This window comes from Erinaceus europaeus, chromosome 10 (genome assembly GCF_950295315.1).
Source record: "Erinaceus europaeus chromosome 10, mEriEur2.1, whole genome shotgun sequence".
Lineage (NCBI taxonomy): Eukaryota > Metazoa > Chordata > Mammalia > Eulipotyphla > Erinaceidae > Erinaceus > Erinaceus europaeus.
Genome location: NC_080171.1, coordinates 57,631,450 through 57,703,538, shown reverse-complemented (window position 1 = coordinate 57,703,538; position 72,089 = coordinate 57,631,450).

Here is a 72,089-nt window from a genome sequence, read left to right as displayed (position 1 = left end):
TTATATATCTTTGACACCTTTTGTGGGGTACAGCAAGATAAGCAGAATCGATAAGTACTGACTAACCATTTTCAGTTTTGTATAAAACTTAAAAAACCTTATTGTGATATAAATTTCATTTGAAATGTATTAGTTCACCTTCTACAAAAACTAAGTCAAGACAAAATGTAACTAGATCTCAGTAGGCATTGTTTTAAATATATTTTTTTATGTTTCAAAAAGAACACTGTTCAACTATGGTTAATGGTAGTGATAGTGATTGAACCTTGTACCTCTGAGCCTCAAGCATGAAAGTCAATTGCATAAATCACTAAGCTGTGTGCCTGCCCCACATGTTCTGAATGGAAGTCTCAGGAGTAGCTTAAGAGATGGACGTCTGCAAGAACTATTTTCATCTTGCTTTCTAACACAGAGATGAAAGCTTGGTTATAAGTATTCTTGTCTACTATGAAAAAAATAGTTATAATACCAGGAATTAAGGGGATTTGGATATTTTATAAGAACATATAAAAGGTACCTTATACATTTTTGTGACATTCACAGCATGAAAGGAAAACTCAGATGATGATAGCTGCTTCTACTGTATTTTCAAGCAGATTTGCCTTTTAGGAGGCTCACATACAACAAAAATAGTATTTATGCATCAATTTTACTGACAATAGCTTATTTAAATTTAAATTTATTTTTATTTTTTATTTCTTTATTGAGAATTAATGTTTTACAGTCAACAGTAAATACAATAGTTTCTACATGCATAACATTTGCCAGTTTTCCATATAATAATACAACACCCCCGCCCAGGTCCTCTATCATCCTTTTTGACCCTGAGTCTTTTACTTTGGTGCAGTCACCATTACTATTCAACATAGTGTTGGAAGATCTTGCCACAGCAATCAGGATGGAGCAAGGAGCATACAGATTAGAAGAGAAAAAGTCAAACTCTCCCTGTGTGCAGATGACATGATAGCATACATAGAAAAATCTAAGGCATCCAGCGAGAAGCTTTTGGAAATCATCAGGTAATACAGTAAGGTATCAGGCTACAAAATTAACATTCAAAAGTCAGTGGCATTCCTTTATGCAAACACTAAGTTAGAAGAAGATGAAATCCAGAAATCAATTCCTTTTACTATAGCAAAAACACAATAAAATATCAAGGAGTAAACCTAACCAAAGAAGTGAAAGACTTGTATACTGTAAATTATGAGTCCCTACTCAAGGAAATTGAAAAAGACACAAAGAAGTAGAAAAATATTCCATGTTCATGGGTTGGAATAATTAACATAATCAAAATGTATATACTACCCAGAGCCATATACAAATTTAATGCTATCCCCATCAAAATCTCAAGCACATTTTTTAGGAAATAGAACAAATGCTATAAATGTTTATCTGGAACAAGAAAAGACCTAGAATTGCCAAAGCAATCTTGAGAAGAAAGAACAGAACTAGAGGTATCATACTCCCACATCTCAAATTGTATTATAGGGTCATTGTCATGAAAACTCCTTTGTTCTGTAACATGAATAGACACACTGACCAGTGGAATAGAATTGAGAGCTCAGAAGTAAGCCCCCACACCTATGGGCATCTAATCTTTGACACAGATGCCCAGACTATTAAATGGGGAAAGCAGAGTCTCTTCAACAAATGGTGTTGGAAAAAATGGGTTGAAACACACAAAAGAATGAATCTGAACCACTATATTTCACCAAATAAAAAGTAAATTCCAAGTGGATCAAGGATGTTAGACCACAAACTATCAGATACTTAGAGGAAAATATTGGCAGAACTCTTTTCAGCATAAATTTTAAAGACACCTTCAATGAAATTAATCCAATTACAAAGAAGATTAAGGCAAGCATAAACCTATGGGACTACATCAAATTAAAAAGCTTCTGCACAGAAAAAGAAACCAATACCCAAACCAAGAGACCCCTCACAGAATGGGAGAAGATCTTTGTATGCCATACATCAGACAATAGGCTAATAACCAGAATAAATAAATAAATAAAGAGCTTGCCAAACTCAACAACAAGAAAACAAATAACCCCATCCAGAAATGGGGTGGAGGACATGGACAGAATATTCACCACAGAAGAGATCCAAAAGGCCAAGAAACACATGAAAAAAATGCTCCAAGTCTTTGTCAGAGAAATGGAAATAAAAACAACAATGAGATACCATTTCACTCCTGTGAGAATGTCATACATCAGAAAAGGTAGCAGCAGCAAATGCTGGAGAGGTTGTGGGTCAAAAGAACCCCTCTGCATTACTGGTGGGAATGTAAATTGGTCCAACCTCTGTGGAGAACAATCTTGAGAACTCTCAGAAGGCTAGAAATGGATCTACCCTATGATCCTGCAACTCCTCACCTGGGGATATATCCTACTGAACTCAAAACACCCATCCAAAAAGATATGTTTACACATATGTTCTTAGCAGCACAATTTGTAGTAACCAAACCTGGAAGCAACCCAGGTGTCCAACAACAGATGAGTGGCTGAGCAAGCTGTGGTATATATACACAATGGAATACTACTCAGCTGTAAAAAATGGTGACTTCATCATTTTCAGCTGATCTTGGATGGACCTTGAAAAATTCGTGTTAAGTGAAATAAGTCAAACAGAAGGATGAATATGGAATGATCTCACTCTCAAGCGGAAGTTGAAAAACAAGATCAGAAAAGAAAACACAAGTAGAACTTCAACTGGAATTGGCATATTGTACCAAAGTAAAAGACTCTAGGGTGGGTGGGAGGGAGAATGAAGGTCCAAGAAGGATGACAGAGGCCCTATTGGGGGTTGTATTGTTATATGTAAAACCTAGAAATGGTATGCATGTACAGATTTTTGTATTTACTGTTGAATGTAAAACATTAATTTCCCAATAAAGAAATTAAAATAAAAAGAAAAAAAGAAAAGAAAGACAAGAACAAAATATCACTGCACACATTTAAGAATGTCATACATTAATTGTGTGGAGTTGTACTCCTCTTATCTTAAAAAAAAAAGGAACAGTAAATTTGTCAACTTAGATTAAATAATTTCCTAGAAACTAAATTTATGGGGGCCTGGAGGTAGTGCAGTGCATTAAACATACATGGTGTGAAGCACAAGGATTTGAGCAAGGATCCCAGTTCTAGCTCCCAGGTACCCACGTGTGGTGGGTGGGAGAGTCACTTCACAGGCAGTGAAGCAGGTCTGCCCCACTCTGTCTTCCCCTCCTCTCTCAATTTCTCTCTGTCCTACACAGCAATGACAACAACAACAATAATAATAACCAAGGCAAAAAACTTGGAGGCAAAAATAAATAAATAAAAATTTAAAAAGATGGGGGTTCCCAGAAGATGGTGGACTGAGAAGCTGCTAGTGGCTTGAGCTCTGATCACATCTTCTGGAAACGGTAGGATTTTCTGCCTTTAGTAGGCCAGTCAATAAGGGGTCCTAGCAGTGACACCAAGGAGGTGACTATAACTTAATTTGGGTTAAGAATTAGAGTAAAGGTGACACGGACTAGCGGGCGGGCTGCTCCAGACTTCCCAGGCTGCGGCGGGCAAGGCGGGTGCACCGGGCATTGTCCTCAGCCCGGGAAGGCGGCTCCTCTGCCGGTTGCAGAGCACTGCTGGGTGGCTGGCAGAGGACCAGAGGGGAGCACTGTAGCTCGGGGCTTTCTCTTGGGAGTCTGTGGGGACCACTGCGACCCTGAGGGCGGATCCGAGGACTTCTTGAGTAAAGCTCTCATTGGATCAAAAGGACTTGGAGCTAGTTTTCATTTTTGAGAAATCCTTTAAAAAAGTCTGGAGGGGGGGGTTTCCTGGAAGATGGCGGACTGAGAAGCTGCTAGTGGCTGAGCTCCGACCACATCTCCTGGAAACGGTAGGATTTTCTGCCTTTAGAAGGCCAGCCAATAAGGGGCCATAGCGGTGACACCAAGGAGGTGACTATAACTTAATTTGGGTTAAGAATTAGAGTAGAGAAAAAGGGGAAAAAATTATTTTCTTCCTTTTAATTTTCAAGCATACCTCCTTCCCGTCCCACCCCCCCATAAGCATTCCCTGGGGACCAGCTCCTAGCAGGATCCCCCACACCAAAACAGGGTGCTTTTTTGAATTCACTGATACACATTTGGGAATTTCCTTTCACTGATCTTTAATTACATCTCTTTTTCTTATCTTCCCCCTTGTCTCTCTCTTGTCTCTCTCTCTCTCTCTTTTTTTTTAATCTTGTCATACACTTCTTCCATCTTCTTTGCCTTTCTGAATTTGTGAATTATTTTGGGGAAGAAATCTGACTCAGAGTGGACTCTCTATGTGTGTATATCTGCTCTAGTTCCCTTGACCCTCTTGTTACCCCTAGAATATACAGTGGATAGTAGATTGGCATAACTGTCTATTCTTGCTATCCTTTCTTTCTTTTCACTTTCTTCACTGGGATTTGGTTACTATTTTTTCATGGACTAGAGAAATTGTTTGGCTAATTGGTAATGATTAAACTACTTCAATACTTACTGTACACCTCAAGAACTTAGAGAAAGAGGAACAAAGGAACCCTAAAGCAACCAGAAGGACAGAAATCACTAAAGTTAGAGCAGAAATAAACAACATCGAAATAAAAGAACCATACAAAAGATCAATGAAGCCAAATGTTGGTTCTTTGAAAGATTAAACAAAATTGACAAATCCCTAGCCAGACTCACCAAACAAAAAAGAGAGATGACTCAGATTAATAGAATTGTAAATGATGGAGGAGATATCACAACTGACACCACAGAAATCCAGAGAATCCTGCGAAACTTCTATAAAGAACTATACGCCACCAAGCTAGAGAATCTGGAAGAAATGGAACAAGTCCTAGAAGCATATGCCCTTCCAAAACTGAACCAAGAAGAACTACAAAATCTAAATGCACCAATCACAGACAAAGAAATTGAAACCGTTATTAAGAATATCCCCAACAATAAAAGGTCTGGACCAGATGGCTTCACAAACAAATTCTACAAAACTTTCAGGAAACAGTTAATACCCATACTTCTGAAGCTATTCCATAAGACTGAAGAAACAGGAATACTCCCTTCCACCTTCTATGAAGCCAACATCACCCTGATACCAAAAGCAGATAGAGACACAATAAAAAAGGAAAACTACAGACCAATATCTCTGATGAACATTGATGCCAAAATATTAAACAAGATCTTGGCCAACTGGATACAGCAACATATCAAAAAGATTGTTCATCACAACCAAGTGGGATTCATCCCAGGAATGCAAGGCTGATTCAACATCTGTAAGTCAATCAATGTCATTCACCACATCAATAAAAGCAAAGCCAAAAACCACATGATTATCTCAATAGATGCAGAGAAAGCCTTTGACAAAATCCAACACCCATTCATGCTCAAAACTCTACAAAAAATGGGAATAGATGGGAAATTCCTCAAGATAGTGGAGTCTATATATAGCAAACCTACAGCCAACATCATACTCAATGGACAGAAGCTGAAAGCATTCCCCCTCAGATCAGGGACTAGACAGGGCTGTCCAATGTCACCATTAATCTTCAACATAGTATTGGAAGTTCTTGCCATAGCAATCAGGCAAGAGAAAGAAATCAAAGGAATACAGATAGGAAGGGAAGAAGTCAAGCTCTCACTATTTGCAGATGATATGATAGTATACATAGAAAGACCTAAAGAATCCAGCAGAAAATTAGTGGAAGTTATTAGGCAATATAGCAAGGTATCAGGCTACAAAATCAATGTACAAAAATCAATGGCATTTCTTTATGCAAACACTAAATCTGAAGAAGAAGACATCCAGAAATCACTCCCATTTACTGTTTCAGCAAAATCAATCAACTACCTAGGAATAAAGTTGACCAAAGAAGTGAAAGACTTGTATGCTGAAAACTATGAGTCACTACTCAAGGAAATAGAAACTGATACCAATGGAAAGATATCCCATGCTCATGGATTGGAAGAATAAATATCATTAAAATGAATATTGTCCACAGAGCCATATACAAATTTAATGCAATACCCATCAAAGTTCCACCAAGCTTCTTTAAGAGAATAGAACAAACACTACAATCATTTATCTGGAACCTGAAAACACCTTGAATTGCCAAATCCATCTTGAGGAAAAGAAATAGAAATGGAGGCATCACACTCCCAAACCTTAAACTATATTATAAAGCCATCATCATCAAAACAGCATGGTACTGGAACAAATATAGGCACACAGACCAGTGGAACAGAATTGAAAGCCCAGAAATAAATCCCAACACCTATTGGCATCTAATCTTTGATAAGGGAGCCCAAAGTATTAAATGGAAAAAGGAGGCTCTTTTCAACAAATGGTGCTGGGAAAACTGGGTTGTAACATGCAGAAGAATGAAATTGAACCATTTTGTCTCACCAGAAACAAAAATCAACTCCAAATGGATCAAAGACCTAGATGTCAGACCAGAAACAATCAAATACTTAGAGGAAAACATTGGGAAAACACTTTCCCACATACACCTCAAGGACATCTTTGATGAATCAACCCAATTGCAAGGAAGACTAAAGCAGAAACAAACCAATGAGACTACATCAAATTGAAAATCTTCTGTACTTCCAAAGAAACTATTAAACAAACAGAGAGACCCCTCACAGAATGGGAGAAGATCTTCCCATGCCTTACATCAGACAAGAAACTAATCACCAAAATATATAAAGAGCGCAGCAAACTTAGCACCAAAAAAGCAAATGACCCCATCCAAAAATGGGCAGAGGATATGAACAAAACATTCACCTCAGAGGAGATCCAAAAGGCTAACAAACATATGAAGAACTGCTCTAGTTCACTGATTGTCAGAGAAATGCAAATTAAGACAACACTAAGATGCCACCTCACTCCTGTGAGAATGGCATACATCAGAAAGGACAGCAGCAACAAATTCTGGAGAGGATGTGGGGACAGAGGAACCCTTTTACATTGCTGGTGGGAATGTAAATTGGTACAGCCTCTATAGAGAGCAGTCTGGAAAACTCTCACAGGGCTAGACATGGACCTTCCATATGATCCAGTATTTCCTCTCCTGGGCTTATACCCCAGGACTCCATAACACCCAACCAAAAAGAGGTGTCTACTCCTATGTTCATAGCAGCACAATTCATAATAGCTAAAACCTGGAAGCAACGCAGGTGCCCAACAACAGATGAGTGGCTGAGAAAGCTATGGTATATATATACAATGGAATACTATGCAGCTATCAAGAACAATGAACCCACCTTCTCTGACCCATCTTGGACAGAGCTAGAAGGAATTATGTTAAGTGAACTAAGTCAGAAAAATAAAGATGAGTATGGGATGATCCCACTCATCAACAAAAGTTGAGTAAGAAGATCTGAAAGGGAAACTAAAAGCAGGACCTGATCAAATTGTAAGTAGGGCACCAAAGTAAAAACCCTGTGGTGAGGGTTAGACATGCAGCTTACTGTGCCAGTGGGAGTGGGTGGGAGGGGTGGGAGTGGGTGGAAGGGATGGGTCACAGTCTTTTGGTGGTGGGAATGGTGTTTATGTACACTCCTAGCAAAATGTAGACATACAAATCAGTAGTTAATTAATATGAGGGGGAAAATCAGTTGTATGTCTCAATGTTTCTCAAAACACAAACTGAATCTTTTTAATACATAGGCTGTGTATTTGATATGCGGACTCTCTCAAAAGTCTAGACCAAGTAGATTAGAAGCATCCAATAGCACAGCTATATACAAGATACTGGATACTGTACAGCAAACCATAACAAAAGGACTTTTCAAAGGTAACCCAATTGACACATAATGTGATGATAACATTAACTATCGATTGTCTTTTTGAACCCTAAGACAGCAGGAACTTCACATCTCCACTATAGAGCCCCTACTTCCCCCAGTCCTGGAACCATTGGATAGGGCCCACTTTCCCCTATGCGTCTCCCAATCCATACCAAATAATATTGCATCCGCCGATCACAATCTAACCAACGCAACGATTGCCACCTCAACATGCTTCACCTCAGACTGTGTCCAGAGACTTCACGTGTGGAATGACAACCCTTCAGCTTCATTACTCGGGTGAGACCTTTCCTTTTATAGTACACTCTAATTTCATCTCAGGTGGTTCACTTTCTAACGAAGTCCCATAACCTAGATATACACCAGTTTCTGTGAGATAAAGCTTATGTTCACACGTATCCATAAACTACTGCAAAATATATACCTGAAAGCAGAAGTACACTAGAGTTAGCAGTGAGTACCCCCCTAACACTTCCTCTCCACTATTCCAAGCCTGGGATCCATGATTGCTCAACAATTTGTTTGGCTTCGTATGTTAACTCTCTTTTCAATCACCAGGTTCCAGATGCCACCAGTATGCTGGCCAGGCTTCCCTGGATTGAAGACCCCACTAATGTGTCCTGGAGCTCAGCTTCCCCAGAGACACACCCTACTAGGGAAAGAGAGAGGCAGAATGGGAGTATGGACCGACCAGTCAACGCCCATGTTCAGCGGGGAAGCATTTACAGAAGCCAGACCTTCTACCTTCTGCAACCCTCAATGTCCCTGGTTCCAAGCTCCCAGAGGGATAGAGAATGGAAAAGCTATCAGGGGAGGGGGTGGGTTATGGAGATTGGGTGGTGGGATTTGTGTGGAGTTGTACCCCTCCTACCTTATGGTTTTGTTGATTAATCCTTTTTTAAATAAAAAATAAAAATAAAAACTATTTGCATAGTAAAAAAAAATTTAAAAAGAAACTAAATTTATTAAAATTAACTGAGGAATAAATGAAAATTCTGAAATGTACCCTATCTTGTAAAGTTATTGAATAAATGAACAAAAATATTTCTTAAAGGAATTATTAAGCTTATTTATCTCCACAAATATATTTTATGCATCGTATATATGTAAATAATATATGTGTATATACTAAACTATGTCTCACAGATTTAAAATTAATACATTCCAAAGTATAATCTTGATATGAATATTTAATTAGGTTTTGCCAAAAATTACAGGTAAATCACTATTATAAATCTATTACAAAGTACCTCATGTAAAATAATAGAAATATTAACTAATTGAACTTAGTCATATGTACAACATTATTATTTCTTCGTAGAATACCTGGTTACCTTAATATTTAAAAATTAGTTATTTAAGACCACCATCAAGATTTTAAGAAGGAAAATTAAGTAGAAAAACAATTGTTTGGTTTCTGAGACATGACTTACTCACCTGTATCCTATATTAGTCAGGATTTGAGCCATCTGGAGCCATCTAAGAATTCCTAACTTTGAGAAAAAAGAACCTTCAAAATTACATATGCTGTTTTGTACTATGTATTCAATATGTATAACCATGAGCAGGTTACTTGATTTATTTCTTAGCTCTTCATTCTAAAAGAAAAGGGGGACTTCTCTTTTTACTTACAATACTACATTTTAAGACTCCAAATTTAATTAAAATATGTTAAGATAGCTTAATATATATATATATATATATATCTTCATATACTTTTATTGTAAACTAATTTTCATTTAGATCTTGCACAGAGAGTAATAACATGACAAAACAAAATCCAGTTTCAGGTAGTATAATATGAACAGATAGTATAATGGTGAAGAGATCACTCTTCATCAAAGCAGGTTCTGTTTTTGAGTTCTGTGAGTGATTAAAGATTTCAGCTACAATTTCAAACTCAGAAAATAAGTTCCATCTTCAAGTGCCTTAAATTTCTTCCTTTGCCAGACAGAAGAAAGCTTGAGGAAGCCAGCTGAAAATGTGTCAGTGTAAATGCCACACATTTTACAAAGTATAATTTGCTTTCCCTATGTTCATGACATAAACCCTAAGAATTCTGCTGTGTGTTTAAAATACTATGTAACTCAAACAAGTAGGTACTATAGATATATTGAATCTTACTGAGACAAAAGGATTTGAGAATTTCCTGGTTTTTTAAGTATATGAAGTACTTTCATAACTATAAGAAATCTCTAAGAATTAATGTATTTTTTTCCCGAGTTCATATCAGGGTAGGTGAGATAAAGACGCATAAACATAAGTATTATGCACTTTGATAAGCACTGATATATCTTCTTGGTGCTTCATAGTACTCTAGTCAGAGAGCTTCAGCAGTATATGTGTTTGTTTCGATCTGTTCACATGCCCTCACCTCTTCAAAGCAGGGGACTTGTAGTTTCAATGAATGATATCCTTTATCTCACTGTGTTGGGTTTCCATTTTGATACTGAATAAACACTAACATTTTTATTTTGAATGAAAATAGGAAGCATGAGTTTTTGTATTTAAAAATCTTAACACTGAAATGCTTCTGTTCAAATGCAGTAGAGCCAATATTGTGATCTAATTATAATTTAGACCTATGAATTAGGGTTATGTTTAGTTAAAAATTATTGTGCTTCTGCTCACAAGCACAACAGAAACAAACAATGAAATGAACACTGAAAAAAAATCTTTTTTTATCTTGTGATGTGTGTCTTGAGAAAATAACAATAAATATATATATGTATATATATTTGTAGCAGCTGAATATATATATAAATTTGTAGCAGCTGAATATATATATTCAACTGTAAAAATATTAAATCAACAAAGACTTTTTAAAAAGATGCTATATCAATATAGTTATATTACAGTTGGGTAAAACATGAAATGCTTATTTTATATTTTAATACATAACTTAAAACAAACTAAATATTCTGAAATGAATTAGTGCCTAACAGGGAATTAATGTTTTGTCAGATTCAGATTTTTTTTTAACTTTAAAGCTTAATCTTTCAACTATTTATTTTTAAGACATTATTTGCTGGTGATTTAATAATGGTTTACAGGATTATAAGATTACAAGGGAATATTTTCACATACTTCCTAAAGGATAATCATCATCATTCTCACAGAGTATCTGAGACAACTTGGCTACTTATTTATTTATTTATTTATTTTTACAATTTCATGTGCTTCATTTCTCTATATTCCACATGTAAGCAAAATCTCTTTACTTTCCTAAGCATACTTATTTCAAATTCCATCCAATTTTTTAATTGCAAAGAGGTACTCCATTGAGTATGTTTGAAAACTCAACAAGTAAGATGTGGTTATTGGAAGCCTGTCTCATAAATAGATGAATACTAAGTATATATTCTTCCCTTGTATCCACACTGATTTTTTTCTTGTCTGAAAACATTTTAATGCCAGTAAAATGTTTTAATGAGTATAGCTCAACCTTTGTTGTACGCTTCTTTTTTTTCCTTTGAGGATTTTATCTCTGTGGTTATGATATCACTCAGGTAGACTTAAAGAGATATCACAATACTGGAGAGTCCTCTGCTGCATTAGCATATCTCACATAGTGTTAGGGTTTGAAATTTGGTTGCACAGATGGAAAATAACATCCTCTACACAATGAAATATTTCCCCAGCACCACACTAATTTTTTTTAGTGAGGCTGGGGTTATAACACAGTGATTATATGCAACAAACTTCCCTAGCACCACCAGCTCAGCAGTACTGTGGTAAAAATTAATAATAGGGGGCCAGGCGGCAGCACAATGGGTTAAGCCACATGGCTTAAAGCCAAGTACTGGTGTAAGGATCTCTGTTTGAGTCCCTAGCTCCCCACCTGCAGGGGAGTCTATTCACAGGCAGTGAAGCAAGTCTTCAGGTGTTTATCTTTCTCTCCCCCTGTCTGTCTTCCCTTCCTCTCTCAATTTCTGTCTGTCCTATCCAACAACAATGACAGCAATAACAACAACAATAAATAACAAGGGCAAAAAAGGGGTAAAATAGCCTCTAGAAGCAGTGGATTTATATTGCAGGTACCGAGCCCCTCAATAACACTGGCGGAAAAAAATTAATAAGAATAATATTAATAAATAAAAACAAATTTTTTTAGAAAGTAAGGTTTTGTAGAAAGTAAATTTTGTTTATACACTGAGCTAAAAAAATGCTAAAGACTTATTTAATGACCTCAAAAGAAGTAATATGCATTACTGACATACAAGTAGAAGGAGAGAAAGGGGAAGAAAGCATACTAGAGAAGATAATAAAAGAAAAATTTCCTTCTCTAAAAGACAAAAAAGACATAAAGATTCAAGAAGCTCAGAGACTTCAAATAGAATTTACCCAGACCTAAGGACACCAAGGCAGACCATAGTAAAATAGAAAGGGATAAGGATAAAGAAAGGATTCTGAAAGCTACAAGAGACAAACTGAGTCACCTACAGAGAAAAACCCATAAGATTGTCAGCAGACTTCTCTAAGCAAACTCTAAAAGCTGGAAGAATGGAAAGATATATATCGAGTGTTTAATGAAAAAGGCTTTCAATGAAGACTACTGTATACCTAATCTGCAAGAAGTTCTAAAAGTTCTCCTATAAACAATAACAATGTCACAAAAAACATGTCATATACCAGAGTGCAATGGACCGCTACAGTAGAAGAGCAGCAGGAAGGATCAGGGAACTCTGAAGGCGACCACCTGGTGGGTCAGGAGTCAGCGCAAGGGAGAACAGAATACACCACACTCTGTTAGAGGGTGAATCTGAGCTCAATTTTTATTCATCCAGTGAGAGTTTATATATCTTTCAGTCTTACATAAACAATATCTGGAACAGAAAGTAAAGCTCATTTCTTGATTAGATGGCCTTGCAGTTTTACACAGGAATGTCGTACTTTATGGGGTGATGCTTTTCTGAGTAATAGGCTTAGCAGATAGTATTTTAAGTACAGTTTTAATACATTTCATAAGAGAAGGTAAGTATTATTAAGAATTTTTCCTAAAAGTTTATGTATTTGATGACCCATAACTTCCTCCATCTCATTGCTTTGTGTACATTTCCTGTTCATCTGTATCTAATCTGGGAACGGGCTGTTCCTCCCCAATTACACAGCATCATTATCATGTACATAATGAAAACAATAATCAGAGTTTACAATTTAGATCTGCTCATGATGCCAAGACCCACTTCCAGAATTCTTCTTCCTTGAAGAGAGTTTTCTGGGGTGCTGACCCTGTCAGACCTGTCGTTCTGGATTTGAGTGGGGAGTGGCACCAGAGCTCTCAGAAAAGTTTAGAATAATGGCATTGAAATATCTTAAATTCATACCATCTGTAAATGTCAATGAACTAATTCACACTTTAGAACACAGAGTAGAAAGATGGATCAGACAATCACATGTTGTGTGCAGCAATCCAACCTAAATCAACAAAATAAACACAGATTCCCCACATTCAGCAGAGAAGCAGTTACAGAAGTCAGACCTTCCACCTTCTACACCACATAATGATCCTGGGTCCATGCTTCCAGAGAAATAAAGAATAGGGAAGCTATCAAAGGAGAGGATGGGATATGGAACTCTAGTGGTAGGAATTGTGTGGAATTGCACCTCTCTTATCCTATGGTCTAATCAATATTTTTTATTTTATAAATAAATTTAAAAATGACCACAAAAAATAAAAATAAATAAATAAACAGAAACTCAAAGTTAAAGGATGGAAAACTATCATGCAAGCTCACAGATCACAAAAAGGGGCAGGAACAGCTCTTCTCACATCTGAAACAATATACTTTAAAATAATAAAGTAATATAGGCATGGACATCACATAATACTCAGAGGATCAGTAAGCCAGGAGGACTTATGCATCCATTGAGGAATCATCTAAATACACCAAAATCCACTGAAAGAGCTATGAAACTATACCAATAGCAAAAAGTAGTAATTGGAGACCTTAACACTTCAGCCTCTCAAATTAACAGTTAATCTTGAAAGAGAGTCAATAAAGAAACATTAAGAATTAAATTAGAAAATTTTAAAAAGAAAATGAAATGAAGAGACAGATAAACTAGACCTTTTGTGCCATTTTCATAATCCTTCACCCCAAAAACTGACATACACATTCTTTTCAAGTCCACATGGAACATTCACAAAGGCAGACCATATGTTAGGCCACAAAAACAGTGTCAGTAAATTTGAGAGCTTTGATATCATCTCAAGCATCTCCTCAGACCATAGTGGAATTAAACTCTTAACATCAAGCAAAAAATTAGTAAGCATACATAATGGGCCTAGACCTCGAATAAATGCCTCTCTCCATTGTTACTGGTCGTCTCTATCAGGAACAGCAAAACAGACCCCTTTGTGGGCCCCCATAGAACCTTGCCCTCAACTTGGATCAACAACAGTAGAGAATGTTCCATCCTCCAAAAGAAGGGTGGACAACATACTCTATACCTGAGGAAGAGGGGTCCTGATATTGGGGCATCTTGGAATGTTCCTACTCATGACCACAGAATGTGAGCTTAGATCTACAGGGATACAGAGGTCACATAGGCTCCTAAGCTGAATATGGGTCCCAGATCACATCAAGTCGATGGGTTTACAATCAACAATATTTATACTCCTTTCCCATATTTGGGAGCTACTCTTTTCCCTGATTCGGCTTTCTGGTCCTTTTTCTTCCAGCAATGACATCATTTCCCCAGAATATAACTAGGATCCACCTGCATGTCAGATTTCAGGCTCAGGGAAAACAACAACAACAACAACAAAAAACTAGTATAGCCACAGGCCCTTTGGAATATGACTAAAAATGCCTACTTGCTACCTACAGAATGGAGGACCCCCCCCCCCCCTTAACTCTTCATCTGCACTATTCCAGCCTTTAGGTTCATGTTTAGTCAATAACTTGTTTGGCTTTATATATGTTAACTCTTCTTTCAGCCATCAGGTTCCAGATGGTAGCATGATGCCAACCAGACTTCCCTGTACAGACAACCCCACCAATGTGTCCTGGAGCTCTGCTTCCCCAGAACTCTGCCCCACTAGGGAAAGAAAGAGGCAGGCTGGGAGTATGGATCAACCTGTCAATGCCCACGTTCAGTGGGGAAGCAGTTACAGAAGCCAGACCTTCCACCTTTTGCATCCCACAATGACCTTGGATCCATACTCTTAGAGGGATAAAGAATAGGATAGCTATCAGGGAAGGGGAGGGGATATGGAGTTCTGGTGGTGGGAACTGTGTGGAGTTGTCCCCCTCTTATCCTATGGTTTTGTCAGTGTTTCCATTTTATAAATTAAATTAAAAATCAACATACAAAAAAAAATTAGTAAAAATCCAAGAATATTGAAGCTCAATAGCACATTACTTAACAACTACTAGGTCAAAAAGAAAATGAAGGAAAAAAAATATGTTCATAGAATCCAATGAAAATGAGAACATGAGCTATCAAAATATTTGGGACACAGTTAAGTAGTACTAAAAGGGAAAGTCATAGCCATATAGGCACACATTAGGAAACAGTAAGTAGCTCAACTAAACAATATGACTGCACACCTTAAAGACTTAGAAGAACAACAACAAAGTAACCCTAAATCAATCAGAAGGATGGAAATGACTAAAATTGGGGCAGGAATAAATAACACTGAAAATAAAATAACCATAGTAAGAACAATGAAGCTAGAGTTTGGTTCTTCAAAAAGGTAAACAAAATTGACAAACCCTTGGCTAGACTCAAAAAAAAAAAAGGGAGACATCACAACAGACAACACAGAAATTCAAAGTATTATGCAAGGCTTCTAGGAACTATATGTCACCAAACTAGAAAACCTAAAAATGGACTTCCTAGCTTCTTTCCATCCCAATATCCCTGTCTTCATCTTCTCTATTTCCACCTATTGGCTCCTTTTTATTTAACACTTTGTCCTGCTTTATATCTTCCTTTCAATCACCAAATTTTAGATGTTACTATGATTCTATCCTGACTTCCCTGGGTAGAAGATCTTAACATTGTGTCCTGGAACTCACTTCTCCAGAGCCCTACCCCACTAGGGAAAGATAAAAACAGATTAGGGATATGGATTGACCTGGCAATACTTATGTCCAACGGAGAAGCAATTACAGAAGCTAGAACTCCCACCTTCTGCACTCCATAAAGAATTCTGGTTCATACTCAAACAGGAGAAGAAATGTTAGGGGAATATTATCAGAGGGCTCTGAACTCCAAATTCTAGCAGAACCCAAAGACAGAAGATTCATTTGGAAGTGGCAGTGGGTGTAGGTTTGATTTGGAGAAGAGGAGAAGGCAAGACCACAGAAGAAATGGGCAAACACCTATTAATGTATAGACACATAGTTATATAAATTATAGTCCAGGGGCCAGGTGATGGTGTACCTGGTTGAGTGCACATGTTACAGCATACAAGGGCCATGGTTCAAGCCCCTAGTCACCACCTGCAGGAGGAAGCTTTTCAAGCGGTGAAGAAACATTGCAGATGTCTGTGTCTCTCCCTCTCTACCACCCCCTTCCCTCTTTATTTCTGGCCATCTCTGTCAAGTAAGTACAGATAATCAAGAATGTTTTTCTTTAATCTTTAAAGGAATAATAGTTGATTCAAGTCTGTGACCTTGGGAGGGCTACTGCAGTTTCCAGTGTAGAGAATGGGGACTCAGAACTCTAGTAGTGGAAATGATGTGGACTTATACCCCTGTTGTTTCATAATTTTGTAAATCAACATTAAATCACTAATTTAAAAAAAAGTTTTAGAGTCCAGGTAGTAGCACATCTGATTGAGTGCATATCACAATGTTCAACAGCCCAGTTCAAGTCCATGGTCCTTATCTACAGGGAAAGCTTCACGAGCAGTGGGACAGTATTGCAGGTGTCTTGTGTTTCTCCTTCCCTATCTACTTTTCCCTGTCAGTTTCTCTCTGTCTTATTCAAAATGTAAAATAAGATTTAGAAACAATAATTAAAAAATAAAATGAAAATATTTATGTGAAATGAGATTTCAGTATTTCTGAGTTAGTGAAGACTTTACCAGAGGAAAAGGTAGTTCCAACTCCATTAAAACCTTTTGCCTTAAGACATTCAGCTACTTCTTGAATAGTTATTTTAGTGCAAGTGTTCCATCCTGAGTCACACTATGACCCAATTAGTAGGACAGCAAACATCTCTGGATACGATAGTATGTCTGTTAATTTTTCTGACTTCCCACTTTATGACTTACCTTTAGTAAGGTGTTAACTGTACATATAATATATTAACAAAGGCATTGGATAGACCTTCTCGTGGTGCATCCCGTGAGTACCCATTCATTGGGGAAACTGACGATCCTTCCTAGCAGACTGAATCCACATGGATCCCAGTCACTTTCAAAGCCAGCAACAAGCAACTCCTGACAGCTTTCAACCTGACCTGTTGACTGGCTACGGAAGAAGGGCAAACGCTAGAAGAACAAAGGCATCTCTAAAATTGGATTACTTTCGTTAATTTTCCTACTGGTTGGATCTTCACAATACAATATTCACTGAAGCTTTTCATTCTTCACTGGATCTTGTGAATTCTGCCACTTGCTTGCAATATAAAAGTCTTTTTTTTAATAACATACCTCATGTTAAAATAACAACCTCTTAGATGAGCCCTGTTTAAAAAAACTTATGCCAAAGTGAAGAAATAGTTGCTGCTGACTACTTTTAGGTGTTGCTTTCTTTTCTACATAATGAACTCTTTCAGGACTGGGTGTATGTTTTACATTTATGGCACTTAATGAAGTACCTAGCAAGTTTTGTAAAGATAAATTAAGACATATAAAGCTTTTTTGAGCATTAGTTGATTTCAGCTGGGCAAAAACACACTAGAATTGAATGGGGTGCTCAACAGACAAGAATCAGAGGAAAAACTGTAATTAAATAGAAAATACTGAAGCAAAGAAAGAAAATAACTTCACTTTTATACCTTAAATCTTAGTTGGCTATTTCTGAGTGGTACCCTTAGTATTTAGATTTCTTAACCCTGAATAGTTTTAATTATTTTGTAAACATTCAAAGATCTACACGAAGACATTAGAAATATTTTGTATTAAAGGTTGACTGAGTAAAAGAATGAAAATAATCAATAATAAATAGCCAGTCCATGCCATGGGATTCACAATTGCCCAAACAGACAAAACTGGCTAAATCAAATAATATTTTTGGATTTCCTTTTTCTTCCTGTCTCATTCCATTATGTCTCAGTCAGCAATGTGTATTGGTTTGTCATAAAGAGTCATGACTTATTTTTTCATAGAAAAATGTAGAAAAGGGGGCCATGTGGCAGAGTATGCTGTTAAGTGCACGTAGTACATAGCAGAGAGACCTGTATAAGTATCTGGTTTCAAGCCCTAGCTCCCCACCTGCAGGGAGGGAAACTTTACAGTAGTGAAGCAGGTCTGCAGGTGTCTTTTTCTCTCCTTATCTTCCCCTACCCTCTCAATTTCTTTCTGTCCTATGCAAAAAAATGGGGGTGAGGTGGAATGGCCACCATGAACCATGGCTTTGTAGTGCTGCTGGCACCAAAACCTAGTGATAACCCTAGAGGAAAAAAAAACACAGAAAAAATAGATCATTACTTTTATGAAAAACAAAATATATAAATGTTGGGGTTATAGCATAATGCAGAAGATTTTCATGTCTGAAGCTCCCAGGTCCAAGGTTTAATCCTCAGTACCGCCATAAACCAGAGCTGAGCAGTGCTCTGGTCTTTGTCTCAATGTTTACTCTCTTCTCTCTCTCTTTCTAAAATAAAATAATATGTTGAAGTATATATGTATATAAATGTTTGCTCCAAGTTAATTATATAAAGTAAAAAATTTCTGTTTTTGAAACATAAAAGTTGGTGTTTTCAGGGGGCAGTTGGTAGTATACCAGGTTAAGTGCACATAGTGCAAAGCACAAGGACCTGTGTAAGAATTCTGCTTCAAGTCCAGGGTTCCCTACCTGCAGGGGCGGGGGGGTCACTTAATAAGCGGTGAAGCAGGTCTGCAGATGTCTATCTTTCTTCTCCCCCCTCTATCTTCCCTCCTCTATCAATTTCTCTTTGCCCTAACTAACAACAGCAGCAACAACAAAAATAATAACAGCAACAACAATAACAACAATGGAAAAAAGATGGCGGCCAGAAGCAGTGGAACAGTAGTGCATGCACCAAGCCCCAGCAGATAACCCTGGAGACAAAAAAGTAGAAGAGAGAGAGAGAGAGAGAGAGAGAGAGAGAGAGAGAGAGAGAGAGAGAGAGAGAGAAAAGGAGAGGAAAGAAAAGAAAGGTTGATGTTTTCATTTCTAAGTGATCTTATGGGCAATTAGATACAGTTTTAAACTTGGTCTTAGGTGCCTCACTAACAAATTGTATAAGTGATAAAAAAAACATAATTTAGAAGTTGTCAAATCATAAATACATTGAATTACAGTTAGAGAATATTGGTTTTGATGAGAATGTACTCTAAAATATCCACAGGTGACCAGTTTGGTATTTACAGTCTCTGGCATTTCCAGAGAGACAAATCTTTGTTTACTGACTTTCTGACAGGATGGCTTCTTCAAATGAGGTAATCATCATCTGTGGTTCAGAAAGCTCACACATACACAATGCCTTAGCAACTGCTATTAGATGATCATTGATTATGCTTTTAGTGTTTTCAAGGTCAAAGGAAAGTCTAGCTTGGATTATATAGCAGACAGCAAACTCTATCCTGAGTAGAGAGGTCTTTGAATGTCTTTTCTAGCTTTGGCAGTGATGTAGTATATACTGCAGGCTTACTATGTCTCTTTAGCAGGTCATAGATTTTCTTTTATGATCAGCATAACTGAGATAAAATTTTTAAGTCACATTGCGATACTATCTATCTCCAAAATTTGAGCCTAGGTCGATAATTGTTTGCTATTTTTTTAAAAAAAGGTTTTCAGTTAGAAAAGTTGGGAAAGAAGAAGTGATAAAGACATACTTATTTACCCAGAAATAATTACTGGTTTTTAATTTAAAATTAAATTAAGTCACACATATAAAAGTCATATACTCCAGAAAAATACATATTTTGTATTTTAGGGTATGTAAAAGCAAAAAGCAGAGACAATCAGTTTTTCTTTTTCAATCTAAGTATAAAAATGTCATAGAACCACTAAGACACAAGTGAAATGAAGAAAAAGTATGTTAGAAGTGCTTGCCTTCAGCATTATTATGAAGCTTTCTTATCTAGGTATCATATTTTGTTTTCCCATATGAAGTGTACCCAGTAAGATGTACTATTTTTGCAGCTCCTTGTGAATCTGCGAGTTTCTTTTTTTTTAATTTTTAAAAATATTTTTATCTCTTTTCTCCTTGTTTATTATTATTTGAATCTGCAATTTTCTCAAAGCATTAAATAAATTGTGGGTCTAAAGAAAATGTACCATAATTATATTATGAACTTTATTCATTAAAATGCTGATAAATTTCCTAGATTTCCTCTTTTCTATAAAATCAAACTAAACCTTTGGTAATTGATTGGCAATTAGACAAATAGCTAGTATTTAATATAAATTGGTAATGAGGGGGGTAACTTAAAATCATGTTCTTTTCTTCTTAAAAACAATGAAGATGTTTTTACTAAAAGTGATCTGTATTGGACAGAATTATGAAGGTCAACTTTTTTTTTACAATTCCCCCTAAAGTGAGGAAAAATATATAAAGTGAATCTAATGAATATTCAAAGAAGTCAATGGAGAAGGACTTTTAGAAAAACAGGGCTGGGTGTGGAATGGTACATTTCAACAAATGTTGGGAGGCAAAATTTGCTTGATAGATGGTTCAAGGTAAGCAAGTTTATGAAAACTGCCCTTTAGGTATCTTCAGGTTAATTTCAGAGACTAATTGTTTTATGACTTTATTTTGAATAGAGACAGAAACTGAGAGGAAAGGCAGAGATAAAGAGGGAGAGAGAAACTGCTCCTCCACATGTAAAACTCCCCCACCGCCCCCATCCAGGTGGGGACTGGGAGCTTGAAACCAGATTCTTGCACATGGTAACATGTGCACTCAGCCAGGTGTGCCACTGCTTGACCCCAGAGATTATTTTTTAAGTTGCTAAAATAAGAAAAATAAGATGTTATGTAATAAATGCTAATAGATACAAAATTTGAGACTAAAGTAAAATAAGTGGTTTTATAAGAAAAAGGAAAAATTAACAAATTTGACTGAAGAAACATTGTAATTAATAAAATAAAGGAAATATCTGCTTATTAAAGTAAAAAAATACAAACATGCTTGAAGTAGATATGCTAATTGCAAATCTCATTTGAAAATATGAGAATAGGCAGAGATTTTTCTATAAAAGAATTATGGCTTAAAAAGTTGAGTCATACATTAGAAAATCTTAAAATAATGCAGTAATTAAAACATTTGGTTTTGTTTTAGTAAAATGACTAACTTATTATTTAATATATGATAAAGTTGATTTCAACTAATGGTGAAAAGCTATATGTATGATATGTATGCAAGGAATGTAGACATTTGGGATAACTGTCTGACTTTGTGAGACAATATAAATGCACCTTTATCTCACTCTGTGTGTTAAAATGCATTTCAGATGTTGCAGAAATTTAAATGTTAAATAGTGGAGGTGGGAGTAGAGAGCATAATGTTTATGCAATGTGACTCTCATATTTGAGTCTCAAATGTCCCAGGTTCAATTCCCACACTACCATAAAATACATAATATTCTTGGAATAAAATACAGTTTTGGGGATTGGGGAAACCAAGTAATAGTTATGCAAAAGACTTTTATACTAAGATCTAGGATCCTAGGTGTCTGGTTCAATCCCCAGCACCACCTTAAGCCAGAACTAAGCAGTACTTGAGTATCTCTCTCTCTCTAAAATAAAATGAATTGATTTTTCAAAATCTGGTGTATTACAAAACAGAAAATGTAAATGGCATGTCCAAGATAATACTGTTAGTAATACTGTTGTAATTGGAAGAAAATTGCTGACATAGTCTTTGAACTCCTAAAGGACTTCTCTTAACAGAAACCGTTTTCTAGGACCAATGCGATACCACCACACATATGTTGATAGGTAAAGATAGTTTAGAAACACAGTGGACTGGTTACTTACAGAGTAAAACTTGTTTGTCTGAGTAGACACTGAGAGTAGATCTGTATTTTTCAGAGATTGGCCAGCATCCTTCCAGAACTGTATGTTTAGTGAAGGTTCCTTTGTTCTTAGTCCTGCTGGTGTCCTAGGATAGACAACTTCTTCCATTGTATGCTGTCATGCTGCTTGTCTCATTCCCACCTATATTCATTTCTTTGTACTTGTCAACTTTAGACTGACTAATGATCTAGTTAATCATTTGTTTTTGTTGAACCATTTCAGAAATTTTACAGAGCTATTTGTTTTATTTAATGAACAATGATGTTTGCAGATTATTTCTCTCTCAATTTTTCTTCTAATTTCTGATGGCAGAGCACTTAAAATAAAGAGAAAGGTAGCTGAGAATCTTCATTTAACTTTTTCACAGTTAATACTCTGAAAAAGGAAATATAAATTTACCTTTAGTGTATAGGTTTGTGTGTTTTAAACTTGCTTCCAGTCTTTATGGAGGATACTTAGCTACCATTTATATACCTAACAATTACAGTCTATTAAGATGCTAACATAATTGTTTCATTATACTGCATTATATGGGTTTAGTTTTCTAAGCATTAATGCAGCTTTTAATTCCATTGGTTTTGATATCCTTATAATGAACTACTTTGTTTTACTACACAAAATTGTCTTCTTACTGATGTGCTGAGATAGATGTCTATAATAGAAGTGCATCAAAATAAAGCGAGATTTTGTGATTACACTTTCTTGTTTTGATTTGTCAGTGATTTTGTTATCTCTCTGACTGCAGGTGCTTTTGTAGATAAACAATGGAATTAATCCATCTTGGTTTTCCTCACCCATTCAATAGTACCAACAGCTTACATTGTGAAGATTCATTTTCAGATAGATAAAAAGTCTAATCTAAGAATAGCTAAATTAACTATTAAATGCTGTTTCATACAGCCAAAAAGAAAAGCACATAAAAACCTGTGAATTGTAAATATATTATCAACAGAAAACTTCAAAGAATTAAAGACAAAAATGAAAAGTCTGGGGCCAGGTGGTGGCACACCTGGTTCGGTGCATGTGTTACAGTGTGCAAGGACTTGGGTTTGAGCCCCCCTATTCCCACCTGCAAGGGGAAAGCTTTGCAAGTGGTGAAGCAATGCTGCAAATATCTTGCTGTATCTCTCCTCTATCTACCTCTTCCCTCTTGATTTCTGGCTGTATCTATCCAATAAATAAAGATGATAAAACATTTAAAAACTGAAAAGTCTGAAATTAATGTAAATGATAGTGAAAGTCATTCAATGTTGGGAACAAATTGGAAAAAATATTTCAAGAGATGATTAGAATATCAACACACTATTTTAAATTTTACCTTAACTTTCCCATACATCAACAGAAAGATAAATGTGCAAGTTATAGTTTGTATGAGGAGAAACAATATGGATTTTTTTGTAGGCAGAGAGAAAATTCTGCTTGGAGGATAATGAACTATAGGAATCTTGTAACAGTTTTTCATAAGGTATTTTCTATCTTTTCTAAATAAATAATGGAGTATTCAAATATGTAGGAAAGTGACTACAAAGATTTAGAAAAGTGACAAAATTTGGAAAAAATCTAAATCAAGAAAACTTGGAATGGATACTATCAAGTAAGAGCAAACATATTTTGAGTACTCACTGGGATGTACAATTATATCTATATAATGACACTTAAAATCTAGGTTTTGTGATTGGGTACTGGCATGCCTAGAAGAGAAGATATTTTACCATGTGTGAGGATCTGTGTTCAAGTCCCCAGTCCCCACCTACAAGGGGGGAAGTTTCATAAGCATTGTAATAGTGCCGTAGGTGTGTTTCTCTGCTTCTTTCTCACAGTCTCTCTCTGTCTCAGCTTCTGTGAAAAAAAAAAAAGAAAAGAAAAATGCCACTTTATATAGCTATGCTTAGATTGAGAAGCATTAAAAAAGAGGATTTGTATGAATGGATTTAATCTGAAATAATGAAATGTGATTTTTTTTTTTTTTTTGGAAGACAAAAAGTTATACAGAGAGTAAAATTTGCAGTGGATCTGAAGAGACAGAAATCAAGAGGTAATGAATTTACTGAAAGATGTCAATATGATGGCTATTGGGCTCATAGAAATTAAGAACAGAATAAAAGCTAAAAAAAAGGAGGAGCATTATCTTCACATTATGCTTTAGCACTTAACACTTTTGTAACATCTCTTCCTGAATTGTTACAAAACACTCAGATGATGATGTTATTCTTTGAAAATACAATGATTGAAAAGTATGGGTGATCTATATGCTCCTATCAAGTTTTTTTTTTTTGGTATACTTGGATATAAATATAGATATACAAATCTCAAAACTACAGTACTAAATGCCTAAGTTTCCATGTATATTTGACTTATGACAAGACAGCAGTTTTTGTGCCCACTTTAAAAGATTAGTTTTAGATACATCAAAAAAAGAGGAAACACTAAATATTTTTAATCTTAAAGACTTTATGACCATTGCTTTATAGGAAGAAGGTAATACAAAACCTTTTTTCTGATTTTCAAGATTAATCTATTCAATGAATAGTTGATTCTATCACATCCCACTCTTTGGTTAGAAACTGAGTGTGCAACTATTTTGCATGTTTGGATTAAATGATGGAAAACTAGCAAAATCTCACTAGGCGGGTCATTTCCATTTTTGCAGCAACATGTAAAACTAATCCAAAAAAATAATAATAACTGATACCTGAGGGTTTTGGCACTAAAAATCTGTGTATCACAACATGTCAGATTGCTGAGGGTTTTTTTTTTCCAGAGCTTGTCAAATAAGGAGGCCAGACCATGAAAAACTATGCAATTTAGAACATAAAGACTAGAGTATATTTTAAAGAGAGGCTTTAAAAATCAATTGCCACTGAAATGAGTATCATTTCTCTTAAGGATAAAAATTGTCATTTTTATGTAAGAAAACATTAAGTGTTATCCATTAGGAGGAAAAAATATTTGTGGGTGGATATATGACTTTGGAAATGAAAGGGCAGAGAATAGTATCAAATAGAAAATGTTGTCAGTTGAATAAACTTGATCAAGTTAATGTGATCTCTGTACCCAAATTATCCCACCTGAAAATATTATGGATTAATTCTGTTAGTCTGCTAAGAATATTACTTTACATGTTGTTAAAGTTTCATAGTTAATGCATATATTATTTTTTAAAACTTGGCATATTCACAATGAAATAAAGGATTAGATGAGAGATCTCCTCAGATAAGGAACTGACTGTTATAAAAATAGGATGTAACCAGGACAAGATAGCCATTGTGACTCTGGGACTCTCAAAATAAAAGTAGAGGCTAGGGGCAAAGTGACCTTCACCTCATCTAGTATCTGGGACAAAACATGATGTAATAGGACCTCAGGCAGACCTCTGCTCCCACCTAAATTACAATACTGAACACCCTTCCTTCATACAAAAGCTTTGCAAAACTCTTTTTACCCAGTTATAAAACATCCAAGTCTGTAAGATAGAAGACCAGTCTGATTCCTTTGTCTCTTAGTCTATCCCATATTTTTCTCTTAATAAACCTGTCTTAGATCTCAGATATGCGTGTCTCTCTGTCCCTCTCTTCCCTGTGTCTCAAGCCCTGTGTCTCACTTTTTTCTGTCATTGAGGATCTCAAATAACTTTACTTATTTATTAAAAAAAATAAAATAAAATAAAGACAGGACCCAGTACATCATGATGGAGGAAGACTCGAGGTAGTAGTGAGAGTAGTGTGCAGATGCCTATCATGGAAAGATATGAAATAATATGAAGATGACGACTTTGGAGCTTCAGCTGTCATGAGCTCCAAGAAGTAGCAGCTTGCAACCCAGAATCCTCTGGATCTGGTACGATATTGGGCTGTCTGTAGGAGGGTAAACACGGGCTGGTCAGAGTGACACCAAAATACAGTCCCATAACTCTCTCTTGGGCTGACAAAGGAGGTCAGGGGGACAAAGGAAAATCCTTTGATTATTTATGAGTTCACGCCCCTCCCCACCCCTGTACCAGCCTGCAGGGCAGCTCAGCCTATTCTAGCAGGCTCCCCGCTGAGCTGTTTTCCTTACCAGGATTCCTGGCTCACCAGGGGTGTCATTCTAAGCCTCTTCCTTTAACTTCTCTCTCTCTCTCCCTCTCTCTTTTTTTAAGTGGCTGGAGCTCTATTTGAGTGACAAAATATCTGACTAATTAGAGCCTCATCCCTGCCTGGGAAATACTACCTGGAGGGTTTTTTTTTTTTTTTTTTTTTTTTTTTTTTTTTGGATACTTCTTAAAGTTGGCTGTCTTTGCTCAGGCTGCCTGCAGCCAATCAAGCAGTCCAAGCTGTTAGGGGTTTTCTACTCTATTTTATTTTATTTCTACTATTATTATATATGCATGTCCCTTTCCCATCCACCTTCTTCAGGTTGACCAAAATTAACCATTGTTGTTTTTTCATTGCTAGGTGACTGGGTGTCCTATCCATTGTGAGAGGAACTTGTTTCTCTCTACCTCTTCTCGCCACTCTCCTTTTTTCTCTCCACCTAGCTAATTATAAAACAAAAAAACAAAACAAAAAAAACCTCTTTCCTTTCACTGCTCTTCCTTTTTTCTTCTTTAGTTCTTTCTTCCTTCCTTCCTTTTTTTTTATTCTTTTCTTCCTTCCTCCTTCTTTTGTTTTCTGAATTCACTGATACTCGCTTGTGAATTATTTGGGGGAAGAAATCTGACTTGGAGTGAACTCTGTGTGTGTGTTTCTTCTCTATTTCCCTTTATCCACTTTCTATCCCTAGAATTTATAGTGGACAGTAGATTTGCATAATTGTCGATTCTTGATTTCCCTTTTTTTCCTGTCTCTTTCTTTTTCTTTTGTTTGGTTGCTATTTTTTCTTGGACTGGAGGTGTTGTTTGACTAAATGGTATTGATTGAACTGCATCAGTCCTTGCCTCAGATACTATTGTTGTAATTTCTGAGGTTGGTGATTGCACTTGTCATAAAGGTCTTTAGTATAAGTGTGGCCTGTATTCAAAACACAACAACTGAAGAATGACAGAACAGAAGAATAAAAACCTCATCAACAACAAAAAAAAGTAGTTTAGTGGTTAAATCAAGAGCAAATAAAACTGCTACCACAATGAATTAGGACAGGAGCCCAGAAGAAACTCCAAATCAGTCAGAAGTAAGAAATAACATGAAGATAATAACTGTTTTATAATCATTATTTCCCTAATAAAACAACAAAAGGAACCGAGAGAAATATGCTTATATGTACTTTTTTTTTCTCTCTAAAAGACAGTTTAAATGAAGATCTCTCAGTTTTAAGGAACACTTGTTAGCTAGACTGGATAATTGTACTGTTTGAAATAAGATATATTTGCCAAGATACTGAATGATCTTTACATATTGGTAATAAAAACCACAAAGGTTGATTTCTGAATTATCTTTTATCTCTTTTTTCATTAGTGATTTAATAGTAATTTACAAGATTGTAAGATAATAGTGGTAGAATTCCATACCACTCCCCCCATGAAATTTCTATGTCCTCCTCCACCTCCACCCCTAATGGTAACCACCATTGTTCTCCCAAGGTCATAGTTTGGGTTGATTACCTTTTATCTTTATCATAAACTATCAAAGAACATCTGTTCACCACATTCATTTAGGGACATACTATTGAAGCAACTATTGGTTTAACTATTGCTGGTTGTTGTGCTAGAGATAAAAACTTTGGAAGGTTTTACTTTGTCATATCATCCACTGTGCTCACAGACTAAAATTAGAGGAGCTAAGATTTTAGTCTATTAAGGAAACCAAACTTGAAATCCCACCAGAAAATCCAGACTGGAATCAGAATTGGATGAAGGAGAAAGGAAACTTTATTATGCAGGCAGGCCAGAAAGAGATCATTCTGCAATCTTTCAGCGCTGAGTTCAAGTCTGGATTCATGATATACCCCTTCAGCAAAGCAGAAGCAAGTTTACAGAAGCTGAAGTTGGTAGATAATATTTTTTCTAATTCTCCCCACATATTCAGCCCTTAAGCTGCTAAATATACAGAAAGCCCCCTTTGATTCTAATAAGGCCTCTACTAAGTGTGACAGTTGATGCTACTTTGTGGTTAGCTCATCCTAGTTTCTTCTTGCCTTCTTGCCCCACTTCTGTTCAACTCCTCTTTTCTCATTTTCTCCTTCTGTTCATCTTAACACATCCATCTTGTTCAACTTTTCCTCACAAGTTATTTATGTATTTCAAAAGAATGAGAATGTAATATCTGTAAAGAGCATTGATAAATATCAGAGGTGCCTGGTGTATGGATCATGATGGTCAGGAAGCATCAAATAAAATGAGTACTTTAGTTCTAGGTATTGACAGCAATATTCTTGTTCCTCTATATCGTCAGTCCTATACCAGTACACATATTCACACACACTTCATGCAAGGCAAGAAATCTCATTCAGTTGCCTTGTTTTTCATTAAAGAAAATAGGTGCCTCTGGGTTAGGCAAAGAGCATGTCAATAGCTCTTGGACTCGAATTACTGTTACAGATGTTTACAATATGGTGCTGTCAGTTACTTCTTGATTTACTTTATAAATAAAATCTATAGAAACTTTGTCTAATGGGTGACTGTACCTTTTGACATGTTGAATAGCATATATATGGACAAATCTAGCAAAGGGAAGAAAGTATAATGATAAAATTGAGCATTAGAAGAAATACCTGAGAATGGGTTTTGGCACACCTATAGGGCGATCATGTTCCAGTGCACAAGGACCTGGGTTCAAGCCCTTGATCCCCCACCTGCAGAGGAGAGCTCCTTGAGTAGTAGCATTCTCTCTCTCTCTCTCTCTCTCTTTCTCTCTCTGCCCCTTCTCTCTCAATTTCTCTCTGGCTCTATCCAAAATTAATTAATTAGTGGTCCTATGCATGCATATATCAACTTTTCATTTCTTTGTTTATTTATTTTTTATTTAAGAAAGGATAAATTAACAAAACCATAGGGTAGGAGGGGTACAACTCCACACAATTCCCACCACCCAATCTCCATATCCCACCCTTTCCCCTGATAGCTTTCCCATTCTCTATCCCTCTGGGAGCATGGACTTCATTTCTATTACTTGTCCTAGCAGCAAAGCCGACATTTCTCAGAATTACTAAAGATCCAGATTAGGATGTATATATTCCTCTGCTGAAGTTATACCTATTTGCCTGTTTCAGACAACTCTTACTTATCTCATTTTCTTTCAGTTATGTGAAAGCTTTAGGGAAGAGAAGAGAGAAGGAATTTCTTGCCTAAGTTCCTGAATCCACATAGAGCTAGGACCCAATTACTCCCACACGTTGGGCACATACAACAATGAATTGGTCACTATCGTATATACACAGATGTGCTGCTTTATCACAAACGTTGCCCTTAGTAACAAAAACATTTTTTTCCCAAGCATCTTTTATAAAAACAACCACTGGAGTCAGAAATGGTCCTATTTAATTAACTTCTTGCTTACAACCCTTAGGCACAGGAGAAAATAATGAAAAATCACCATGAAACAGTTGGTAACCACCTACTGATTTTTTTTCTTGCAATATATCTAAATGTTATGTGTCTATGTAAAAGCACTTTATTCCTTAGCAGTCTGCTTATAATATAAATTAGCCTGTAATAAAAAAAAGGAAAATAGTGGAAGTGGATTATATTGTTTACTTTTTCACTATATCAACTGTGTAGGCTTATTTGTATGTTTCCTATTCACTCTAATTTTGTTTGATTCAGTTACATCTTTCCTGGTTTTCATAATGGCAAATTCTGTGCCACCCCTGTCTTTTTCATCTTTCCTCTCTAAATAGTCATTTAATATGAGATTAATATATAAATAATATCATTTAATAATAATAATAAATATATCACTTAATATGAGACAGCAGACGAATAAAGTTTATATTCTTAACATTAGTATGTGACTTGTATTCAGTTTATTTGTATTTTGTTCATTTATCTTATTTATCCAGTAGAATTTAAAAATAACACTGATGTGTAATGAACCAAAAATTTATTTTGAAAGAATTTTCAGTGTGATGAAAACATAGAGCTTAATGAAAACATTACCATGTTGACATATAATTTCATTACTAACATTTTATTTGTTCACTAATTACACTGAAGCATTGATAATATACAACAATACTCACAAAGCTCTTCTTTTTACATTGTCTCTTTTTTTCTGTAGATATTAAGACAAATGACAAGAAATGTGGACCAACACTTTAATTAAATGAAATATGTTGTCAGTGAAATTATTTTATTGAAAATATTCCACAGCAAGAATTTTATATAGAATTCAAATACTTGATAAATTTTCCCTATAATAATTTTTTGTTTTGTGCCACCTTGATTTGGTGTCAAAAAAAATAAATAAAAACTCTACTACCACTTGTTAGGTTACAGTCAAAAGACAAGAATGATATTAAGTATTGCAACTCCTGAGAGTAAGAGAACTGTCATAGCTGTCCTATATAAGAGGAAAATCATCCAGAATTTTTAATAGATGGGAGCTAAGTGACTATTTCATTGTATATACAAAATTTGGTGCAAGAACCAGATCATTTAAGATATGTGTGTACAGGAAGTCGTGGTAGTGCTTTGGGTTAAGCGAATGGGACACAAAGCTCAGTGAATAAGCCCCAGCTCCCCACCTGCAGGGGAGTCGCTTCACAAGCAGTGAAGCACCTCTGCAAGTGTTTATCTTTCTCTCCCCCTCTCTGTCTTCCCCTTCTGTCACCATTTCTCTGTGTTCTGTACAACAACGACGACAACAACAATAACTACAACAATAAAACAACAAGAGCAGCAAAAGGGAATAAATATTTAAATAAATATTTAAAAAAGATATGTGTGTACAAAGTCCTGTGGCAACATTATATAATAGATTGAGTGAAGGAAAATAGGGAAACATAAAGGGGAACCACACAAAAAGTTATTAAAAATGCAGTTAAGGTTAAGACTGTTAATTTCAAAATGTGAGTATAACTGTCATGTAAGGCAGAAGCAGTGTTAATATTGGGGATGGGTGGGAAATCTCCATATGGAAATTATATTGTCAATTGCTTACATAACACACATATACTAGTGCAATTAAAATAATATTGTATTACCTTAACTGAAGTTGATCATACTGTTCCATGTATCATGAGTTTTTTTTTTTTTTTAGGCACTTTAAACTTTTCTTTTTTTTCCTCCAGGGTTATTGCTGGGCTCGGTGCCTGCACCATGAATCCACCACTCCTGGAGGCCATCCCCCCCCCCGCTTTTTTGTTGCCCTTGTTGTTGTAGCCTCGTTGTGGTTATTATTATTACCATTGTTTATGTTGTTTGTTGTTGGATAGGACAGAGAGAAATGGAGAGAGGAGGGGAAGACAGGGGGAGAGAAAGACAGACACCTGCAGACCTGCTTCACCGCCTGTGAAGCGATTCCCCTGCAGGTGGGGAGCCGGTACTCTAACCGGGATCCTTACACTGGTCCTTGCTCTTTGCGCCACGTGTGCTTACCCACTGCGCCACCAGCCGACCCCCACTTCAAACTTTTATTTGGGAAAATTGGGAGTGTTTACGTTAGGGCATGAGAGAAATCGAGTAAAATGGACCAATTTAACATTTAACATGGTGTTCTATCACAGAGGGAATCTCACAGATTCTAACTTTTTTATTTTATTTATTTTTAAAATTTTTATTTATAAAATGGAAATATTGACAAGACTATAGGCTAAGAGGGGTAGGTACAATTCCACACAATTCCCACCACCAGGATTCTGTATCCCATCTCATCCCCTGATAGCTTTCTTATTCTTTATCCCTCTGAGAGTATGGACCCAGGGTCATTATGGAGTGCAGAAGGTGGGAGATCTGGCTTCTATAATTGCTTCTCCACTGAATATGAGCATTGGCAGGCTGATCCATACTCCCAGCCTATCTATCTCTTTCCCTAGTAAGGCATGTCTCTGGGGATGCATGGCTCCAGGACACATTGATGGGCTCATCTCCCCAGGGAAGTCAGGTTGGAATCATGGTAGTATCTGGGATATGGTGGCTGAAAAAGAGTTAAGATATAAATCAGAACAAATTTTTGAATAATTAGGAACCTAAAAGTAAGAATATTGCACATGAAGACTTGGGGTGTCCTTTTTGGAAAACACTAGTAGATCTAATTTAGGTATATTCCAAGGAGCCCATGACTTTACTAGTTTTTGCCTTTGCCTGACATCTGATATACAGGTGGATCCGTTATTGTCTGGGGAGATGGTGTCATAGTTGGAAAAAGGACTAGAAAACTGGATCAGGGAAGAGAGTAACTCCTGAATATGGAAAAATTATATAAGTATTGTTAATTGTAAACCCCATCAATTTGACCTAGGGCCCATATTCAGCACAGGAGCCTATGTAAACTCTCCATCCCTGTAGGACTGAGCTCACATTCTGTATTGTTAATTGTAAACCCCATCAATTTGACCTAGGGCCCATATTCAGCACAGGAGCCTATGTAAACTCTCCATCCTGTAGGACTGAGCTCACATTCTGTTGTAACCTCTGTGGAAAGGAGTCTGGAGAACCCTCACAAGGCTAGAGATGGACCTTCCATATGACCCAGTAATTCCTCTCCTAGATATATCCTAAGGACTCTATAACATGCAACCAAAAAGATATGTGTACACCTATGTTCATAGCAGCACAATTTGTAATAGGTAAAACCTGGAAGTAAACCACATTTCCAACAACAGATGAATGGCTGAGAATGCTGTGGTATATATACGTAATGGAATACTGGCAGTCAGGCAGTAGCGCAGCGGGGTAAACACATAATGGAATACAATGCAGCTGTTAAGAACATTGAACCCACCTAATCTGATCAATCTTGGATGGAGCTAGAAAGAATTTTGTTAAGTCAGCTAAATCAGAAAGACAAAGATGAGTGTGGTATGATCCCACTCACAAACAGAAGTTGAGAAGGAAGAACAGAAAGGGAAACTCAAAGCAGAATCTGACTTGAGTTTGGAGTAGGGCACCAAAGTAAAAATCTCTGGGTGGAGGGTATGGATAGATGATCAGTTTCACTGGGGGGTAGGGGGGTAGGAGGGGACACAGACCTTTGGTTGTTGGAATGGTGTTAATATACACTCCTATTAACTCATAGTCTCATATTATGAGTTTTCATAAGCTATCCCTCTGGCTAGATATTATTCCCTTATTTTTCCAGATAGAGAGCTTATACACAATTCTTTAAATCAGTTCAAATATTAATCTTACTTTGAAACTTCTTGAACTCAGGTTAGAATTGATTTCTTTGGTTTTTGTGCCATCACTGAAGTACACTTACATGTTTATGGTTTTGGCTTGTCTGTCAGATAATATTTGAGAAAAAGAACTTTTCCCATTTTCTCTGTATATATTTCTTGCTCTGGTGCTATTAGGTACATTGGAAATATGTGCTAAACAGATGATCTATATAGTTTTCTTGCTATAGATACAATTTTTTTTCTTTCTGGCAGGAATCAGATATCAGCACCAACTGTCTGCTGTCCTTGCTTCTGATTTAAAATGCTAAAAGCAATGTTTTGCATATTGTGTGGGCAGGAGGACACATATCCAGGTCATTTAAGACATTTTGACAGGGTAATTGAGTAAGCGGATTGATAGTGGAGAACAGATTACAAAAAGTTAATGAAAGAAGGTGATGAAAGGAAAGAAAAAAAAACCTTCAATTGTAGATGTTTAGAAGACAGTAAGGAGAATAAGTTTAGAAAAATTATTAGCTTAGTTGTTTTCAAGACAAATATGAAGCCTAATGATCTGAAATTTTATAAAGAAATATTACTTAAACTCTATTTCTCTTCTTTAAAATATTTATTTATTTATTCCCTTTTGTTGCCCTTGTTTTATTTGAAACTCTATTTATTTTTTATTACATTAACTCTATAACTTCTGGTAAAACTGAAGATATTCTTCATACTAATATTCTGAGTAAGCTTTCTAGTTATTACTTTATACTGACTCGCCCATTCTCATTATTGTTCAATCATTATCTCTCCCAGGGAACTGTGACTTACTAGAAGTCACTAACCTGGCCTGGTTTTTATTTTCCTTGCTGAAAAAATCATAATTTACTTGGAAAAACTTACAGAGTTTTAAATAATTTAATATAATTATTCTTTTTTATTTTTTCTAGCAAAAAGTGTACTTGACATATGCAACATCTATATAGAACATAATAAAACTAACTGATATTATTAGCTTCATGTGAAGGACAAATGATGATAATGCAATGAGTTGAGAAAACATATCTACTAGATCTGTTAGATAAGACTGAAAAACTATTTAATATCCATAAGATTATTTTTTTGCTATCTAAGATTTTATCTTTAGGAAATAAATCAAAGTTAGGAATAGGTATAAAATTATGTCTTGAAAGATTTTCACGGAGAAAATATCTTTAGCAGTGAAAATGGAAAACAAGTTAAATTTTAAAAAAGAATAACTTGATCAAATATGTTACATTAAAAAAGTAGTAACATTAAAGTAGTAACATTATCCTTAAAACTATACTTAGGTAGTCAGGCGGTAGCTCAGCGGGTTAAGCACACGTGGCGCAAAGCATAGGGCTGGTGTAAGGATCCCAGTTTGAGCCCCCTGGTCCCCACCTGTAGGGGAATCGCTTCACAAATGGTGAAAGCAAATTTGCAGGTGTCTTTCTCTTCCCCTCTCTGTCTTCCCCTCCTCTCTCCATTTCTCTCTGTCCTGTCCAACAACAATGACATCAATAACAACAATCATAACTACAACAATAAAGAAAAAAAGGCTAAGGAACTGATAAAATAGGTTTTTAAAAAAAAAATATATATATATATGTAATTAAAGACATTTTATAGGCACATAGAAAAATATTATAAAATAAAAAGGAAAGAGTTAACCAATAATTGAACATGCTATATGATTACTATTATGATAAACATATATGCCCCAAATGGAGAAAGGAATTAAGTAAAATAGCATTAAATAGATAGCATTATGTATGTTTTAATTTTTAAATGATCTCTTATGCTATAATATTGAAAGACTTTGAGAGCTTTCTCCATCTTAATAAGTTTATTATGAGTACTGTAGAGTACAGAAAGTCATTTTCCTTACAAAATAACTTACTATGTATTCAACAGTAGTTACTCACTAGAACACAATGAGCTCTTTAAACATTTTTTATTTTCTTCTTATCAGTTGTGTCTTAATAGGGATCATACAATTGTGTAAGTAGAAAGTCCTGTTTGGATAGAGGTGGACAAAGAAATTAAAAACATTTCATAAATTCTACTTTGATTCAGAACTTTTTTTTAAAATCTAGCTTAAAGTAAATCATTATTATTTTAGGTAAAATGTTTGGTTCATATCATGTATTAGTTTAAATTTACCCCAATTATTAAAAAAGCATTTACAATAAGTCTGTGAACATCATTTTTATTAAATGTTTTAAATTATTTTTATTGATAGAGACAGTCAGGAATAAAGAGGGAAGGGAAGATAGAGAGGAAGAGAGACAGAGAGACACCTGCAGCCCTGCTTTACCGCTTGCAAAGCTTTCCCCCTACAGGTAGGGACTGGGGGCTTGAACCTGGGCTTTTGTATATTATAGCATGTGACTCAACCAGTTGTGCCACCACCCAGCCAATGTGAACAGCACTTTCATCATGTGATGAACAAATGTCGGAGAAAATGGAAAGAGATATTTCTATTCCTATAATTAATCCCACAAAAGAGTAAATCTTGACCAGTATTTCCTTATATTGCCACTTAGTTCAACTACATTTTGGACAGATTTCTTTTTCCTAATTTTTTTCCGTAAAATTTCAGATTTCCTTGTTTCTAGAATATAGATTTAGAAAACTCACCATTGTCAATACTTTCTCAACTTATTTGAAGTATAGTTAAAAAAAAAATTTTGTCAATCTTAATTTGTCAAGAATGTTCTTCTCTAGAGCTGTGCGATCATCTCTTTTCAATGCATCCTTGGAAGAAGTTAAAACCCCTATCTCCTAATTTCAGGAAGATGGCAATAACCTAACTTTAGAATTAGTGATTTGTTCTAAGTAGTGCATCTTTCATGATAAGGATACAATGTTTCCCTTTCCTATGGGTAAAACAGAGTAAAAAAATAAAAATAGCATATACCTCATTTTATATTATCTCTTCATCCCTTAGTCTCTATTACTTACTTAGTCACTGTTTTCTCCTCTAGTAAAAACAGTATCAGAATGAAATCTAGCTCTTATCTGTTTATCTTGTTTAATGTATTTTTTTTTTCTTTAGCAATATTGGTAACTGACATAAAACCTCAGTTCAACACATATGGGATAACTCACCAGGCAGAATGCATGCCTTACCAAGCCTGAGGCCCCAGGTTTGAATCTCGACACCAAATGGGTGCATTACTGCACGGAGTAAAGTTCCATAAATAATGGAATGATACTGTGATTCATCCTCTCCCTCTCCCCTATCCTCTCCCTCTCCCTCTCCCTCTCCCTCTCCCTCTCCCTCTCCCTCTCCCTCTCCCTCTCCCTCTCCCTCTCCCTCTCTCTCCTCTCTCTCTCTCTCTTTCTCTCTCTGAATGAGAAAAATCAGCCCAGTATTGCTGAAACTGTGAATGTATGTGGTCCCACAGTCTTTATTTAGCATCTGTTATAGAATTTTGCATTGAATATACATATGTGTTTTTAATTTTTTGTAAAAGGTTCATTATGCATTAACAATCTAAAGTGATTTCAAATCTAACCAGGATTTACTTAAAATGCATACTTTTTATATGTATCTTTACAGTTGGCCTATAAATATGCTTACAAATTATCTTGAAATGATCCTGAATACCATAAGGATAATTTTCTGAAAAGATTTTAAACTATTCTTTAAATTTAGATAATACAACAGAGCTTGTCCTTAAAAAAATAGCAAGTGTGTAATTATCTGAGCTTCTAAATAAGTGGATCAGTACATATCAAATGTCCATTAAAATAGCAAGGTAGTAATTGAATGATTCTGTTGCTAAGATAACTTTCAAAAAATCTGCATGATATGTTCAAAATATGGTTATTTTGTTTGTTTCTATAATTAAATAAGAATAGTAAAGAAGTATAGAGTGCAGGAAAACACAACCTTGTTATATCAAAGTTGCTAGATAATTCAAAGGAAAGAGGGTAGTCATTTGTTATAAGCAAAATACTAAAACTAAATTGAACAACTGGTCATAAGTGAAATGTTTTTATCATACTCAAAATTTAAGTAATTTACTGAAAAATATGCACTACCCTAGAACCTGGTGCTTTTTCAATACTTCAAAATGTTGAAGTAAAAACTGGTATCACTTTCCTGAGAGTAACAAAGGAGGTCAATATTTGGTTTGTACTTTTGTCTGTTTGTTGTGTATCTATCTTCTTTTAGCAACAGGGTGATTTTAAATTTACAGAAGGCAGTAGGGAATATTCCTGTGTCTACCATACTTTGAAAGAGCTTAAAAAATATGTGTACTAACTCTTCTTTAAAGGTTTTATAGAATTCATTTGTCAAATCTGGACTTCTTTTTTGAATCAGGAAGGCTCATAATGACCATTTTAATGTCTTTATTTCTCTCTATGTATTATTTTTCATTGCCACCAGGGTTATAGTTGGAACTTGGTGTTAGCACTACAAATCCAGCACTCCTGGAAGCATTTATTTCCTCTTTTTTTTTCTATTTTTTTTATTGGATAAGAAAGAAAGAAATTGAAAGAGGAGGGGTAGGGAGAGATGGAGAAAGCAAGATAGACACCTGCAGACCTGCTTCACCACTCTTGAAACGTCCCCTTTGCATGTGAGGAATGGGGGCTCAAACCAGGGTCTTGCATATAACTTGTGTGTTAACCTGCTGTGCCACCACCCAGCCTCCAATTTCAATTTCTTTCAGTCTATTCATATTCTCTAGTTCCTCTTTTTCAAGGCTATATACTTCTAGGAACTTTTCTTTCTTTCAGGTTCTCTAGCTTCATGGAAAATACTTGTTCATAGAAGTCTTGCATGAATCTTCAGATTTCTGGGGTGTTTGTTGTGATATCTCTTGTTTTATTTAAAATCCTATTCATTTGAGTATTCTCCATAATTTTTTAGTGAATCTGGACAATGGTCTGTCAGTTTTGTTTACCCTTCCTTCCTTCCTTCCTTCCTTCCTTCCTTCCTTCCTTCCTTCCTTCCTTCCTTCCCTTTCTTCTTTCTTTCTTTTTCTTCCTTCCTTTCTTTCTTTCTTTCTTTCTTTCTTTCTTTCTTTCTTTCTTTCTTTCTTTCTCTTTCTTTCTTTCTTTCTTTCTCTTTCTTTCTTTCTTTCTTTCTTTCTCTCTTTCTTCCTTTTTGCCTCCAGGATTATCACTGGAGCTCAGTGCCTGCACTACTCCTAGAAGCTGTTTTTCCATTTTATTATCCTTATTGTTTATCATTGCTGTTGTTGTTATTATTGTTGTTGTTAGTATTATTGTTGTTATTGCTGTCATTGTTGTTGGATAGGACAGAGAGAAATCAAGAGAGGAGGAGAAGGTAGAGAGGGGGAGATAAAGATAGACACCTACAAACCTGCTTCACCACTTGTGAAGCGGGGTTGACACCCCTGCAGGTGGGGAGCTGGAGGTTTGAACCGGGATTCCTAAAATGGTCCTAGTGCTTCATGCCATGTGCACTTAACCCGCTGAGCCATGAGCCATGGCAAACACCCTTGTTTACCCTTTGTAAGGGCTAGTGCTTAGCTTCATTGATCCTTTGTAAGTTTTATTTTTATTTTCAATGTTATTTCTGCCCTAATTTTAATTATTTCACCCTTTCTGCTTGCTTTAGGTTCCCTTTATTTTTTTCTTCTTCATCTAAGTCCTTGAGGTATATAATTAGATTGATTTTTTTTAAATATTTATTTATTTATTTATCATTGGATAGAGACAGAGAAATTGAGAGGGGAGAGGGAGAGAGGGGAGAGAGAAGGAGAGAGAAAGAGGGAGAGAGACACCTGCAGCCCTGTTCACCACTTGTAAAGCTTCCCCCTATAGGTGGGAGACCAGTAGCTTGAACCTGGGTCCTTGTTCATTGTAATGTGTGCTCTTAACCAGGTGTGCTACCTCTTGGCCTCTATAATTAGGTAGTTTACTTGAGTTTTTTCTTGCTTCCTAATCTGGGCCTGTATGGCTATGACTTTTCCTTTTAATGTTGCCTTAGCTATGTCCCAACTACTTCAATGGCTGATATCCTCATTTTCATTTGTTTCCAGGAACATTCATTTTTTTTAAATTTGGGGACTTAGCATAATTTTCTGTTTGTTGTTGAGTGTTAGTATAATTCTACTGTGGTCTGAGAAGATGTGTGAGATGATGTCATGATTTTGAATTTACTAACAGTCTTTGTGGACATTTGGACTCCAACAAAAATTTAGCCTACTGGATACAGCAGTATAGTAAAAATATTGTACATCATAAGCAAATGGGATTTGTCCCAGGGATACAAGGCTTGTTTAATGTCCACAATTCAATAAATGTGATCCACCACCACATCATCATGAACAAAACTATGCCCTGAGGGAGTCGGGCAGTAGCACAGAGGGTGAAGCGCAGGTGACTACAGAGTGCAAAGACAGGGCAAGGACCCCGGTTCGAGCCCCCGGCTCCCCACCTGCAGGGGAGTCACTTCAGAAGTGGTGAAGCAGGTCTGCAGGTGTCTTTCTTTCCCCCTCTGTCTTCACCTCCTCTCTCCATTTCTCTTTGCCCTATCTAAAATAAATAAATAAATAAATAAAAATAATTTAAAAATCTTAACACACTTTCTTAAAAAAAAAAAACCTACACCCCAAAAGCACATTATTATTTCAATAAATGCAGAGAAAGCCTTTGTCAAATCCCAGTATTCTTTCATGATCAAAACACTACCCAAAAAATGGGAATAGATAAAAACTTCACAATCTATTTGAATCTTGTAGTGTACATCATACTGAAAAGCTGAAAAAATTCCACTTAGTTCTATACACAGCTGCCCTCTATCAGCATTACTACTCAACATAGCATTGGAATTCTAGACATAGCAATTAGACGGAGAAAGGAATTAAAGGGATATAAATTGGAGCAGAAGAAGTTACACTATCACTATTTGCAGATAGTATAACAGTACAAATAGTAAATTCCAAAGAACCCAGCAAGGAATTCCTGGAAATTATTAAACAATATAGTATGGTGGCAGGTTATAAATTTCATATACAAAAGTCAGTGGCATTCCTCAATGCAAACATTTAGAAGAAGACATTCAGAAATCAATTCCATTTGTTGCAGAAAAAAAAAATCAAATATCTAAGAATAAACCTAAAAAAAGAAGTGAAAGACTTGAATACTTAAAAGTATGAGTCACTCTTTAAGGAGATAAAAAAAAAAAAGATACAAGGAAATGGAAAGATATTCTATGTTCACAAGTTGCAAGAATTAACATTGTCAAAATGACCATTCTACCTAGGGACAACACAAATTTAATGCAATTCTCATCAAGGTCCCACCAACTATTTTTCATAGAATAGAATAAAAGTTATAATGGTTTATCTGGGATAACAAAATACTTAGAATCACCAAATCATTCTTAAGAAAAAAGAACAAGACTGGAGCATCACATTCCCAGATCTCAAATATCATAGATCTGTCACAGTAAAAACTACCTAGTACTGAAACAAAACAGACACACTTACCAGGAGAATAGAATTGAGAGCCCAGAAAAGAGACCCCACACCTATGAACATCTAATTTTTAAAAAGGGGACCCAAAATATTAAATGGTATCAGAAAAATTGGGTTGATTTGTACAGAAGAATGAAACAGTTTCTCATACACAAAAGTAAAAGCCAAATAGATCTAGGATTTGGATGTTGGAACAGAATCCACTGAATATGTAGTCAAAAAAACATTGGCAGAACTCTTCAGTCTAAATTTTAGAAGCATCTTCAACTGACTAAATTCTAGTTGTAAGGAAAACAAAAATGGAAGTAAACCAGTGGGATTACATCAAATGAAAAGCTTCTGCAAGGTAGTAGGAACTACCACCCAGATAAAAACTCCTTATGGAATGGGCAGAGATCCTTACATGTCATACATGTAAAACTTGGCTAAAAGGTTAATAACCAAAATATTTAAGAGCTCACTAAATTATGCAACAACAAAACAGACAACCTTACCCAAAAGTGGGAAGAGTATCTGGACAGAATACTTACCAAAGAGGATAGCTAAAAAGCAAAGAGACATATGGAAAAAAAATGCTCAAAATCACTGGTTATCAGAGAAATGCAAATAAAGAAAACAGTGAGATAACACTCCACTCCTGTGATAATATCAGACTTCAAAAAGGACAGTAATGACAAATGTTGGAGAGGTTTGGAAGTGTAAAGGAATCATTCTGTACTACTGGAGGGAATGTACATTGCTCCAACACCCATGGAGAGCAGTCTGAAGAACTTTCAGAATGATAGAAATGGACCTACTTTATGCCCCCAGCAGTTCGCTCCTCTAGATGTATCCGAATGAAGCAAACATAGACATCCAGATATTTATCTACCTATGTTCATAGAAGCACACTTTGTAATAATACAAACTGGGGACAACTTTGCTGCCCAGCAACAGATGAGTGGCTAAGACAGTCGTAGTATAATAATACATTAAAAATTTAGACCATCTCAATGTCCCGCCAGTACTCATTTGATGAAAGTGGGGAGAAACATTTGGGTGTTTCACTTCCTAACAAAGTCCCCAAATCTAGATATAGACCAGGTCGTATGAGATAGGGCATTATGTTCACATGTATCCATAGGGCAAAATATATACCTGAAAGAAAAAGTGCATAATAGTCTGCAGTGAGTCAATATATGCAGCAAGCAAGTAGAAAGACCTAAAAAGACACTATAAAGTTCATAATGAAACAGTGTCTACTTAGACTTAGATACTCTCCTCACCTACTTCCTATTATACTTACATTAGTCACTCTAAAGCTAACCTTATCAAAGTAAGGACTACAAAAGTTGAATAAGGGCAAGAGACTGACATACTTTAATGATAACTCTTTAGTCACTATCAAGACACCCCATCAGCTGGGACCCTAGTCAGGGAGTCCTGAAATTTCCAAACAGACATGATTGGCTTAGACCTCGAATAAATCAAGGTAATGTCTATCAGGAACAACAAAATAAACCCCTTTTGCCCCCCCCCCATAAGACCTTTCCCTTAGCATGGATCAACAACAGTAGAGAATGTGTCATCCTCTGAAGGGAGGCTGGACAACATACTCTATCTTCCACCTGAGGAAGATGGGTTCTGAAATTGGTGCAGCTTGCAACGTTTCTACTCATGACCATAGAATGCGAGCATGGCCATGCATTATCTCCAAGTCACCATCTTGGCTCTGCACCCTCTTTTTCTTTTTTTTTTAGAGAGAGAGATAGTAGGGAGGAGAAAGAGAAAGAGAGGAAAGAGTTACCATAACATGAAATCGTCCCATGATACTGTGGCATATCTAAGGTACCAAGCTTTAAACCTTCATCTTACTGCTAGGTGTTCTATTTTATGGCCCTTCTGATTGATTGCTAGTTACTCTTCAACTACTACTGTTCTGTTTAATTATTTTTGACCACCCTAAGTCGTGTCCATATAAGAGAGAAAACTTCATAAAAGTTTATGCTTGCATTAAGTTTACAATAGTCTTGACATGTTCCATAGTGTTAATGAGCTCCACATCTTGACTTTAAATCAAAATCAAGAAGGCTAAGATTACTGAGGAAGGTATACAAAAACTGAGATAAACCAAAAGCCAGGCATCTTGTATCAAGCAGCTAACTCTGCAATGCAAAAAACAACCTCTAAAAGGAAATTAAAAGTGTTACTGTAGTGAACACACACACGAGAAGAAAGAAAAATAATTTTATTGCTTACTAACATAGACAGACTTTTGTTCTGGATAGATCAAATCTGAGAATGATATGTAATAAGATAATATGTAATCTTAATTTTTATTTTACATAATTTACTTTAAATATATTTAGTTAACGAGATCGATGAAGTGACAATGAATACTACCTCAGTCTATGTGATATCAAAGATCTACAAAGATTTAAATAAAACATTAGGTAGAAGTCAACTGATAACATGAAAACAGCTAAGATAACAGAGGACATATAAATTTTGGGATCGGAGAGGAAAGTAAAATAGAGAGAAAATTGTCTAGTACAGAATAAGTGTTTAGTAGATGGTAGAAATTACCACTGTTGTTGCTGCTGGTGTTACCATTTATAACAACATGATAACAAAGTATCCAGGATTAGAAAAGGTAATTGCAGGAAGAACCACTTGCAGATAAATTCAGCTCAGTATCACCCAGGGCTTCAGAAACACACTTATATATGTATATTGTCAGTTACCAATTGAAATATGTTTGTGGTAGCAGTGACCATTCCAGGCAGCTGCTGTCAACATCACAGACATTTTTTTGTTTAACATTTAGAGAAGGTGGAAGATTTAAATGCTCTGGTCCCTGAAATGAATTCTTCTCCATGGAGGCATATGGCAAGGTCAAGTTTAATTAGCAAGCACTGAGAAGTTATAAATAGAGAACAAACACAGAGGCAGAACCCAGAAGACTAGATAGTAGCATTAAAAAGTCAATGAAAATGGCAAGTTTAGAGTTTGGTAGAGCAGATAATCTGGTGAAGGCACTTAAAAGACAGTCACTCATCTAAAAGCACCTCTGGCATTAAAGACTAACTCATTTCCTATTATATTACCATACTAGCATCCCCTTAAGCAATATGGTTTTTCTATTTTCTGATTTTTTGAAAGCTAATGGTTGCTAGTACAGTTATCATATGGGAAAACTCTCTTTTTTAAATTATTTTTTATTTATTTATAAAAAGGAAACACTGACAACAACCGTAGGATAAGAGGCATATAACTCCACACAATTCCCACCACCAGAAATCCATATCCCATCCCCTCCTTTGATAGCATTCCTCTTCTTTAACCCTCTGAGGGTATGGATCCAATGGCATTGTGGGATGCAGAAAGTGGAAGGTCTGGCTTCTATAATTGCTTCTCTGCTGAACATGGGTGTTGACAGGTCGATCCATACTCCTAGCCTGCCTTTCTCTTTCCCTAGTGAAGCAAGGTACTGGAGAACTGGAGCTCCAGGACACATTGTTGGGGTTGTCTGTCCAGGTAAGTTTGGTTGGCATCATGCTAGCATCTGGAACCTGGTGGCTGAAAGAAGAATTAACATATAAAGCCAAACAAGCTGTTGACTAATCATGAACCTAAAGGTTTGAGTAGTGCAGATGAAGAGTTGGGGGGGGGGACTCCAGTCTGTAGATAGCTAGTAGGCATATTTTAGTTATATTCCAAAGGGCCTGTAGCTGTACTAGTTTTTTGTTTTGTTTTGCTTTGTTTTCTGAGCCTGAAATCTGACATGCAGGTGGATCCTAGTAATTGGGGAGATGATGTCACGGCTGGAAGAAAAAGGACCAGAAAGCTGGATCAGGAAAGAAAATAGCTCCCAAATATGGGAAAGATGTACAAATAATATTGACTGTAAACCCCATCAATTTGATGTGATCTGGAACCAATATTCAGCTTTGGAGCCTATGTGACTTCTGCATCCCTGTAGATCTTAGCTCACATTCTGTGGTCATGAGTAGGAATGTTCCAAGCTGCCTCAATATCAGGATCCATCTTCCTCAGGTGTAGCATAGAGTATGTTGTCCAGCCTCCCTTTGGATGGAACATTCTCTACTGCTGTTGATCCAAGTTGAGGGCAAGGTCCTATGGGGGACCCACAAAGGGGTCTGTTGTGTGATTCCTAATATAGATGACCAGTAACAATGGAGAGAGGAATTTATTCGAGGTCTAGGTGCATTATGTCTGTTTGGGAATCTCAGGACTGCCCGAATAGGGCTCCAGCTGATGGGTGGCCTGATAGTGACTAAAGAATCATCGTTAAAGTATGCCAGTCTCTGCTATTATTCATCTTTTGCAGTCCTTGCTTTGATAAGGATAGCTCAGGAGTGAGTGAGGGAAGTATAATAGGAAGTAGGTGAGGAGGGTATCTAAGTCTAAGTAGACACTATTTCATTATGAACTTCATACTAACTCACTGTAGACTAATGTGTACTTTTCTTTCAGGTATATATTTTTCCTTAATTTATGGATAAATGTGAACATATGCCCTATCTCATGGGATCTGGTCTATATCTAGATTTTGAGACTTCGTTATGAAGTGAACCACCTGGATTGGAATTAGAGAATCCTATGAAAGGAGAGGTCTCACCCGAGTAATGAGACTGAAGGGTTGACATATATGCCTGACATCTCTGGACACAATCTGAAGTGTGGCATATTGAGATGGTACTCGTTGTGCTGATTAGGTTGGGATCAGCAGATGTGATATCATATGGTATGAATTAAGAGAAGCATGCAGGACAGTGAGCCCCACTCTAGAGGTTCCAGGACTGGGGAAATATAGGATCTATAGAGGAAATGAAAGGGTCCTGCTATCTTAGGGTTTAAGAAGGCAATAGATAGTTATTGCTATAATCACATTATTTGGCAATTGGGTTAACTTTGAAATATCTTTGTTAGGATTTGCTGTGTCATACACAATGTCACCATAATTTATGTCCTTTGACATTATTTGTATATAGCTATGCCACTGGTTGCTGCTGTGCTCCCTGGTCTCTAAGCTTTTAAGAGAGTCCACATATCAAAGACTAAGCCTATGTTTGGTTCATTAAAAAGTTTGAAACATTTAATCAATTTTCCCTTCTCATATTAATTAAATAGTGATTTATATGACTACAAATTAATAGGAGTATACATGAACACCATTCCCACCAACAAGACTGTCACATCCCATTCCCCACAACCAGCCTCCCCCACCCCATGAAGCCTAACATACACCCTCACCCTTAACCCAGGGTTTTTACTTTGCTGCCCTTCTCCAAATTCAATCAAATCCTACTTTGAGTTGCCCTCTCTGTTCTTATTTCTCAACTTCTGTTTATAAGATATAAGAGGGATCACCCCATACTCGTCTATATCTTTCTGACTTAGCACACTTAACATAATTACTTCTAGCTTCATCAAAGATGGGTCAGAGAAAGTGGGTTCATTGTTCATAATAGCTGCTTAGTATTCCATTGTGTATATATATCACTGCTTTCTCAGCCACTCATCTGTTGTTGGGCACCTGGGTTGCTTCCCAGTGTTAGCTATTACGAATTGTGCTGCTATGAATATAGGATTACACATATCTTTTTGGTGGGGTGTTATGGAGTCCTGGGAGTATATCCCTTGGAGAAGAATTACTGGGTCATATTGAAGGTCCATGACTAGCATTGTGAGAGTTCTCAAGACTGCTCTTCACAGAGGCTGGACCAATTCACATTCCCACCAGCAGTGCAGAAGGGTTCTTCTGTCCCCACAGCCTCTCCAGCATTTGTTGCTACTGTCCTTTTTGATGTATGACATTCTCACAGGGGTGAGGTGGTATCTCAGTGTTGTCTTTATTTGCATTTCTCTGACAATCAGCGACCTGGAGCAATTTTTCATGGGTTTGTTAGCCTTTTGGATCTCTTCTGTAGTGAATGTTATGTGCATATCCTCTGCCCATTTTTGGATGGGGCCATATGCTTTTTTGTTACAAAGTTTGCTGAGCTCTTTGTGTATTTTGGTGATTAGTCTCTTGTCTGACGTGAAGAGGGGTCTCCTTGTTTGTGTGATAGTTTCTTTGGCTGTGCAGAAGCTTTTCAATTTGATGTAGTCCCATTGGTTTGTTTCTGCTTTAGTCTTCCTTGCAATTGGGTTTGTATCATCAAAGATGTCCTTAAGGTTTAGGTGGGAAAGTGTTCCACCAATGCTTTCCTCTATGCATTTGATAGTTTCTGGTCTAACATCCAAGTCCTTGATCCATTTGGAGTTAATTTTTGTTTCTGGTGACATAAAATGATTCAGTTACATTCTTTTGCATGTTTCAACCCAGTTTTCCCAGCACCATTTATTGAAGAGAGCCTCCTTCTTCCATTTAATATTTTGGTCACTTTTATCAGATATTACATCCCCATAGGTGTGGGGGTTTAGTTCTGGGCTGTCAGTTTGGTTCTATTGGTTGGTGTACAAATTTTGTTCCAGTACCAGGCTGTTTTGATGATGATGGCCTTATAATATAGTTTGAGATCTGGAAGTGTGAATCCTCCATTTTTGCTGTTTTTACTCAAGATTGTTTTGGAAGTTCTACATGTTTTCTGGTTCCAGGTAAGTGATTATAGTTTTTGTTCTATTCTCTTAAGGAAGCTTGGTGGAACTTTGATGGGTATCGCATTAAATTTGTATATGGCTCTGGGGAGAATATTCATTTTGATGATATTTATTCTTCTAATCCATGAGCATGGGATATCTTTCCATTTCTTGGTATCAGTTTCTATTTCCTTGACTAGTGACTCATAGTTTTCAATAAACAAGTCTTTCATTTATTTGGTCAGGTTTATTCCTAGGTATTTTATTGATTTTTCTGCAAAAGTGAATGGGGATGATTTCTGGATATCTTCTTCTTCAGATTTAGTTTTTGCATAAAGAAATGTCACTTATTTTTGTACACTGATTTTGTAGCCTGATACCTTGCTATATTGCCTAATAACTTCCAGTAGTTTTCTGCTGGATTCTTTAGGTTTTTCTATGTATACTATCATGTCATCTGCAAATAGTGAGAGCTTGACTTCTTCCCTTCCAATCTGTATTCCTTTGATTTCTTTCTCTTGCTATGATTGCTATGGCAAGAATTTCCAATACTATGTTGAAGAGTATTGGTGATAGTGGACATCCCTATCTAGTCCCCTATCTAAGGGGGAATGCTTTCAGCTTCTGTCCTTTGGGTATGATGTTGGCTGTAGGTTTGCTACATATAGACTCCACTATCTTGAGGAATTTCCCATCTATTCCAATTTTTTGTAGTGTTTTGAGCATGAATGAGTGTTGGATTTTGTCAAAACCTTTCTCTGCATCTACTGAGATAATCATGTGGTTTTGGCTTTGCTTTTATTCATGTGGTGAATGACATTGATTGAAATACGTATGTTGAACCAGTCTGGCATTCCTGAGATAAATACTACTTGGTTTTAATGAACAATCTTTTTGATATACTGCTGTATCTGGCTAGCCAGGATCTTGTTTAATATTTTGGCATCTATGTTCATCAGAGATATTGGTCTTTAGTTTTCCTGTGTGTGTGTGTGTGTGTGTGTGTGTGTGTGTGTGTGTGTCCCTATCTACTTTTAGTATCAGGGTGATGTTGGCTTCATAGAAGGTGGAAGGGAGTGTTCCTGTTTCTTTGTTCCTGTGGAAGAGCTTTAGAAATAATAGGTATTATATGTTTCCTAAAGGTTTTTGCAGAATTCATTTGTGAAGCCATCTGGTCCAGGACTTTTTTGTTGGGAAGACTCTTAATAACTGTTTCAACTTCTTTGTCTGTGATTGGTGCATGTAGATTTTGTAGTTATTGGTTCAGTTTTGGAAAGGCATATGTTTCTAGGAATTCTTCCATATCTTCCAGATTCTCTAGCTTGGTGGCATATAGTTCTTCATAGAAGTTTCACATGATTTTCTGTATTTCTGTAGTGTCAGTTGTGATATCTTCTCTATTGTTTACAATTCTATTTATTTGGTTCTTCCCCTTTTTTTAAATGAGTCTGTCTATGGCTTTGTCAATCTTGTTTAATTTTTCAAAGAACCAACATTTGGCTTCATTGATCTTTTGTATGGTACTCTTATTTTCAATGTTGTTTATTTCTGCTCTAATTTTAGTGATTTCTGTACTTCTGGTTGCTTTAGGTTCCTTTGTTCCTCTTCCTCTAAGTCCTTAAGGCATGAAGTAAGGTCTTTTACTTGACCTTTTTCTTTAATATTTGTATGGCTATGGGTGTTCCTCTCAGTACTGCTTTAGCCGTGTCCCAAATATTTTGATAGGTTGTGTCTTCATTTTCATTTGTTTCTAGGAATATTTGAATTTTTTGCTTGAGTGACTCTCTGACCCAGCGGTTCTTAGCAGCATGTTGTCAATTTTCCAAATTCTCTGACTTTTAATAATTTACTGTTTGTTGTTGAATGTTGGCTTTACAGCACTGTGGTGTGAGAATAAACTTGGGATGATTTCAGTACTCTTGAATTTGTTGATACTGCCTTTGTGGCCTAAGATGTGGCATATCCTTGAGTATGTGTTGTGTGAATTTGAAAAGAATATGTATTCCAATTTCTGGGGGTGAAGAACTCTGAAAATGTCCAGGAGGTCTATTCTGTCCTACTCTTCATTTAATTCTCTTGTTTCTTTGTTGATTCTCTGCATTGTTGATCTAAGTGTGAGTGGGTTGTTGAAGTCCCCCACTATTACTGTATTACTGTTGATGTATTTTTGTAGTTCTTTCAGTAGGTGTTTGATGTATTTAGATGGTTCCTCATTGGGTGCATAGATGTTAATAATTGTTAAATCTTCTTGATTGATTGATCCTCTAATCATTATGTAATGTCCTTGCCTATGTTTTATTACTTTATTTAATTTAAAGTCTATGGTGTCAGAGAAGAGAATGGCTGTTCCTGCTATTTTTTTGTGGTCCATTACCCTGTATGATAGTTTTCCATCCTTTCACTTTGAGTCTGTATTTGTCTTGTTGGGTCAAGTGAGACTCTTGCATGCAGCATATGGTTGTGTTGTGTTTTCTAATCCATCCTCCTCTGTGACTTTTAATGGGGGAGTTTAAGTAATTGACATTTATTGATATTATGGATTTATTATATTGTAGTGCCATTATTCAACAATTTTTTGTTTTCTCTGATATATTGCAAGTATTATGGTGATGTTCTTGTTTATAAGAGATCTTTTAGAATCTCTTTCATGGAAGGCTTGGTGATGGTTGCCTCCTTTAGCTGCTGACCGTCTGCAGAAGTTTTGATCCCTCCATGGAGTTTGAATGAAAGTCTAGCAGAATATATTATCCTTGGTTGAAACCCTTTTTAATTAAAGGCTTGATAGATATCTTGCCATTCTCTTCTGGCTTTTAGAGTTTGAGTGGAGAAGTCTGCTGATAGTCTTATGTGTTTTCCCTTGTATGTGACTTTTTGTTTTTCTCTTGCAGTCTTTAGGATCCTTTCTTTATCTTTACTTGTTTTTATTGTAATTATAATGTGTCTTGGTTTCTTTAGTCTCAGTTGATTCTGTTTGGGTCTCTCTGGGCCTCTTGGATCTCAATGTCCTTTCTGTTGTTTAGGTCTAGAAGTTTTCTTCTATTATTTCCTCTAGAATGTTTACTTCCCCTTGCTCTCTTTCTTCCTCTGGTATAGGAATGCTATTTCTTTTGAGAGATCATCCCATATGTCTCTTTTGTTGTTTTCAGTGTCTCTCTATCTCTTTTTGAGCTCTTTTACCTCTTTCTTAGTTTTCTCTAGTTCATCCTCTATCTGGCTAATTCTTTTTCTGCTTCTGTTAGTCTACTTTCTCTTCCCTCAACTTCTTTTTTCAGTTCAGTTGTAGTATTGCTTGTTCTGCTAATTGACCTTTTAGTTCAGCCATTTCAGCTTTCAGTTCTCTAATTACCTTGAGATAGCTAGTATTTTCATTGAGGGTTTCATCTGTTGTTTCCCTAATTCTGATAGCTGTTTCCTCCATAGCTGTCTTCATTTCTGTGATTATTAGGTTTATTATTGCTTGCATACTTTTATGATCTATGGTTACTTTTGACTAATTTGAAATTTCTTCTGGGCTCCTGTCCTGATTCATTGTGGTAGCAGTATTATTTGCTCTTGATTTAACCATTTTTTTAATTGATGTGGTTTTTATTTTTTCTCTCCTGTCATTCATCAGTAGTTGTGTTTTGAGGACAAGCTATACTAAAGCCCTTTCACAAATGTAGTCAGAACCTGAGAAATTACAGCAATGGCAAAACAGCACCACCAGTACAAGAAAAAATAGCAACAAAAACCAAAAGAAAAGAAAAAGTAAAAAATGGAGAACAAGAATAGACAATTATGCAAATCTACTGTCAATTGTAAATTCTAGGGACAGCAAGGGAGAAAGAGAAATAGAATAGAGAGACATGCACACACATAGAGAGTCCATTCCGAGTCAGATTTCTTCCACAAAATAATTCCCAAAATGTAAATTGGTACAGCCTCTGTGGAGAGCAGTCTGGAAAACTCTCAGAACGCTAGACATGGACCTTCCATATGATCCAGTAATTCCTCTCCTGGGGTTATACCCCAAGGACTCCATAACACCCAACCAAAAAGAGGTGTGTACTCCTATGTTCATAGCAGCACAATTCATAATAGCTAAAACCTGGAAGCAACCCAGGTGCCCCACAACAGATGAGTGGCTGAGAAAGCTGTGGTATATATACACAATGGAATAGTATGCAGCTATCAAGAACAATGAACCCACCTTCTCTGACCCATCTTGGACAGAGCTAGAAAGAATTATGTTAAGTGAGCTAAGTCAGAATGATAAAGATGAGTATGGGATGATCCCATTCATCAACAGAAGTTGAGTAAGAAGATCTGAAAGGGAAAGTAAAAGCAGGACCTGACCAAATTGTAAGTAGGGCACCAAAGTAAAAACCCTGTGGTGAGGGGTAGACATGCAGCTTCCTGGGCCAGTGGGGGGTGGAAGTGGGTGGGGGGGATGGGTCACAGTCTTTTGGTGGTGGGAATGGTGTTTATGTACACTCCTAGAAAAATGTAGACATATAAATCAGTAGTTAATTAATATGAGAGGGGGAAAATCAATTGTATGTCTCAAAGTTTTTCAAAACACAAACTGAATCTTTTTAATATATAGGCTGTGTATTTGATATACGGACTCTCTCAAAAGCCTAGACCAAGTAGATCAGAAGCATCCAATAGCGCAGCTATATACAAGATACTGGGTACTGTACAGCAAACCATAAAAAAGGACTTTTCAAAGTTAACCCAATTACCAAATAATGTTATGATAACATTAACTATCGATTGTCTTTTTGAACCCTAAGACAGCAGGAACCTCACATCTCCACTATAGAGCCTCTACTTCCCCCAGTCCTGGAACCCTTGGATAGGGCCCACTTTCCCGTATGCCTCTCCCAATCCATATCAAATAATATTGCATCTGCCGATCACAACCTAACCAATGCAACGATGACCACCTCAACATGCTTCACTTCAGACTGTGTCCAGAGACTTCACGTGTGGAATGACAACCCTTCAGCTTCATTACTCGGGTGAGACCTTTCCTTTCATAGTATACTCTAATTCCATCTCAGGTGGTTCACTTTCTAACAAAGTCCCAAAACCTAGATATACACCAGTTTCTGTGAGAGAGAGCTTATGTTCACACGTATCCATAAACTACTGCAAAATATATACCTGAAAGCAGAAGTACACTAGAGTTTGTAGTGAGTACCTCCCTAACACTTCCTCTCCACTATTCCAAGCTTTGGGTCCATGATTGCTCAACAGTTTGTTTGGCTTCATATTTTAACTCTCTTTTCAGTCACCAGGTTCCAGATGCCACCAGGATGCTGGCTAGGCTTCCCTGGATTGAAGACCCCACCAGTGTGTTCTGGAGCTCAGCTTCCCCAGAGACCCACCCGACTAGGGAAAGAGAGAGGCAGACTGGGAGTATGGACCGACCAGTCAACGCCCATGTTCAGCGGGGAAGCAATTACAGAAGCCAGACCTTCTACCTTCTGCAACCCACAATGACCCTGGGTCCATGCTCCCAGAGGGATGGAGAATGGGAAAGCTATCAGGGGAGGGGGTAGGATATGGAGATTGGGTGGTGGGAATTGTGTGGAGTTGTACCTCTCCTACCCTATGGTTTTTTTAATTAATCCTTTCTTAAATTAAAAAAATAAATAAATAAATATGTATGTGAACATAAAATGAAAAAAAAAAAAATTCCCAAATGAGTATCCGTGAATTCAGAAATCAAAAGAAGGAAGAAAGGAAAAAGAAAAAAAAGGAGCAATGAAACAAAAGAGTTATTTTATTTATTTGAATTAGCTAGGAGGATAGAAAGAGGAAAATGGAAGTAAGAGGGAGAGAAATAAGTTTGTCTCACAATGGATAGAACACCCAGTCACCTACCAATTGAAAAAAAAAAAAAACAGTTAATTTTGGTCAACCTGAAGAAGGAGGAGGGAAAAGGGACATACAATTATAAAAAATATACAAAAGAAAAAAAAAAAAAAAAACCTCCAGGTAGACTTTCCCAGACAGAGCTGAGGCTCTTATTGGTCAAGTATTTTGTCACTTAAATAGAGCTCCTGCCACCTAAAAAAAAAAAAAAGAGGAGGAAAACAAAAAGAATAAGGGTTGGAATGATACCCCTGGAGAGCCAGGAATCTTGGTAAAGAAAATAGCTCAGCAGGAAATCTGTTACAAATGGCTGCCCAGCCCCTGCGGGTTGTTACTGTGGTGGGCGCAGGAGGGGTGAGTTCAGAAATAATCAAGCCAAAAAGATTTTCCTTTGATTGTCCTTTTGGCCTCTGTTTGCTAGCCCAAGAGTGAGTTATAGGACTCTATTTTGGTGTACCTCTGACCAGCCCTTGTTCACCCTACTGCAGACATCCCAGTATCCTACCCTATCCAGAGAATCCCAGGTTGTAAGCTGCTTCTGTTTGGAGATCATGGCAACTGTTGTTTCCAAGTCACCATCTTGGCTCCGCTGAAAACTATCTTTTATCTCCCCCTGATAGGCATCTGAAAAATACTCTCTTCCCCAACTTAGGTTCTTTTTCACCATCATACAGTATGACTCCAGAGCCCCTCCATACCCCTTTTCCTACTTTGCCAGAGTCCGTTGCTTCCATCAAATACACCATACCCCATCCAAGTTTCAGCTTGTGTTTTCCCTTACTGTCTTTGCCTCTTAGGTTCCACCTACGAGTGCGATCATCATCCAGTATTTGTCATTCTCATTTTGGCTTATATTAGTTTCATTTTCTTTATTGATAGGGTAATGATTTAAGGTACTAAGGTTGGTACATGGGTACAATTTCTCACCAAGCCAAGATAGTTATCTGCAAAACACTCTTACCCTCAAATTACATGTGTGAGTGTGTGTGGACTTGTAGCCTCTGCTTTATCTAATAGGCAGGACCTAGCTAGAATGGAGAGGGACCAATATGACTATTTTTGCTTTGAAAGCTCCAATTTTTTCTTCCCAGCTGCCAGGATCACATTTCTTTATATTTACCACATGTGCTCAATACTTCATCCTTTCATCAAACCAAGTTTTCTTTCGCTCTCTCTGGTGCCAGCTGCAGTAATTTCTGGCACTATCATCTTTTATTTAGTAGGAAGGGACCTAGAGTTGTATGCATGGAGAAGATAAAAATAAATGTGATAAATAAGAGAAGGATTGTAATCCTCCAAGACTTATGGAGATTAAGATATTTTATAGAAGCATCCCCAAATTACCTTGTGCATCAACCTACTTATATAAAGTTTAAGAATCCAGGGAAGGAGTCACAGGCTGTGAACCTACTTATGTGGTCCTATGATTCATAAAGGAGAATGAAATAAAGTTATGTGTGAATCTGTAGAAAGAGTGAGCATTAATTTTTTGCCTTTAACACTGAAAATAAGGACAAGAACTCACATGACAACTAAACGTATTTTCACTGCTTAACTGCCTCTTTCAGCCTGACTGGTGCCTACAGTCTTAATTAAACATTTCACTCCATACAGAAAGATGGCACAACAGTGTGATTTCATGTTTACATATTCTGTTCAGTCCCCTTGGGTAGTAAGAACTGTTTCAGATACTAAAAACTGATTTTTATCTTTCTCTTTTTTTTAACCTTGCCTCCAGAGCCTGTCAGATGTCTGCAGTGGTGATCACCTCCCCAGAGGGTCCCTATTTCACTAGCCGGTAAACACTTCATATTTTCCATAGCAAGAATATAAATAGAGACTTAATTCTCTCACTATAACCTTGTACAATCTGATAATTAAGTGGCCCTGCATGATGGCATCTAAACACAAAGGAAAAATGTACATATATAGAAGTCTGAAGGAGACTTTTCATTCAAGCATTTAAAACGTAACTGGCAAAAGTCTCAAAACTTGTGAACATATTGCACTGAAAAAGCCCACCCCCCCCGGATACACACACACACACACACACACACACACACACACACTTTGTAATAAGATCAACATTCACAGATAGTGCTTGGGTAACAATATAAAGGAAATGAACACTGCTCTTGATGCACATTTGTTTTGATCTGAAATATCTTGACCTTATACTTGACAGCTCTGGCTAGCTTTGGTTTGGAGGTCATGTTCATTTCAAACCATTATGCCTTTCTGTGTTTTTGCAAGAAAAAGCACTTATATTTTCAGAATGAACTAGAGAATGCCAGATCTCTAATGTGTATATAATGCAGCATTTCCCCCTTTGACTTTTGCAGATTGCATCACTTTCTGGAATTGACAGTAATTTCCAGGAAAAAAGCAAAGAGATTAGGCTCAACGCTCATAAAGAATGATTGGTGCCAGTTTAAAATTACCCAAATGCTTTAAAACATGACGGGTTATAGACATGTTACCATGAGGAAGCTAGGAGAGCTGTAAACAGCAAAACCTCAACCAGTCATCTCTGTTGTAAGAACTAATTTATAATTAAAAAGTTAAAAAAGAAGCAAAAATAATATTAAATTCTTATCTCTATTCATTTCATAATTTTATTTATTTAGAGTAATGCAGTGGTTCTAAGTTTTTAAAGGAAGTATTATACAAGCCACTTTAGAGAATAATAAGTGCGAATAAAGTCATAGTTCACTATAGACCTTACAGATGATCTAAATTCAGGCCTTAAAGATAATTTTTGGGGGCGGGTGGTGGTGCACCAGGTTAAACGTACATACTAACATGCATGAGAACCCAGGTTTCAGCCCCTTCTCCCCACTTGCAGGAGGGATGCTTCCTGAGTGGTGAAGAGGTCTGCAGGTGTCTATCTTTCTTTATCCCTCTCTATCTCTCCCTCCCCTCCTCAATTTTTCTTTTAGTCATATCCAGTAAAATTTAAAAGGGAGGAAAATAACTGCAGGGAGCCATGGTTTTGTAGTGCTGGTATCAAGCCCTAGTGATTACCCTAATGGACAAAAATGTCTTGGGTATTTTGAAGTACTATTCAGAAATTAGATGCTGTGATTATGTGTTTTAATCACACACACACACACACACACACACACACACACACACACACACACACACAAACAATCTTTTTATAATATAGTGAAAAAAAAAACTGTCCTAGGTGAGAAAGAAGTAGTAGGATGAGGATGAACACACAAATTTCATGGCTATAGTAGAAATTTTTATCACCCTTGGCAAAGACTTTCTTAGATATTTTCTTCTTTTATTTATTTATTTATTTTAAAAAGGAGACATTAACAAAACCGTAGGATAGGAAGGGTACAACTCCACATGACTCTCACCACCAGATCTCTATATCCCATCCCCTCCCCTGATAGGTTTCCTGTTCTTTATCCCTCTGAGAGTATGGACTCAAGGTCATTGTGGGTTGCAGAAGGTGGAAGGTCTGGCTTCTGTAATTGCTTCCTCGATGAACATGGGTGTTGACTGGTCTATCCATACTCTCAGTCTGCCTCTCTCTTTCCCTAGTAGGGTGGGTCTCTGGAGAAGCGGAGCTCCAGGACACATTGGTGGGGTCGTCTGTCCAAGGAAGTCTGGTTGGCGTCCTGCTGGCCTCTGGTGGCTGAAAAGATAGTTAACATACAAAGACAAATTTTTGAACAATTATGGACGTAAAGGCTTGAAAAATGAAGATGAGGTGTTGGGGGGGGTGGTACTCACTGCAGACTACTGTGTACTTTTGCTTTCAGGTATACATTTACCCTAGTTCATAGACACATGTAAACATATGCTCTATCTCAGGGGACCTGGTCTATATCTAGGTTTTGGGACTTTGTTAGGAAATGAACCACCTGGAATGGAATTAGAGAATACTATGAAAGGAAAGGTATCACCCAAGTAATGAAGCTGAAGGGTTGTCATTCCACACCTAAAGTCTCTGGACATAGTCTGAAGTGAAGCATGCTGAGGTGGTTCTCATTGTGTTGATTAGGTTGTGATCAGCGGATGCAGTGTTATTTGATATGAATTGAGAGAAGCATGCAGGAAAGTGGGCCCCTACCTAAGGTTCCAGAACTGGGGGAAATATAGCCTCTATAGTGGAAATGTGAGGTTTCCGCTGTCTTAGGGTTCAAGAAGACAATAGTTATTGTTATCATCACATTATTTGGTAATTGGGTTAATTTTGAAAAGTCCCTTTTTTAGGATTTGCTGTACAATACCCAACATCTTGTATATAGCTGTGCCACTGGTTGCTTCTGTTCTCCCTGGTCTAGGCTTTTGAGAGTGTCAACATATCAAAGACTCAGCCTATGTATTAAAAAGACTCAGTCTGTGTTTTAAAAAGTTCTAGACATACGATCAATTTTCCCCTCTCATATTAATTAAATAGTGATTTATATGACTACAATTTAATAGGAGTGTACATAGACACCATTCCCTCCACCAGAAGACTGTGTTCCATCCCACCTACCCACCCACGCCCCCTACACCCCCCTGCAACCCCCAGGAAACTGAATGCCCACCCTCCCCCTCTCCACAGGCTTTTTACTTTGGTGCCCTACTCTAGATTTAGTCAGATCCTGCTTATAGTTTCCCTTTCTGTTCATTTTTCTCAACTACTATTGATGAGTGGGATCATCCCATACTCACATTTATCTTTCTGACTTAGTTTAATTAACATAATTCCTTCTAGCTCCATCCAAGATGGGTCAGAGAAGGTGAGTTCATTGTTCTTAATAGCTGCATAGTATTCCATTGTATATATATATCACAAATTTCTCAGCTACTTATCTGTTGTTGGGCACCTAGGTTGCTTCCAGGTTTTAGCTATTATGAATTGTGCTGCTATGAACATAGGTGTACACATATCTTTTTGATTGGGCATTATGGAATCCTTGGGGTATATCCCCAGGAGAGGAATTACTGGGTCATATGGAAGGTCCATGACTAGCATTGTAAGAGTTCTCCAGACTGCTATCCAGAGAGGCTGGACAAATTTACATTGCCACCAGTAGTGCAGAAGTGTTCCTCTGTCCCCACAGCCACTCCAGCATTTGTTGCTGCTGTCCTTTTTGATGTATGCCATTCTCACAGGGGTGAGGTGGTATCTCAATGTTGTCTTTATTTGCATTTCCCTGACAATCAGTCACCTGGAGCAGTTTTTCATGTTTGTTAGCCTTTTGGATGTCCTCTGAAGTGAATGTCTTGTGCATATCCTCTGCCCATTTTTGGATGGGGTCATATGCTTTTTTGTTACAAAGTTTGCTGAGCTCTTTATATATTTTGGTGATTAGTTTCTTGTCTGGTATATGGCATGTGAAGATCTTCTCTCATGCTGTGAGGGGTCTCCTTGTTTGTGTGATAGTTTCTTTGGCTGTGCAGAAGCTTTTCAATTTGATGTAGTCCCATTGGTTTGTTTCTGCTTTAGTCTTCCTTGCAATTGGGTTTGTATCATCAAAGATGTCCTTGAGGTTTAGGTGGGAAAGTGTTCCACCAATGTTTTCCTCTAAGTATTTGATAGTTTCTGGTCTAGTATCCAGGTCCTTGGTCCATTTGGAGTTGATTTTTTTTCTGGTAAGATAAGGTGGTTTAATTTCATTTTTCTTCATGTTTCAACCCAGTTTTCCCAGCACCATTTATTGAAGAGAGCCTCTTTCTTCCATTTAATACTTTGGGCCCTCTTATTAAAGATTAGATGTCCATAGGTGTGGGGGTTTAGTTCTGGGCTTTCAATTCTGTCCCACTGGTATGTGTGCCTATTTTTGTTCCAGTACCAGGCTGTTTTGATAATGATGGCCTTATAATATAGCTTCAGATCTGGAAGTGTGATGCCTTCATTTCTGTTTCTTTTCCTCAAGATGGTTTTGGCAATTCTAGGTGTTTTCAGGTTCCAGATAAATGACTGTAGTTTTTATTCTATTCTCTTAAAGAATCTTGGTGGAACTTTGATTGGTATTGCATTAAATTTGTATATGGCTCTAGGGAGAATATTTATTTTCATGATATTTATTCTTCCAATCCAGATATTTTCTTTTCTTTTTAAACTGTTAAGAAGAACTTCCTTATTCTTTGTGCTTATATGTGAATGCCAAGAAATGCATCCTCCCCAAAAAGTAAGAGAAATAAGTACTTCTCTGGTTGTGATGGTGGTTACTTACTAACCATCAAAACCACCTACAGCTCCTTGGATCTATCATAGTAGTCAGTTTCTTCCTACATTCTTATTTCTACACTGGATTATCTAAATTGAATTTATGGATGTTCATTGTTAAGGGTGACAGTGTAGAGATTGCAAAAGAAATCTTGAAGTCCTGGTTCCTTGTTTTACTTCTGCAAATTCAAGGAAATTATCTAATTTCTTTGTCTTAAAGGAATCATGATGACCATACCGATTTTAGAATTATTATCAAACTATATCTACTATACTCATTTTACACAGCTTCACTGATATATTTGTAATAGCCAATAATTTAATTCAAAAATATAAAAGATAATGACCAGCTTGCAGTGTTGAGAAATAATATTTCATAGGCCTTTGTGGCAAGAGCAAAGAAATGAGCATTTCAGTCAAAGTTGCAATATATTGGGATCTTTTTGTTTAGTGTCAGGAAACAAAGGACATTCATCCTCATGCAATGAAAGTTTTCTTTAACAAGTTGTCTATAGTATTATATCCTGGTTTGAGATACCACAATGTTAAATGTTTAAAGTATGTTCAATGATGAAATGAGTTTCCTGTGTGGAATAAGTATTAAATCCATCTTTTTTTTTTTGCTGCAAGATAAAATATTGTGTCTGACAAAATTAAATTTTCTCCACAGCCCACACATTGTCATAATGTGGATTTTCTGACCTGTCTTTATACATGAAAAATATAAACTATAATGAATAAAACTATGTACAGTTTATTCCAATAGCAATTCTCTAGTGCTTTCTGTAAGTTTTGTGGCAGACCACTTGCTTTTGATTGAAAAAGGAGTTGCTAATGATCCAGAGGGCTGTTATGATTTATTGTAATAGATGAAATGGTGCCCAAAGAAAAATGAAAAGACTGCAAAAGAATGTTTACTACAATTTATCATACCTCTAAGGATGCCAAGAGATGTTAGATTAGTTCCCCTAATAATGACCATTCTGGGGAAATATCCTGTTTAATGAAACTGATCAGGGTCTTAGATCTAGCAACAAAAGCAAATGTAAAAAATAATATAGAGATGGAAGAAGAGGGGGAAAAAAAGGGAAGGAAGTAAAAGTAAATGAAATGATGAGTGGCATTAGTTAATATTTAAAAATTATGATGGGAAAAATATAATCTTCACAACCAATTTAGTTAGAAAAAAAATTGTAAGAGTAAGCCACAAAGCTATGTAGAATATATAGATTTCTGCCAAACTTAATTGTAGATATCCCTTGACAATGTATACTTTAAATTAGATTTATTGAGAGATAAAAATATTTAATGTGTTATTTTAATTAAACTTAACAACACTTGCAGTTGTTACTAATCAAAATATAGATCATATACATTGCATTCTCCAAAAAATTCCTTTTGAATTCAATCCCTTTGAGAATGACCAATAAACATAATAGAATATGTAGCTTTTCAATTCTGAATTTAAAGTGCACACACAAACACACACACACACACACACACACACACACACACAAAATGAGTTATCTCTAGCTAGAAATAATTCAGTGGAGTGATTAATTCCATGTCAAGTCCTGAGTTCTGGTTCTAGCACAAGACAGCACAACAGGTATCATTATGGCAACACCATGGGTGGTGGAGCAATGTTTCTTGCTATCTGTTTGTTTCCCTGTTTCTCCACTCTCTCACAATTACTCTCTCTCTCTCTCAAAACTAATAACAATAATAATAATAGTTTTAAATTGGACTGGCACAGCTGCTAAGATTAACACGTGTGTGAGACCCCAAGTTCATTAGTCAGTGCTATATTTAAATGTTTTAAAATGACCTTACTTACTTACTTTACTTACTTACTGAGGGAGACTTAGCATACTCCCTCATATTTAATGCTGGATTGCACAAATGCCAAGTGAATACTCCTAGATGAGCCACCTAGCAGGATGCCAGAGTCAGACCTTTCACACTGACCATAATGCACTCCTTTAGACATCTAGTTGAATGATTCAGTAATTCATTGTTTTTGGTGCTAAGATATATTATACTTCATTGTATGGATGAACTGGTGATTTGTTTACCCATTCAATAGGCAATTCAGTAGACCATTCAATATTGAATATCCATTCAGTAGGCCAGTCAATAGATAATTTGAGTGTTTCTAACTGGGAACAATAATAAATAAAGCTGCTGATGCACATTTGTAAGGAGGCTTTTGCTAACATATGCTTTCATTTATCTTGGTAAATGTGTAGGTATTAGGATTTTGACTCAGATGCTAACTACACATTTTACTTTCTAAGAAGCTGCAAAAGTGTTTTCCACAGTGGTCATAACAGTTTGTATTCCCACTGACTTTGTTTTTTTCCTGCAAGAACTTTATTGGGATTTTGATGCCTATATGACTTCAATTCTCCCAGTGAAATCTTTTTTTTTTCCATTTTTTTTTCAGATAGATGGTGAAAGTAGCAGATATAAATTTTTATTTTGATGGCCTGATATTTTCTTATATAATTCTTGTTTATTCTTTTTGTTTGTTTGTCAACATTCAAATCTATCTCCAGAAAGGAAATATGCCACATTTTAAAATCACATAGTCTTATTTTTTCTTTACTGGGCAGTAAAATACAGTAGTTTGTACGTATTAACACTTCTCGGTATTCCACATAACAATTCAACCCTCATTAGTTCCTCCTTTATCATCGTTTTCCAGGACCTGAACCCTGACCCCCACTCCAGAGTCCTTTACTTTGGTACAATACACCGACTCTGGTCCAAGTTCAGCTTTGTGTTTTCCCTTCTATTCTTGTTTTTCAATTTCTGTCTATGAGGGAGATCATCTGATACTCATCCTTATTTATTCATTATTAATCTTGTTTATTCTATTCTAAGAAATATATTTGACCTCATATGATGAAAAAGTTTAATACTGGTGGTTCCTGGAAGATGGCAGACTGAGAAGCTGCTAGTGGCTTGAGCTCTGACCACATCTTCTGGAAATGGTAGGATTTTCTGCCTTTAGTAGGCCAGTCAATAAGGGGTCCTAGTGGTGACACCAAGGAGGTTACTATAACTTAATTTGGGTTAAAAAAGAGTAGGAAAAAAAGGGGGAAAATTTTTTCTTTCTTTTAAATTATTAAGCACACCTCCTCCCATTCCCCCCCCAACCAGTCCTTGGGGACCAGTTCCTAGCAGGCTTCCCTGCTGAGCCTCTTTCTTTACCAAAATTCCTGTCCCACCAGGGAGTATCATTCATTCTAAGTCTATACCCTTCTGAAACCTCTGGCCTTTTTTCTTTCTAAGTAGCCAACCCCCCCACCTCACCCCACATAGCTAATTAAATAATTAAAAATAAATAAATAAATAAAAACAATTTCCTTTCACCACTCTTTTATGACTGTTTTTTTCTTATCTTTTTCTTCAATCTCGCTCTTTCTTTTTTTTTTCTTTTTCTCATTCTTGTCATCCTTTCTTCCTTAATCCTACAGCTTCCAAAGCCACAGGCCCCATCCCCCACACTACCAAACAGTGTGCTTTTTTGAATTCACTGATACACATTTGGGAATTATTTTGGGGAAGAATTCTGACTAGAGTTGGACTCTCACTGCGAGTATGTCTGCTCAACTTCCCTTCCTTCTTTAGCTACCGCTAGAATATAACGTGGATAGTAGAGTTGCTTACCTGTCTGTTTCAGCTATCCTTGTCTAGTCCTGAGGTTTTTTTTTTTTTTTTTTTTTTTTGTCTTTCTTAACAATCAGCTGCCTCTGATCACGAAGTTTGAGGTAACCTGGGACAGGGTTTTTTTTTTACCCTGCACTATTTTATTATTAATATTATATAAAGGCATATATCTTCCGCCCCTTTAGGTTGATCAGAATTAACTCTTAGGGTATCTTTCATTGGTAGGGTAGTGGGCATCTTATCTATAGTGGGAGGAACTTGTCTCTTTACTCCTACCTCCTCTACAGACTCTCCCCTCCCACTTCCTCCTAGCTAATTAAAAAAATTAAATTAAATTAAATTAAAAATAAAGTAATAAAAAAACCTTTCCTTTCACTACTCTTTAATTACAGCTATTTTTCTTATCTTTTATCTCTCTTTTCTCTTTTTTCTTTTTTTTTTAATTTTGTCATACACTTCTTCCTTCCTTCTTCTTTGCCTTTCTGAATTTGTGAATTATTTTGGGCAAGAAATCTGACTCAGAGTGGACTCTATGTGTGTATCTCTGCTCTAGTTCCCTTTCCCCTCTTGTTACCCCTAGAATATACAGTGGATAGTAGATTTGCATAACTGTCTATTCTTGCTATCCCTTCTTTCTTTTCTCTTTCTTCTTCACTGGGATTTGGTTACTATTTATTCACGGACTGGAGAAATTGTTTGGCTAACTGGTAATGATTAAACTGCTTCAACATTTGCTTCAGTTGCTACTGTAATTCCTGAGGTTGGTGAGTGCAATTGTCATAAAGGTATTTAGTACAGTGTTCCTTGTGCTCAAGACACAACAACTGAGGAACAACAAAGCATAAAAAAGAAACATATAAATCAAAAAAATGGGTAGATCAAAAACAAATAAAACTGCTACTCCAATGAATGAAGACAAGAGCCCAGAAGAAACTACAAATCAGCCAGAAGTAACCATAGATAAGAAAAGTATGCAAGCAATAATACACTTATTAATCACAGAAATGAAAACAACATTGGAGGAAAGGAATGGCAGTATTAGGGAAACAACAGTTGAGATCCCCAAGGAAAATACTGATTATCTTGAGGCAATTAGAGAACTGAAAGCTGAAATAGCTGTAATGAAGAAAGAAGCTGAGGCAAGGGAAAGCAGACTAACAGAAGCAGAAAACAGAATTAGTCAGAGAGAGGATGAGTTAGAGAAAATGAAGAAAGAGGTGAAAGAGCTTAAAAAGAGATTGAGAGACACTGAAAACAACAACAGAGACATATGGGATGATCTCAAAAGAAGTAACATTCACATAATTGGCCTGCCAGAGGAAGAAAGAGAGGAAGGGGAAGCAAACATTCTAGAGGAAATAATAGAAGAAAACTTCACAGACCTGAATAACAGAAAGGATATCAAGATTCAAGAGGCCCAGAGAGTACCAAACAGAATCAACCCAGACCTGAAGACACCAAGACACATCATAGTCACAATGAGAAGAAGTAAGGATAAAGAAAGGATCCTAAAAGGCTGCAAGAGAGAAACAAAAAGTCACATACAAGGGAAAACCCATAAGATTATCTGCAGACTTCTCCACTCATTCTAAAAGCCAGAAGGGAGTGGCAAGATATCTATCGAGCCCTGAATGAAAAAGGGTTTCAACCAAGGATAATATATCCTGCTAGACTTTCATTCAAACTAGATGGAGGGATCAAAACCTTCTTAGATAAACAACAGTTAAAGGAGGCAACCATCACCAAGCTGGCCCTGAAAGAGGTTCTAAAAGACCTCTTATAAACAAGAACATCACTATAATACTTGCAATATATCAGAGCAAACAATTTTTTTGAACAATGGCACTACAATACATTAAATCCATAATATCAATAAATTTCAATGGCTTAAACTCACCCATCAAAAGGCACACAGTGGGGGGATGGATCAGAAAACATAACCCAACCATATGCTGCTTGCAAGAATCCCATCTGTCACAACAAGATAAACACAGACTTAAAGTGAAAGGATGGAAAACTATCATACAGGCTAAGTGAGCACAAAAAAAGGCTGGAACAGCCATTCTCATCTCAGACATGATAGATTTTAAATTAAATAAAGTAATAAAAGATAGGCAAGGACATTAAATAATGATTAGAGGATCAATCAGCCAAGAAGACTTAACAATTATTAACATCTATGCACCCAATGAGGGATCATCTAAATATGTCAAGCAGTTACTGAAAGAATTTCAAAAATACATCAATAGTAATACAATAATAGTGGGAGACTTCAATACCCCACTCTCACACTTAGACAGATCAACAAAACAGAGAACCAACAAAGATACAAGAGAATTGAATGAAGAGATTGACAGACTAGACATCTTGGACATTTTCAGAGTACTTCACCCCAAAAAACTGGAATACACCTTCTTTTCAAATCCACATAACACATACTCAAGGATAGACCACATGTTAGGCCACAAACACAGCATCAATAAATTCAAGAACATTGAAATCATCCCAACTATCTTCTCAGACCACAGTGGAGTAAAACTAACATTTAACAACAAACAGACAATTATTAAAAGTCATAGAATTTAGAATCTAAACAATATACTCCTTAAGAACCACTGGGTCAGAGATTCACTCAAGCAGGAAATTCAAATTTTCCTGGAAACAAATGAAAATTAAGACACAACCTATCAAAATATTTGGGACACAGCTAAAGCAGTACTGAGAGGGAAACTTATAGCCATACAATCACATATTAAACACCAAGAAGTAGCTCAAATGAACGAACTTACTGCACACCTCAAAGACTTAGAGGAAGAGGAACAAAGGAACCCTTAAGCATCCAGAAGGACAGAAATCACTAAAGTTAGAGCAGATAAAAACAACATCGAAAATAAAAGAACCATACAAAAGATCAATGAAGCCAAATGTTGGTTCTTTGAAAGATTAAACAAAATTGACAATCCCCTAGCCAGACTCACCAAACAAAAAAGAGAGAAGACTCAAATTAATAGAAATGTAAACGATGGAGGAGATATCACAACTGACACAACAGAAATCCAGAGAATCCTGCGAAACTTCTATAAAGAACTATACGCCACCAAGCTAGAGAATCTGGAAGAAAGGGAACAATTCCTAGAAGCATATGCCCTTCTAAAACTGAACCAAGAAGAATTACAAAATCTAAATGCACCAATCACAGACAAAGAAATTGAAACTGTTATTAAGAACCTCCCCAACAACAAAAGGCCTGGACCAGATGGCTTCACAAATGAATTCTACAAAACTTTCAGGAAACAGTTAGTACCCATACTTCTTAAGCTATTCCATAAGATTGAAGAAACAGGAATACTCCCTTCCACCTTCTATGAAGCCAACATCACCCTGATACCAAAAGCTGATAGGGACAGAACAAAAAAGGAAAACTACAGACCAATATCTCTGATGAATATAGATGCCAAAATATTAAACAAGATCTTGGCCAACCGGATACAGCAACATATAAAAAAGATTGTTCATCACGACCAAGTGGGATTCATCCCAGGAATGCAAGGCTGATTCAACATCCATAAGTCAATCAATGTCATTCACCACATCAATAAAAGCAAAGCCAAAAACCACATGATTATCTCAATAGATGAAGAGAAAGCCTTTGACAAAATCCAATACCCATTCATGCTCAAAACTCTACAAAAAATGGGAATAGATGGGAAATTCCTCAAGATAGTGGAGTCTATATGTAGCAAACCTACAGCCAACATCATATGCAATGGACAGAAGATGAAAGCATTCCCCCTCAGATCGGGGACTAGACAGGGATGTCCACTGTCACCATTACTCTTCTACATAGTATTGGAAGTTCTTGCCATAGCAATCAGGCAAGAGAAAGAAATCAAAGGAATAAAGACTGGAAGGAAAGAAGTCAAGTTCTCACTATTTGCAGATAATATGGTAGTATACGTAGAAAAACCTAAAGAATCCAGCAGAAAACTACTGGAAGTTATTAGGCAATATAGCAAGGTATCAGGCTACAAAATCAATGTACAAAAATCAGTGTCATTTCTTTATGCAAACACTAAATCTGAAGAAGAAGACATCCAGAAATCACTCCCAGTTACTGTTTCAGAAAAATCAATCAAATACCTAGGAATAAAGTTGACCAAAGAAGTGAAAGACTTGTATGCTGAAAACCATGAGTCACTACTCAAGGAAATAGAAACTGATAACAAGAAATGGAAAGATATCTCATGCTCAGGTATTGGAAGAATAAATATCATCAAAATGAATATTCTCCCCAGAGCCATATACAAAGTTAATGCAATACCCATCAAAGTTCCACCAGGCTGCTTTAAGAGAATAGAAGAGACACTACTATCATTTATTTGGAACATGAAAACACCTAGAATTGCCAAAACCATCTTAAGGAAAAGAAACAGAAATGGAGGCATCACAGTCCCAGACCTTAAACTATATTATAAAGCCATCATCATCAAAACAGCATGGTAATGGAAAAAAAATAGACACACAGACCAGTGGAACATAATTGAAAGCCCAGAAATAAATCCCCACACCTATGGACATCTAATCTTTGATAAAGTGGCCCAAAGGTTTAAAAGAAAAAGGAGGCTCTTTTCAATAAATGGTGCTGGGAAAACTGGGTTGTAACATGCAGAAGAATGAAATTGAACCACTTTATCTCACCAGAAACAAAAATCAACTCCAAATGGATCAAAGACCTAGATGTCAGACCAGAAACAATCAAATACTTAGAGGAAAACATTGGAAAAAACACTTTCCCACCTACACCTCAAGGACATCTTTGATGAATCAAACCCAATTGCAAGGAAGACTAATGCAGAAACAAACCAATGGGACTACATCAAATTGAAAAACTTCTGCACATCCAAAGAAACTATTAAACAAACAATGAGACCCCTCACAGAATGGGAGAAGATCTTCAAATGCCAAACATCAGACAAGAAACTAATCACCAAAATATATAAAGAGCTCAGCAAACTTAGCAACAAAAAAGCAAATGACCCCATCCAAAAATGGGCAGAGGATATGAACAAAACATTCACTACAGAGGAGATCCAAAAGGCTAGCAAACATATGAAAAACTTCTCTAGGTCACTGATTGTCAGAGAAATGCAAATTAAGACAACACTGAGATACCACCTCACTCCTATAATAATGGCATACGTCAAAAAGGACAGCAGCAACAAATGCTGGAGAGGTTGTGGGGACAGAGGAACCCTTTTACATTGCTGGTAGGAATGTAAATTGGTACAGCTTCTGTGGAGAGCAGTCTGGAAAACTCTCAGAAGGCTAGACATGGACCTTCCATATGATACAGTAATTCCTCTCCTAGGGTTATACCCCAAGGACTCCATAACACCCAACCAAAAAGAGGTGTCTACTCCTATTTTCATAGCAGCACAATTCATAATAGCTAAAACCTGGAAGCAACCCAGATGCCCAACAACAGATGAGCGGCTGAGAAAGCTGTGGTATATATACACAATGGAATACTATGCAGCTATCAAGAACAATGAACCCACCTTCTCTGACCCATCTTGGACAGAGCTAGAAGGAATTATGTTAAGTGAGCTAAGTCAGAAAGATAAATATGAGTATGGGATGATCCCACTCATCAACAGAAGTTGAGTAAGAAGACCTGGAAGGGAAACTAAAAGCAGGACCTGACTAAATTTTAAGTAGAGCACCAAAGTAAAAACCCTGTGCTGAGGAGTAGACATGCAGCTTCCTGGGCCAGTGGGGGGTGGGAGTGGGTGGGAGGGATGGGTCACAGTCTTTTGGTGGTGGGAATGGTGTTTATGTACACTCCTAGCAAAATGTAGTCATATAAATCAGTAGTTAATTAATATGAGAGGGGGAAAATTAATTGTATGTCTCCAAGTTTTTCAAAACATAAACTGAATCTTTTTAATATATAGGCTGTGTAATTGATATGCAGACTCTCTCAAAAGCCTAGAGCAAGTGGATCAGAAGCAACCAATAGCACAGCTACATACAAGATACTGGGTACTGTACAGCAAACCCTAACAAAAGGACCTTTCAAAGTTAACCCAATTACCAATTAATGTGATGATAACATTAACTATAGATTGTCTTTTTGAACCCTAAGATAGCAGGAACCTCACATCTCCACTATAGAGCCTCTACTTCCCCCAGTCCTGGAACCCTTGGATAGGGCCCACTTTCCCGTATGCCTTTCCCAATTCATATCAGATAATATTGCATCCGCCGATCACAACCTAACCAACGCAATGATTGCCACCTCAACATGCTTCACTTCAGACTGTGTCCAGAGACTTCACGTGTGGAATGACAACCCTTCAGCTTCATTACTCGGGTGAGACCTTTCCTTTCATAGTATACTCTAATTCCATCTCAGGTGGTTTACTTTCTAACGAAGTCCCAAAACCTAGATATACACCAGATTCTGTGAGAGAGAGCTTATGTTCACACGTATCCATTAACTACTGCAAAATATGTACCTCAAAGCAGAAGTACACTAGAGTTTGTAGTGAGTACCCCCCTAACACTTCCTCTCCACTTTTCCAAGCTTTGGGTCCATGATTGCTCAACAATTTGTTTGGCTTCGTATGTTAACTCTCTTTTCAGTCACCAGGTTCCAGATGTCATTAGGATGCCAGCCAGGCTTCCCTGGACTGAAGACCCCACCAATGTGTCCTTGAGCTCAGCTTCCCCAGAGACCCACCCTACTAGGGAAAGAGAGAGGCAGACTGGGAGTATGGACCGACCAGTCAACGCCCATGTTCAGCGGGGAAGCAATTACAGAAGCCAGACCTTCTACCTTCTGCAACCCACAATGACCCTGGGTCCATGCTCCCAGAGGGATAGAGAATGGGAAAGCTATCAGGGGATGCGGTGGGATATGGAAATTGGGTGGTGGGAATTGTGTGGAATTGTACCTCTCCTACCCTATGGTTTTGTTAATTAATCCTTTCTTAAATAAAAAAGAAAAAAGAAAGAGAAAAGAGAAAACAAAAAGAAAAAGTTTAATACTTTCATTTTGGAATTTTGTTAGTCTTAGTTTTGGCATTTAGGACTGTAATACACTTGTGTTAGCTTTTGTAAATGACACAAGGTGTGGATTAAGGCTTATGATACTACAAGGTCTCCACTGTCATCTCTAAGGGCTGACAGGCTTCAATAAATGCCTTGAGTCAAGAAGATAAGGTAGTATGTCTTTAAAAAGATGTTTTAAAAAGTCATCTTGATGAATTTAATTTTTAAAATTTTTTAAATATTTTATTTACTTATTCCCTTTTGTTGCCCTTGTTATTTTTTTATTGTTGTAGTTATTATTTTTGTTGTTACTAATGCCATTTCTTATTGGGTAGGACAGAGAGAAATGGAGAGAGGAGGTGAAGACAGAGAGATGGAGAGAAAGATAGACACCTGCAGACCTGCTTCACTGCTTGTGAAGCAACTCCCCTGCACGTGGAGAGCCGAGGGCTTGAACCAGGATCCTTAACACTTTGCACCATCTGTGCTTTACCGGCTGCACTACTGCCCGACTCCCTGAATTAAATTTTCAAGCATAGCTCCAAAGCAGAAAATTTAGTTTTATATCTGGAAAAAAATTGCATAGAGAATGAGAGGACTCAATTTCTCTCATTTTTTAAATTTTAATTATGACTTCAAATTCTAGTATTTTAGCAAATCATTTTAGTTCAAAATTTCAGAACTGCATGTAAGTGATGGAATATACAAGTTGCATCGATTCTGACATAATGTATCATTATGGTGATAGCAACTGCAAGTCATGGTTTTCATGGCTTTGTATTATCATTTTTTTGTATACACAACTTTGAAATATTAAAGAGAAATTAGAATTAACCTCACATTTTCTGATCGTTAGTTGCTTCTTTAAGAGAAAGATATACACATTAATATTCATGCAAAACTCTTTTAAGAACAACATACCACAGGTTATTTTTTTAGAGTTTCTTATTTTTTTTCTCATAAGTAACTAATATTAATTTTGAAACTTAAAGAAATGAGATATAGGACTGGGAGATTTCATTATTTACTATACAGGAGGACCCAAATTTGATTCCACAGCACAACATGCAGTTGTTTCATCAGTGGTGGTGTGGTGCTGTGGTTTCTCTTTCTAATTCTTTATCTCCCTCTCTATTTGAAAAAAAGAAAAGAAAAGAAAACAGAACAAGTGAGTCTACTAGGAATAGCAGAATTTCTCCTCAGAAAAACCATGGTTACAACAAGCATGAAATTCTTAAATATTTGCTATCTAGACCATGCTTACTTTTGTGTATTTTCCTCCATAATTTTCTAGACATACATATATATATATATATATATATATATGCATTTATTATAGTAGAATATGATCCTATTGGTTTAATAAAAGCAAAAATTTGTAAATTTGTATGTAGGTATTTTTCTAATGGTTTAATTTATTTATTAATGAGAAAGATAAGAGAGAAAGAACCAGACTTCACTCTGGTACAGGTGCAGCCAGGTGTTGTTAAAATTCGGAAGCTCTTGCCGGGCGGGCTAGCTTCACGGCGGGTAACAGAGACGCGGAGACAACGGGCAGGGCAGGGCAGCTGTATTTCTTTATTCAGGAACAACGATTCATAAACTAAGACAAACTAATCACCAAACAGAACTCTGCTGTCTCTTTGCGGCGGCGCAAGCACTCTCTCTTTTTCTCTGGAACTCAGGAACCCAGGAACTCTGTCTCTCTGGCACTCTCTCTTACTCTGTAACCCTGAAACTCTCGAACTCAGGAACTCTCTTTTCTCTCGAACTCAGGAACTCAGGAACTCTGTCTCTCTGGCACTCTCTCTTACTCTGTAACCCTGAAACTCTCGAACTCAGGAACTCAGGAACTCTGGCACTCTCGAACTCAGGAACCCTCTCTCTTACTCTCGAACTCTGAAACTCTCGCACTCTCGCACTCTCGAACTCCGGAACTCATGAACTCTGTCACTCGGGAACTCAGGAACTCTCGGACTCCGGAACCCTCTCCCAGGGTCCCTTGGGGCGGGGCCAAGCAGGCCCGCGAAATT